We start from the raw sequence: 55,188 nt of genomic DNA, 5'->3' as shown, positions 1-55,188 counted from the left end.
ATTTTCACCTCATTGTAACCAGAGTTTCAGGAGAACCGTACCTTGTTTGATATAACGGGAGTTCACTGTACATGTACATTGTATCCTTATGGCAACTTTTGCATTTTGTTGGTCTCTAAGAGAGCAGAATTTGATGAGACAAGTTATTTAATGAAAAATTATTGTGTTTGCAATGACCGCCAGTTTCTTTCATTTCTGTTACAGACATTTTGTGAACATCTATTTCTTGCCTCCAAGGTGTAGAATCATTTGGTCTTTTCCTCCCGTAGACGTATATTGCAGCCACTGTCCATTTTTATACTGAAATTGCAGTCTGTGGAGATAGGAAATGGTGACGTACGGAGGAGTAGACTCATATTTCATTGTGGTCTCACGATGGAAATTGCAAAGTGTGATGACTTTTATCAAAAGGGTGCAGCATTGTGGCCTCTTCAAAAGAGTGAAATTTGATTTGTGCTCTCGCCTATAAAAGTGAACTGTTCAGTTTCAAACTCGATGATTTGTACATTAATAAAAACGATATCAGACAACATCCTTGTAATTATTTGTCTGCGTTTGTACAATCATGTATATGGAGTACTGTCTGTATGTTGCGTGAATACTCTGAGCAAAGTGCAGTGTGTTTGGGGCAAAGTTCATTATGTTATAAATGTCGGTGAGCATTCTGCACATCAGAATACTGATTGAATTATGCGTTGAGTTTTCTGTGAAATTTCAGGTAGTTGTGAATGTATGTGTGTCTTTTTACGATATTGGAGAGATTTTAGCACACAATGTGAATGTTATATAACCATAGTTACAAATATGGCTGTGGTATTCTTTTCTAAATATCTGTTACTTATGTGGGAGAGATAGTACATAATGTATATACATTGGATCAACACTTCACTGATTTTCTTGGCATTGTAGAGTAAAAATGGCCAATTCTTGGATGCCAAATGTATGGCACACACTTCAGGAATAGAAGAAGAAACCAGTTTGTGCACTTTTTTTTAAATAACAAATCATTTTCAGATTTGATTCCCTGCAAATTTGTGTACCTTTGCAGTGAATCTTTGCAGTGAAAAAAAAAATCCCACTGAAAATGTCTAAGATGGCATCAAAGAGCAAGTTTGCCATTAGGGTAAATGCACATTGCTCTTGGTGTTCAACCTATTTAAAGGACAAGTTCACCTTGATATACATGTGGACTGAGAGAATGCAGCAATATCATCAGAATGTATCAGTGAAAATTTGAGGAAAATCAGACAATCTATTCAAAAGTTATGAATTTTTGAAGTTTCATGCTTATGACATAAACTGGTAGTACCGTAGTCTTCTCATTCAGCAGTGACTGCACAAAACCTTTCAAAATTCATAACTTTTGAACGGATTGTCTGATTTTCCTAAAACTTTCACTGATGTGTTCTACTGATATTCCGGTATTTCCTCAATTAGGAGATGCAACAACAGCAGCAGCAACAACAACAACAACAATACAGGCATCTAATGAGTAAACTTCAAGACAGTCTGATAAAGCATTCATTCATGTGTACACTTTGAGTGGTCAGTACACCACCATTTCTCCTTTCACACACTTTCAAGCAATATCAATTATACGACCTGGGAAATACGAAGAAACGGATCTTTGATTACTTTCAAGTAGAAAACACTTTATTTTCAAGAAATAACTTAATATAACAACAATGCTGACATTAAAAAATGGATGAGCACTGCACTATTAAGAGATACAACAGGTCAGCCTTAATTGTTACACGTTATGCCAGCAATGATGAATAGAACATCTGCCAAGATATCCCAGGATTATGAGTTTTTTTATGTCCGATATAAATTCTGTGTTTAGGTAGAATATGTGTAGAATCCCTAGTCTGATTAAGTCATAAATAAATTTTGTGTCACGGCGCAAGAGTTTCTGCTAATGATACCACATGGCCAGTAGAGGGCGTTACATTTTTCTGCCCAAAGACTTACTAGAGAACATGCCACTATTACCAACAAGTTGCTTTCAGCCTATTTTTTTTTTTTTCAACCCCACTAGTGCAGGTAAAATATCACCACATATTATTGAAATGTATGATTAGCTTTTAATGCTATGCAGAAAGAATGAGGTTGTATATTGATAAGTTTTGTAATTTGAGCTCAAAAGATCAAAGTTAAAAGTTTGGAAGCATGAATACACCACTGAACTCAAACACTACGTGGAAAGGACGTGCCTGCGAGCACACACACAAAAGCCCACAGGCGAAAAATTTTATGTGAAGCAGCGGGATCGTAATGCATTGTGGGATATAGTCACCCAAAAAGCATAAATTCGCTGTGATTGAACGGTACGCCGTGCGATGCATTGTCAGAATTGATGCATTGTCAGAATCTCTATACAGAGATTATTTCATATTTGCACATTCGTTTCAGTTGTTTCACGTTGGTGCAATGATACTAGTGTAGAGCAGAATGCCATCTTGTTGTGCAATTAACTGCACGAATCGAGATGTTCGTAAAAATCGCGAGAAAGGCTTGATATTTCACAGGTAAGGAAACGACAATTTACTTACAGTGTATGTAGTCCCAACTGTAGATATGTGTGTTTGTTGTGTAGAGAAACATAAAACTAAAACAGTAAAACTTACCAAGTAAAAGCATTTTTGTGATTTACAAAATGATATTGATGCCCGTAGATTTCTTTGAGAAAGTAATGAAATTCAAGATTAAACATATCAAGTAAGAATAATAAGAATACACAAGTTTATTTCATTTGAAATGAAAAGCAAAAGGTTACTCTAGCCGGTATTGTCATGTCAATAATAAGTGTTTAAGTCTAACTTTTAGTAGTCTACTACTACTAAGAGCGATCATGGAAAATACAGAATATAGCAGCAGTATGCCAATATTTGTACTTCATCATCCCTGTAAATTTGTAATCTGTTTTAATACTCCTTTTCAGATTTCCACATCGCAACCCAGAGCTGTTAAAGGGAAGGTACAGTGTTGGTGGAGATGAGAAATGGGCTTTTAACTTTTTGCAAGATACCAAGAAAACACTTATGATATAGTACAGAGCATACCATTTTAAGGGGAATTCAAAGTTTATTTGATGAAAATCGGGTTTGGAATGACTGAAACATCCAAAAACAAAGTAAAACAAAGCAATCGTAATAAAGTGTGGGTCCCACACTTTATTAGAATCGCTCTTTGTGGATATCTCAGCCATTTCAAAACCAATTTTTATCAAATAAATGTTAAATTCCTCATAGAATAACATGCTCTTTCATATTTCACAAGAGGTTTCTCATTATTTCACCAAAAAAAATGTTAGAAACCTCAAATTAGGTCTCAACCAAAACTGTACAATCCCTTTAAGACAATGGGTGGTAAATGTGAGGAGGGACAGATGGATGCCGGCAGCCAGGTCTGTGCTTTGTTCAAAGCACTTCACCCCAGAAAGCTTCTACACGTTAGGACTACGTGTAAAGCTGCGTCATTCAGCTGTGCCAACAATATTTGACATCCCAAGTCGCTTACAGAGGGTAAGTTGCACATGTATTTGTTCATCTAATGTACATAATTATGTACAGGTGTGAATGCTCACAGTTCTACAGCAAAGATAACATACACCTTTGAACTTGGAATCATTGATCAGTTCTACAGGGATGAAACAATAAAATTTCAAAATGAATTTGAAGAACACATTCATAGCCTTCTTACCTGTGTAAAATGCACATGACATGCCCAACAAGGCAAAATTTTAGTGACACATGCAAATTATCTGAATTCCGATATGCATCCATGACTTCCTATAAATATATGCATTCTGTGTATATTGCCAGTGACATGTGCAAATATATAACAAGAATATGATAACATGAATACGATCAGATGCATTACGTTCAAAGTAATGTCATTGTTTAATGATTACTTATTTCATGCAAAGAGGCCCCTGTCATTTCATGTTATGGCTGCAAAAATAGTTTTAAAGAATGTACATGTAATTATTGTATATTTACTCTAGGTCTGATGACATGGTTATTGATAAAAGATCACATTTTCAGAATAGTAATGTTGATTGTTTGCTATTGTACACAGGCAAAAATTGAATTATATTATGATATTTTTTTCTGTAGATGTTGGGCGGGGGGGGGGGGGGGGAGGGCATGAATGGGCAATCAATGTAGGAGCAGTAGGACATCACATTTTGTGATTAAAACCTACAATAGTGCACAGTTTATGACATTTGCTAGTTTGGTACAGCAATTTTAATCATTAGCTTGTTTTATTTCAATTATTAGTACATGTACATGTATGTTCACTGTTTGCACAAAATTGACCTTTCAATTTACTGTATTTTCTCTTCCCTCTTTAATGTTTCAGAACGAAACCACCCGGAAATGCCCAGCAGTTCGTGCTTCTACATCACCTTTGAGGGTACCAGAACTTCATTCTTGCCCGCCGTCACAGCAAGTTACATCTGTTGACCCACTGGCTGAGCACAATTATGCTGTAATGGACTCTCCAAGGAAATTGAAGCGCAAGTTAGACGAGTCCATGGAGAGACTGGAAAAATGTCAAAAGAAACTGAAAGTACTGCATCAATGAACACGCCGTCTGAAGCGTAAGGTGGAGACCCTGAAAGGTGTCATCGATGAGCTACGGAATGAGAAGCTAATCTCCACCAATTGTGGAGATTTGCTTGAAGGTACCATTGAGGGCATACCTAAAGAAGTCTAAAGAGGAGAAAGCACCATTGCTGCTTACATGTGATGTCTACAAGCTGCTGCAACAAACCCTCGTCTGCATGAGAGAAAGAAAAATAGTTATGTGGCCATCCGACCAAGAATCATGACAGCAGCAGGAATGCTGTTATACCGGAGAAATGAACAAATGAATTCCCATCAGACTATGACTGCATTGGCCATTTAGAGCATGGAGGTGGTAGCTCAAGAACTACCCAACGACTGCATGCAAGAGGCATGACTACCACTTATTGTATACCCAGTCATTGGGTGTCCGGACAGGTTGGGTATCCGGACACGTACTTAAAGTGCATCTAACAATGGCTGTACACATGTATACAGTGCCTAGACCCTGGGAATGGAATCCTTGCGAGTCATTCTTCCATATGAAGATCCATTGAGGACATTTTCCAACATGGCAAAAAACGAAACTTAGTACGTATGTACGTAAAAATAATATGTACACATACGTACGTAACAATATGTACTTACGTAATAATATTATGAACGTACGTAATAAATAGTACATACGTGATAATACGTACGTACGTAATAAATACTGTAAACGTGGAAATTTTCGCGTTGCTCGCCGATGATAGCGCGAAAATAAAAGTATTTCATTACCAGTATTGCGTCATATTACGTACTGTGTCAGTGTGCGTTGTATGTGCGCGAAATTAAAAACACGCGAAATTTCCCGATGGTCCATCGAGAGCGAAAAATTAATCGCGCGAAAATTTCCACTTTTGCAGTAATACGTACGTACGTATTATTTATTACGTAATAAATAATAGTGTGTACACGCACGTGTATGTGATAATGTGCGTAAGGCCACTACCAATGGCCGCCACGAGGCCCAGGGTGAAGGTGAGTGAAAGGGACGAACTTGTTCGTCTGCATTTTGATTTAGGATTCAGTCAGAAAGAAATTCTTTACTATTTGGTATCAAAGCATTGACTTCTCCAATAAAGTCATAGACATTTGAAATGAATCTTGAAGAGACTGTCCCTCTATGTAAGACAAACATCAGATATTCTAGATGTTGCTATTTTTATATTGGACAAGTTACGGTCATCCTCACAGTTGCACGGTTATCGCTGGATGCACGCACAATGCATTGATAATGGCCTGAAAGTGTCAAGGGACAAAGTCCGACTGTTGCCGCACATTTTGCGTCCCGATGGAGTTAATCAGAGACGTAGATGACGACTGCATCCAAACCAATGAGGAAATACAAGTACCAGCTATCAGGAGTGGCAGTCACCGAAACTGGCGTGTACGTCAAGATCCTCAAGGCCACCAACCAGTTGCAACATCTAGGGACACCATCACACCATGACGACAAAGCAGGCCCTTCAGGCTTCAACATCACAAAGCTGCAAGGAAACTGGATTTCCATCCCCACCCAACCGCAGCAGAGGAGAGTGACTCCGATGAGTCAGAGACAATGTCAGATGACTGCTGCATCTGCAGGTAGAGAGTCCCTCCATCGATCAACAAAAACAGTCTCTACATCGTCTCGTGGGCTCAATTGTGTGAATCCTACAACGATTGGGTTCACCTAAGGTATTGAGTGAAGGTGGAATATGTGGACCCAAATGAACATTTCCTCTGCGTACAGTTTCTCTTTCTCCTCTATTTCTATGAATGTCGATTTCGCTTTGTTATTTTATGCTCTTTGTATATATACAGTCGCCACCGCTTTATCGGGACGGCTCAGGAGTAAGACTTCGGTCCCGATTAAGCGGTGCTCCCGATCAACCCCATAGAGCATCTCTGGGACGAGCTGGAGCGGAGGCGTCCCCCAGAACCACCCAGCAGCAAGCAGAACCTGAAGGACATGCTTCAGCGCACCTGAGAGAGTCTCGACCCAGCGATTTGCAACACCCTGGTTGAGAGCATGCCACGGAGGCTATGTGCAGTGATCGCAGCTAAGGGAGGACCAACCAAATACTGAAAAGGACACGTTGAACCTGCCGAGGAGCCACAAACCACTACATGTCCAAATAATTTTTTGCCGACATACAACTGGAAAAACTCTAAATATTAACCAGCTGGTATGAAACTCCTTTTTTATTATTTCATGTTCCAGCCAGTTAATTAAAGGATATGTTGACTGAATATTTTCTATCCAAGTTTGTTTGATTTTTTCCTGGATGTCCAAATGATTTGGCTACACTGTACATATGCAAGTTCAACTAAAATATGTCCAGAAGTTACCGTTTATATTCTTTGTTTTGGTTTGCTTTGTTGCTGTTGTTTTCGATCACGCATATTTTTGATAATAGGCGTGAGGGTGAAAGACATCTTGACATAACTATGTCAATCATTGGAGAATGCAGTTCCTCTCAAGTTCAATGTCTATAAATAGTGGGAACAGTGCACGTAATATGAGATTTTCACCATGGCAAGTCCAAGAAAAGTGTATATTGTTGGGAAATTCGAAGAGAGGACCAGGCGAGGAAATGACAGCAAATTTGTAGTCAGAACGGTATACATGGTTGGAGGGAACTGAAAGGGTAAAACAGTACCCTGTTACGTCAATAACTCTGGGTTAGATCAGGCCAGGAGTCTCCTGGATACTGAATTCGGACAGAGACTGATCATTACTAATCTCCAAGAGAGTCCAGAAACTATACGAGTGACAGGGAAAAGTAAGGTAAGTTAGCAATTAATGTTTCATGTCAGTATAAGGCCTACTAGTAAGTATATACTGTGCAAGATGCATGATTTAAAGGCATAACATTAAAATGGAGCAATGATTGAAAAAAAAAGTTCCAATTACTGTATTACATGTGATGCATATGTGTGGGTCAGTTGCATTACCAAACATTGATTTTTACTTCTTCATTTTGTAGATCTTCACCAAAGTGAGCGATTTCGACGTTGATAACGAGCTGATAGACCAGTTCAAAAACCCGGAGGTCGTTACCGTGGCTGAGGCCAGAGGAGCTCCGCTCAAAAGGAGATACTTAGTGTGTGTGGGGATATCACGGAAGAGAGTAGTTTTTTTAATACACTATCAAACCATTATTTTGTGCAGTCTTCTACCGGCTAAATATCGTTCAAAAATGGTGCATTTTTTTGCTCTTTCATATTTCATACGAGGTTTCTCTTTATCTCACCTGAAATTGGGTGTCACCCAAAACTATACGATCCCTTTAAAGACAGCCAATCCCTTTTGCATGCAAATTTTTGAAAAATTGGTGAGAACACAGGAATTGAAGAAAACACTATTTGGAAACCTCAGCGCTGTAAATTTTGAACTCAAGAGGGTCTTTATTTGTTTAGTTAAATTGACCATTAAGATTTGAATAATTTTTGCGTACTACGCAAAAATTACAAATCTAAATACTAGTCTAGTTTTACAGACCTGTGTGATGCACTTACAGTTGTACATGTGGTTCATGTAAGTGGTGTGTTGTTATTTGCCATTGATAACAAAGTAAGAGAAGTTAGTGAATTCTTCTTTTCTGACAGCTTTAACATGCATATCTGTTGTTCAGAGTATAAGTATCATATTACAACCACATGAGGATTAATGTATGCAGCTGTGCCTAGTACACAGAATACGTTACTGTGAGCGTTTGGTGCATTATTTGAACTTTAATGGCTAACAACCTTCAAATATCACAGAAATGTTATAGATATACAATAGTCTTGTCATTCTGGTGGAATATATCATGTTCTGTGCTATTTGGGAAGGAATGCAAAAGGGAAGGGCCATCTTTAATATGGGTACAACATTATCGCGTCGAGAAAAAAAAGAGCCGACACTTATACGTAAACATAACTCCAAATTCAGCGCCAAAGGGCTATGTGCTCACGTTACTTTGGACAAGTCACATGTGCGGTATTTAACAATCATTAAAACTCGTCGAGGTAAATTTTCATTTCATGTGAGTTCGTAAACATCCTACAGTGTATCTATTAATATTCAATCATTAAATTTGTACCGTTATCAGTCATCCATTACAATAACACATACATGTCAGGTGTGCATACCTGATGTGGGAAACGAATGCACAGTGCATCTTGCTCAGTGAACGGGAGTTTACGTCCGATTAACGAATTGCAGTCATATTATTTTTCATAAAATGACCCACGATAGTAATTAGAGAAATTTGACAGTTCATAGATAAATTTCTTAATTGTTTGTAGTAACAGTTTTGCTCAGCGTGAAACAACAGTGTTTACTTTTGAGATTGTCAACATGTGGGTTGACTATCTATGAATACATGATGGTTAGATAGTTGTCACCGTCTAGCTAAGAGATTTTTTTTTGTATGTTTCTTGAGACATTTGCTTCATTTTTACATCTGCCAATGAATGAGGATATAATGCTTTACATCCAAATGGCATTAATTTGGTTTTTGTTTTGTATGTTTGTATGAAAAAAAAAACACACCAAAAGTTGTCAATTATTTCCATACAACTTTTGAACTGAGAGTACTTATCGTTTGGTTAGAGTAATGATGTAATAATCCTCGGTTTTGACATTAAGATTTCATTTGCTTTCTTTATAGGCAAGGGACTCTGTACAGAGCGCAAAGCATAAAAGAAAAATCGATGAAAATAGAAAGTGATGGATCCAAATTGGATGTCATACTCTGGGGGGAAGCGACAGTGGCAGGCAAGGACCTTAGCAGTGGCAACAAAGTGACAATAACTGCTGTAATCAAAGAGGACAGACGGCTTTCCACTACCCGTCCAAGCAAGATTGAGGTAAATTTTCATTAAAAAAAAATTGCAATGTTACTTTCTAGAATAGAACAATAGACTATGGGCAGTCAAATGAGAAACCAACCATAAATATGTGGTATATCAGTGAAGTTTCCTTGACAGAATTCCTACCATCATTTGAGGACAATCAGCTGCTGAGGAACGAATGGCCAACATTGATAGGATATAGCAGCATGAAGAACATCCCTTCACTGAGCTGGATGGGGTGTTTTATCCCTGAACACATTCAGTACCAGTATACAGAGAAGACCAAGATGCAGTGTTATGTGGTAAGTCTATTGTATATAGTGAGTCCCAATTAAAAAAGAAACCCAGATTAACTGCAGATTTTCTTGAAACCTAAAGAAATCTAGCATATTATTGATATATATCATTACCAAGTTTGGGGCAGGGTTGGCACAACTTTGAATTCCTATTTGAATAGTATGCTCTTAAAGGGGAAGGCTAGTAACTAATCAGTGGGAATCAGTGGAAATGCTGGGAGATGATTGTTCCAATCCTTATGGGATTCATTCAAGAGTTCATTGTATATCTATTGTTGTGTGAAAATGATTTGCTTCAGAACGGTCTCATATTCAAGTAATGTGCAGATTAATGCTCCGTCACTGACCAGGGACGCTAACCTGGAAGCATTAAACTGCACATTACTTGAATATGAGACCATTCTGAAGCAAATCATTTTCACACAACAATAGATATACAATGAACTCTTGAATGAATCCCATAAGGATTGGAACAATCATCTCCCAGCATTTCCACTGATTCCCACTGATCAGTTACTAGCCTTCCCCCTTCAAACACTTCATAAAGAGGTTAAAAATTGTAAATCAGGCATATTGCTTCATTGCACAGCTTTCTTGTTCTTATGCTTTATATCTAAACATATAACAGACACAGTCTGACAAGGATCAGGAGAAAGAGCTAGAGGTGAAAGCACCATTGCTGCTTACATGTGATGTCTGCAAGCTGCTGTAACAAACCCTCGTCTGCATGAGAGAAAGAAAAAGAGCTATGAAACCATCCAACCAGGAATCATGATGCCAGCAGGAATATGCTGTTATACCTGAGAAATGAATAAATGAATGCCCATCAGACAATGACAGCATTAGCCCTAAAGCAAGGAGGTGGTAGTTCAAGATCTACCCGACGACTCCATGCAAGAGGCATGAGTATCACTTATTGTACTATGTTACTGAAACAGGTGACTTATGGTAAAGAGTTTGATAAGGCTGTCCTGAAGTGAAAAAAAAAATCTGGATCAAGAATTCAACATCGAGCATGAACTTCAAAACAAGAGTGCCAAGAGTCTCGAATCTTCCTCTGCCCCTGAGTTGAACAGCTTACACTATACATAAATGCATATATTCATAACATTACATTATGCACTATGAAAAATCTGATCTAGAAAAATGACTTGCACAATCCCAATACTTCGTTGAGTTAAGTATTAATCTCATTATTCGTAATTTTGCATATATCTTATATTTTCTCAGGTCTTGGAGACAAAAGAGAAGAAGGGACAAGACACGAAGATACTGGGCTGGGAGCCAGAGGGCAAGAAACGTTTCGTTAGAGGTAAACATGCCACACTTGACTTCGATGAGATTGCCGAGGCAATGGCAGCAGTGATCAATGATTCAAACATACCCGTCCTTTCCACTTCATTCTACCAAACTGTTGCCAATAGACTTGGTTGGCCCACTTCTCGTCACTAGAAGTCAGTCACACAACTGAGACGTTATTGGAATGGAAACAGAGAGAATACCAGAGATAAAGTCCAAACCTTCCTGTCACCAACAGGTTTTCGTAGAGTCGCGGGACTGCACAGCAATGAACCCGAAGTCCCTCCTGACAGCCAAACAATTATTCAACACAATCTAGGCTGTTGAGAAAAGAAGCAAAAATGCTTCTCAGAGAATTGGGTTGTAAAGGACAGCAAACCAAAATCACTGATCTGTGTTTGCCAAAAGAAATATGACAAGAAATTGCAGTACATAAGGTGTGATGGTTGCAAGCAGTGGTATTATTATTCTGGTATAAACTTTCCAGAATCAGTCGAAAATGGTCCAGTGGTCACATTCTCCTGTGGAGAAGATTCATGCAATCAAGGGAAATACTCACTTACAGTGAAATCTGTGAATGTAAAGACTGAAGACACAGGGGATGCGGTTAGTACTGTTAGCAGCAGCTGTAGTAAACATGGTTCAGACTTTGACAATGAAAGAAATGATTCACAAGGGACAAGAGAAAAACCAATAAAACAACTGTCGTCCATTACATCTTCTTCAGCTAAAACACAAACAGATGCTGTTATTAATCTAAAAAGGGGGGATGGGGTTGCAGGAAAAGTACACTTGTAGGAAACACAAACGTAAAGTGCACAATTGCCAAGGCCAGACCATGGGGGAGCCCGAAAGACAGGATATTCTCCAAAATATCATGGACAGTTTAAATAACTTAAGTGATGCGATTATATCGTGGGCGCCGGTGCCAAGTCCTTCAGGGCCAAGCGCTGCCGCTGCCTCTGACTTGGGAAGTGGCGCGGCCACGGGGCCCAGTACGGTGGAGCTGAACTTGCTACTACTAGTAGCAGTAGTAGAAGTACTAGTAGTAGTACTACCACTACAGATTTGCGTCGGGAATTCCAATCCCTTTTTGGGATTGGAAGTTGGCGAGGTCGAGGACGAGGAGCTCAAGGCCCATCAACCAGCATGAACAGGGGCAGAGCTAATAGTACTACTGCCATTGGCATCCCGGGTCGAGGACGTGGACGAGGACATAGATCTACACCATCTCGAAGTGGTGGGAGAACATCTGGTAAGTCAGGCCCTTGCCCACTCGCACTTACAATACTGCTTGTTAGGCCTACAACAAGTAGATATTCTATGCGAGGTTAATAGTAAAATAGTAACCTCACACAGCAGACTAATGTTAAAAGTTAGACTATTAAAGTTAGAGTGTAACGTTAGATTTTTCGGAAAGACTTCCATATGTACCCCCACTATTATACACCTACAGTTCCTGTGTTAACATATATTTGTGTGGCACATTGTGTGGTACCAACCAGTACCACACTGGTCCACAGGGAGTACCACATGAGCCTGTAAGTGTAATAGTATACAGTACCACACACTTCCTGTGGTAACTTAAAAAACATTGTGTGGTACTGACAAGTACTACGACAAGGCTTATTTGAAATAGAACAAACGTAAATTACCCATACCGTACGGTATACCCACCTTACACCTTTGAAAATGAGTACTGCGATAAATCGAACACTAACCCTCTATTCAGTCCAAGATGCATCCATTATTCAGGATGTCAGGCGTAATTCTCTATGTAGTGTGCAGAAAACGGCATGTGCATGTGGGTGAGGCTGAGGCGAGGTTGGGGCCGTCGACTGCTAGGTAGCTCGCCTCGCTCGCGCTAATCACGTCAGCGTCGCTGCCAGATGCCGCGCCGGCGTAGCGCGCCAAGTCTAGGTACTGAAGGAACGATTTCTTAGAAGAATACAAGATAAACAGATCACAAGAGAGGTCCACCATAAAACGATTGCAAATGAGAACAAATTGTTCCCAGAGGTAAGGAAGGAAATAATGAACCTGTTTCACGATGATGGTGGTAGTTCAAGATCTACCCGACGACTCCATGCAAGAGGCATGAGTATCACTTCTTGTACTATGTTACGGAAACAGGTGACTTTAATGGTAAAGAGTTTGATAAGACTGTCCTGAAGTGAAAAAAAAAAATCTGGATCAAGAATTCAACATCGAGCATGAACTTCAAAACAAGAGTGCTAAGAGTGACAAGATGGTTGAGAGGGTCAACGACAGTCAAATCAAGGAAGTGGAAAACACAGATTGTGAGCATTGGAGTGGTTTGGTGAGCATCTCTTTCACTGTCTTGGCAAGGCAGAATGGTCTGTTTGTGAGGTGTGTTTAAGTACCAGGGCCTCTACGATTGTGTTTAATTATACGTATTAATAACTATCCGCAATGAACAGACAAGCGCTCACACAGCTTCGTGTCGCAGATTTGAGGGAAAAATGCGAAGAATTGGGTTTGAGTTTATGAAGGGCTGAGTAAAGCTGAATTGATTAACTTGTTAGAAAATGAACAGGATGAAGAGGTGGTTCCCTCTGTAGTAAATGACGAGCAAATAGAATCTAGTAGCGTGAGCCCACTCAAGTACACTGTAGTACGAAATATGAACTGCTTTGATCCAAAGCGAATGGAAACAGACAAGGAGAACTCGGTCGCGAGGTTAAAGAGATTGCTCTCAGCACTTAGTGATGCCAAGAGACTGAAAGATTCTTGTGCTGACATCTTGAGGGAGTACAATAATGCATGTAATGAGGCATCAGCTAGCTCTGAAATGAGGGACCTTAATTCACGTAAACAGAGAGTAGACTCAGATCTGTGCAGATTTCTGGACTCGGATGCCAAGTACCCTTGTTTGTTAAAGCTAGCTAAAATGGTGCTTGTCTTGTCGCATGGACAGGCCTCAATTGAAAAAGGCTTCTCTGTCAACAGTGAGGTTCAGGAAGACAACGTCCAAGGCCACTCCTTGATTGCACTGAGGTCTATCTATGACCATATCAAGTATGTTGGAGGCATACAGAATATCAATATAGACAAGTCCATAGTGTTGGCAGCATCAGCCGGCATTGTCCCTTACAAAGAGCGCATTAATACTTCGGAAAATGATGTCTGATGGGGAGAACCCGAAATGCATGAAACTGGAAGTTACTGCCCCGGCCCTAGAGGTTTGATATCGGAGGTATCGTACGATATCACTTGATATCGCCTATTGTCGATGTCGAGAATTGTACAGCTGTCACTAAAAGCAAATGATTACATGAAATGTGACATGTCCGTATTTGTACAAAAGCTAGACCCTCATCCTCATCTTGAAAAGATCCCTACAGAAAAGAGAGGTTTAATTATACATATTGTATACATAACAAGTGGATGTGACTGTATATTATGTTTTTTCTTTGGATGTGGGAAGAGCAGCTTTTACAATGTCTTATATCAGCATGCCAAATTCATTACCAGTAGTCTTGATGCCATAGGAAGACTTTCCGACTTTGATGAAGAACTGTCAAGATAAGCATTCTTTCGTCTTGTGGGTTGCATATATTTCTCTGCATTAAACCCAATAAAGACACTACTTGAATTGTTCAAGAGTGTACCACATGAAGACAGAGGCAGTGAGCTACTACATCATGAGAAATGGCTCAATACTATCCAGGAAGTGACATGGGCCAGAGAAGTGTCGGAAGAAGGCTTATGCCCTTTTAATGATAACCTCGTGTGCCACTGGCAACGATGCCTTCACGTCTCAAAACTCTGGGCGCAAGCACCTCTGGTTCGAGTAAATCATCCTGCAATGGAGTGGCATGTATGTAATGAGATTGATTGGAGAGTCTCCATCAGCTTGGACTTGGACTGCAATGAGGAAGCAGTTCAGGGGGGTGTTTCATAAAGCTGTTCTTAAAATTACGAACGACTGAAGAACGACTGGTGATCAGTTCCGATATGCGATACTCATCAGAATTTCAATAATTCAGCACAAGAAATGATCACCAGTTGTTCTTATTAAGTCATTCATAATTTTAAGAACAGCTTCATGAAACACCTCCCTGGTCAATTTAGACTGAATGCAGAAAGACTGATAATGCAAATCTAGGTGCTCATCAAAGACGCAAATGTATCACAGGGTGAAAGAGCATGTGGCCCTGGACGCAAGTGCACAAACTGTCTCAATCCATGAAACAAGGGACAAACTAGTGGTGAGGAAGAGGTGGACCAAGTAATGGAGTGTATGAATGAGGTGGAAGTGCTGCAGCGTATGAATGCTGATCAGGCATTTGAAGAAGCGTCTTAGGGGCTTGAAAGTGATGTGATGGTCTGGGAATAGGAGACTCCCATTGAATATAATTATACAAATGATTAAGACTTCATATTTCAATCTATTCAGACCTCAATACTCTTGATAGTTTAGTGGATGAATAATCGAAATAAACTACATTTGTATCTTGGATTGAATGTCTCGCTGTGTGAAATTCAGGTATGTATTTGTGAGTGAACTTTGGAAGGATATGAAGCTGAAAATTTAAGATGAAGTTGCTTCATCCCACATGACATGATATGTTTTATTTCTTTGTCACAAAATGTAGTGCAGATTGCATTCTACATAATTGTTATTATTCTTATTTTTTGTTGTTGTTCTGGTGGGTGTGTGTATTAACATATCAACATTTGGCAGATAATCTTACAGTGTGTAAAATAAGTTTCAAAATTTATAGCTTTTCTTTTTAGCTCAGATTGCATACTAAGTATTCTATAAGTACATGAATTCTATCAGAAGCATTTTAGAAAGAATTTAACAGACTGCAAAAAAGCTGCATCATCACCTCTACTAGATCTCTAAGTTGCAGCAGGATATGATTTCAGAGAAAGTCAGTGTGTGAAATTTGAGAATCTCCAGAAATATCTGTGCAACATTTCATTTCCCAGGAGTATCTTATCATCCAGAACTTGCACTGTGTACGTAACAATTAAATGGAAAAGTGTATATAATGTAAACATTTTAATGTACTGACCTTCAGAAAAAAACAAAAACAAGGGGGGGGGGGGGGGGCTAATTCATTGTTGTTACCATGAGCTGACACAATGTACCAGGTAATGGGGTTGCTCTGCCGTGCCTGAAAGTCCCCATGTGAAATGTCACTCTCCTGTTCATTACATACAACACATCAAACAATCGACAAATTGCCCTTCATCAACTTAACGTAGTAGCCATGCCAAAAATCGTGGACATATACACACAGGTTGCACTTGAACCAACTGTCTCCTGATTACTAGTCAAGCATCATAAATATATATAACATACACACAGATACTGTGTCATATTCGATGTCTCTTAGTTGGAGGTCTGTGGGGCAGCGTTCCCATCCTCTCTCTGTTCCGTGCCTGGAGGATGATGCTGTCCAGGGGTGATGAAGTGGTAGACGAACCAGGCTGGGAAACCTGAGAGATCTGTGGACAGAGAAACCAAGGTTTTGGGAAAGATGATTTACACTTTACACAAAGTGATCCATCATCAAGAAAACATGTGTTATCAAGGGCGTGTTTCACAAATAATCAAATTCAATCTTAAAAGCTAAGGTTGACTTCAAATCATTGTATGCTGTGTGTGTGTCTTCACTGGTATTCTAAATACCTAATGAAAATTAACATTTTAGAAACTTTTTCATGCAGCCATTAATATGCAGAATAAGATAAGTGACAAGACAATTTTGTCTGTAAATAACAAAAACAATTTGAAGTGGATTCTTAAACATCAAATGTGCCTGTTCAGAGAAACCAGCAGCATGCCATAGTTTTAGGCAGATTTTAACGTTTAAAATCAACTTTGATTCTTTGTGAAACAACCCTAACTCTACATACTGAGTTCACTATGCAGATAATGATTGGCTTGGGGGAATTACAGAAAGTTCCATCTTAAGGATTTGTAATGCTGCATTTCAGGGTTTTACGTATATCCTACCTGATATTGCATTGTAAGAAGTAACTTGATATCTCAATTAATAAGCTTAAAGGTCCTGTTTACCTTTGGGTAACTCATATTTTAGAACTATTTGGAAGTGCTAATGCTTGGTTTTTGTTTCATCTGCAAATGGTATATTATGCCTTTAAGGACTATGAATTACAGGCTTACTACATCCGAAAGTGACAATTTTCAATGACTTGAAAAGAACTATATTTTAGTTCTGTATCTTTTTTTTTCAATTTTATATTTTTTATTTTACTATATAGAACTAAAGATTTTACCAGATGCATGGCCATGCATTTGGATTTTACCGGACACATGGCTAGGTGTGGACCAGTAAAAATCAATGCATGATAATTGACCAATCAGACTGCAGAGATTTTAAAGCCCATTTTACAATATCTAATGAAGCTAGTCAAGAAGACAAAACAAAACAAAACAAAAGAAAACAGAAAAAAAACTTGCTAGTAGGGATTTTTATCCTAGACTTTACCCTGTGCATATGCTCTCTGACTGCCATCACTGTCCTATCGTAGGATGCATCGCCAGAGACCGGTATGCTGACCGGAGCATTAGTCTCCATCCCTCCGTCCTCGTCCAGACTGGACGCTGACCGCTTCACTTGTGTGCTGACCACACGTGGTAGAAACTGGTGTGGTCTGCGAAAAAAGGTCATGAAGAAACCAAGTTTGACTATGTTAAGCAATCTTCTACACTTTAATATTAGAGAAGGATACACCATGGATGCAAGTAGTCCAGAATGATATCAAGACACTTATCGTCGCTGGGGTGTCAAGACCTTGTATCTGAAATTTTGGTGAAAACAACTTTTTTGGACTAATGGTCAAATAATGGGTTAAGTGATGTCCTGTCCAAATCCCAACTGTCTTACTCCAAAATGAAGCCACTGAGGCATGTCAAAGGATAGGCTGTCCTATTCACTATTATGCTTTGGCTGCCATGTTTTTTGGCTCTCCTGAACATTCAACACTTTGTAGATACAAGGTCTTGTCGCCCCAGCGACGTTATGTCAATCCATCAATTAAATCTTGTGCAAAGTAAAACTGATCAATATGTCCTCAGGTTGTGAATTCTGCAGGGACCTTAACATGCTTGCACTGACCATGTGACTTCCAGATCATCGAGTAGAAGCTGTCTTTATTTAAATCAGACTCAAAATGACCAAAATATTCTTCCACCAGAGTTTCTTTGAAGGAATCTCTCTTATTTGTCAGGAAATAATGGATGTTATGAAGAGTGCCTGTAACACATCTTGTTAAATATCGTGGTGGAAAGGGGCCTATCAAACAAATGAAATCTAGATATCTCACACACTAGTCAAATGATTTATAATCACATAACACCAACTACTCTTGTGAGGGACCCCTTTGGGTGCAATGCTAGATGTCCTACCACTATTCAAACAGTCATTCCTTCCTAAATATTGCCAACTTACCCTAAACTTTTCAAGGAGTCCTTACTATAGTTTGGTGCATTTATGCAATATATATCACTCCTTCCTAAATCTTGTCAACTTATCCCAAGTTATCCTTGATTTCCTACTATTTTTTGATGCATTCATGCATAATATATAATCCCTTTTTACATATTCTCAACTTCTCCTAAACTTGTACAGGTCTGCCATCTTGCTACTGATCAATGTATTCATGCATCATATATCTCTATTTCAACCGCCACTCACTTAAATGACCTCCCTCAGTCCCCTTGCAGTAATAGCTTCCCATTTCCCAAGAAATCAAGTCAATAGATGCTAAGAGGTATCAAATTTCTACGTGCTTCAGTTTATGAGAAATAGAAGGGATTCCCACTGTAGCATAACATAACTTTTGTATGAGGCGTGTCTTTAGAGGCATACCTTGCTCCAGTGTTCCTCGCGACACGTCCTCCATCTCCTGAGGCTGCTTGTCTCTCTCCACCGCCTGGGTTTGGGCCGAGTCTTCTCCTGGCCACCAGTCTTGGTCGAGAAGGATCAGGTGACTTGAGCTGCTGTCTCTCTTGGCCAACAGCAGTACAAGGGTCGTCACACCCTCTCCTATCCAGCGCACTGTGATCCACAAAATCTTGATTTTGAGCGGGTGTGGAAGCTGGCTCAATACTCAAGCGGGAAGTCCTGCTGGCAAGCTCACGAGTGCTTTGGATGTTGGGATGTTGCTTAGGTCTTGCCCCTAACTGATGATGCCGTATCCTATCACGCTCATCTGATGAGGTTGGGTGGGTGGGTGGGGCAGCAGTGTCCGTATCGGCAATTGGACTCCAACTGGGAGGCAGTTGGGGTCCAATCAATGGTCCATCAGGTAGGGGTGCAGTGTTGGGGGTATTCCCTGATGTGTTATGACTCTGATCTCCCCTGTCTGGAAATGGATTGAACCCAGCTGGAAGAGTTTCATGTGATGTGCGCATCCCAGGGAATTCCGGTCCAGAGGGAATGTTCCACTGCCAGGGAGGTAGGTGACAAGGCGGAGCTGGGAGGGAAGGGAAGGGTCTTGAGGGGCTGCCACCTGGTTGATCTTTGGCACCTGACATGGAAACCTTTCCATCACAATGTCCCTCTTCTGTCCTCGGTGTGGATGTTGATGCTGCTGATGATGTTGAGGCTGCATCCTGACCCCAGGCTGTGACAGGCTCTTGGTGGATAGTAGAAGGGGCTGAGGTAGTCACTGATGTTGCTGAAATTGCCTCAATACCTACAGATGTAATAACAAATCAATGTTGGTTCATTGAATATTAACCTGTTGAGGACGGACTGATTTTGCTATAACACACATTTCCCATAAACACCTGCTCAAGTATTCTCAGGATTCATCTTCAACTGGTTAAACAAACTGCTGGTATTGTAGCCCTAAAAACAAACTTAAAAACAATCAGTGAGATAACTTTGACGAGTCTTACGTGGTCACTGATGTTCCAGAAATTGTCTCATCCCCTCAGATGAAAACGCAAAATCTATGTCTGCTTATGTTGCAAATATCATTAAAAGTTGTCATTGCTATAACTTAAACAACAAACACACACACAATGTGAATACTAGACATGCATTGAGAAATTAGTCGACAAATTTTACCATCAACAACATACCATCATTCTCTTCTTCTAACTCTGCTGCCCTCTCTTGGGCTAACTTCCTCAGTCGTCTGGCTACGGCCATCCGTCGCTCCTGGAGCTTCTGTCGCATGTCCTGAACCGTCTCAAACTCTGGTGCGTAGGTGACATGAAGGAAACCTCCATAGAAGGAGTGATCATCCAGCTTCCGCTTGGCAATTCTATTGTTTGATTTTTTTGTTTTTTGTTTTTAAATATGAGAAAAGAAATAATATACAATAACATGATCAGATGTTAACTTTTCTGGTGATGCTTTCGCAGGGCTATGTTCCTCTCTTGTGGAAGTTTTCTCTATTCAATTTTACCCCCATTAACCCATCATCATGCCACATATAGAAAATGCACATACAAATCATGTCAAAACTGATGCAAGAGTTTTATCGATCTCCAAATTGCACATCTTGAATATAGATAGTTATCATGTGAAAGGACTTTAAGATATGAAGACTTAAGATTTCATAAAACTCTGGCAATTCAAAATGGGGATCCTTGGTTTGGCGTTTGAATGAAGGGGGCTGAAATACATGTACATGTATAATGTAAAAAAAAAAATGATGATCTCAATGTACAATGTACGTCATGATCCTACCTTTTAAACGACATGTACATGGGTAATTCCATGAAGTTGGAGCAGTGTCCATGTACTGTAGCATCGTGATATTTGAAAAATACATTTCAGCATAACTCAATATTAATCATGCTATACATTTATTGTTTGTAGGCTTTACATTTGCATTGAGGCCACACATTTTCCTGGAAATTTTGTGCCATTCAGACTCAATTTTGATGAAGTTATTAAACAATATGTAACGGTGTCCTGTAGCATCGTGACGTGTCCATGTAGCATCGTGAAATTTTAACATTTGGTCCTAAGAGACAAATTATGGCAATTAGCTTGACCAAAATTTGATGCAATATGCATATTTACTAGATTAGTCAGATAGCTAAATATCTCAAATTTCCTGTATACAGTTTTAATTTTAAAAGAAAATTACAAAATGTATCACGATGCTACGCGGTGTCCTTTTTTTTTACATTTGGTGGACACCGTGTAGCATAGTGACACATTGTGTAATTTTCTTGTAAAAGTAAAACTGTGGAAAATAGAGTTAAGATATTTAGCTATCTGACTAATCTAGTAATTATGCATATTATATCAAATTTTGGTCAAGCTAATTGCATTAATTTGTCTTTTAGGACCAGATTTTAACTATCACGATGCTACATGGACATGTCACGATGCTACAGGACACCGTTACATTTTTTAAAAATAACTTCATCAAAATTGAGTCTGAATGGCACAAAATTTCCAGGAAAATGTATGGTCTCAATACAAATGTAAAGCCTATAAAGAATATATGTGTAGCATAATTAGTATTGAGTTATGCTAAAATGTAACACTTTGTGCCCCAACTTCACGGAATTACCCACATGTATTTCTCATAAATTACAGAACTGGACAGAAAAATCCCAAAAATATTTGATCAAAATACATTTTAATACAACGCTGCCCACTGGCACTGATCCCCCAGTCTCTGACCAGTAAAAATTACTGTCAAACCAGTAACTTTGTCAGGAATTTACCAGAAAAAAAAATGGCAAAACTGGGTACCTACTGGTCTGACAGACAGGTCGGACTAGCAGAAGAAATGGGTTAGTGTGCAGACCTGCATACCTCGCAGCCTGGATATCGCCATATTTGATCCAGTAGTTCTTGGTGAATTCTTCCGCTGGTAGATCATCCAGGATTCGATATTCCTCAATGAGACCATAGAGGGAGAAAAGCTTCAAGAGCTCATCGCTGATCTTGATGTCGGGCACTCCTTGCACCAAGAGGTAACGGGACTCTTGGTTGATGGTAAATACCTGAATGCGAATAGTCCAGAAAAGCATGCTTTGAAACTCAAACTGACTAGAGACAACAACACTGATTGCCCAGGACTTGATTTAGTCATCATTGTTTATTATCGAATAGTTTAAAAATTTGTTTGCTTTATTATCATTATCATTGTTTTTTGTTCTCTCTTTTTTTGACTAAATCTGCTGTCACAAACACAGGCATTTTAAAATGTCAGGTGATCACTGCAATGACAGTCCAGATTCAGCCCCATTTAACAGAAATTTCCATCCAGTACATAAAACCCTGTTTTTATCATTCTGTAATGTAAGTAATCTGAATTGTACATGAGTAGATCTATGCGGGTTACATCACAAATTTGGGTAAATTCCAATTGCTAGTCTAGACTACCCGGTAGCTAGGATTGTAAGGATCTAGGACTATTGACGATGTCAGGGCCCATCCCCGAAACCCCCGAGAACAATGTATGAATACCAAACATGAATACCACACAGATCAAAGAAAACACACATAAACAAATATTAAATGGGTTAGTCAAATACCGGTTAGTGATTGGCTAAATACAGTCACGTGATGGAGGAACATTCGTTATGTTCGCCCATGGGCGAACATTTTTGTAATGTTCTCCCATGGGAAAACATTTTCATGTAACAAATGACAGAAGGCCTAGGACCGCGCACGCAGAGTGAATTTGGCTCTGCACGAGCGAGCGATCGAGTGCGTTGTGCTGATGGTCGACGTTGACATATTTGACGTATTTGACTAACCCATATAATATAACAGATGATGACTTTTGTTGTCGGGAACATGTACCAAACGTTCCACCCTCAGGGTTTGAAATGCTATTTTGGGAGGCTATAAGTCCCTCAATAGCATTTCAAACCCTTCGGGTGGAACATTCAATATGTTCCCTCCCCGCCAGTCATCATCTATATATTAATGTAATCGTCGACAGCCGAATCACAGACCATATCACAGACTGACAAAGTAATAGCAAAGTGGATAACTTTACATGGTTGCTACAGTATATTTGGCAAGCATAATTACGCTGTTTTCAGAGTGATAAATCATAAAAATTGACCCCAGCACCGCAGTGCAGTGCGTGTGCATCCATGCACTACCACTAGCAAGCAAGGTTAGGTTAGGTTTAGAGTTAGGTTAGGGTTGTATCTGTGGTTAAATTAGTTGAGGAACATTAAGATTAAGAAGTCTTTCCGAGAATGATAGGGAGAAAGAAACGAAAAAACAAAGGAAAATACGGAAGAATGAAAGGAAGGATGATACTATTGATAGCCTATGCTGTGGAAATCATCCCCACTGCTGTATCAATCGCGAGTAAAGAAAATGCTGCGAGCTGGGGCCGCATTCATGAGCATACCAGGCATAACACTGTGGAAGAAAGCTCCCAACTGCTGCCGTGCTTAGAGGTAAGTTTATCGACGAACAAACGGCACATGGTGGGGCAGAATTCACGGTTATGTATTATAATTGTAGCGTGTCGAAATAGCGTTAAGGCCACCAGTTGTAGTGTTCATAATATATAAATGCTCTCGATCTTGTAACAAAGTGTACTTGTAAAAGGTGTGGGATGAAATGAATGAACACACCTGAATAGAGAAAGAATGAAGGTGACAAAACTGAATCAGAGGAAAGGTACAGGTTTATCTGAAGTGATGGTGATGGAGGTGACACCTGAATATCATTATTACAACTTAATTAATGCCAGACTGCAAGGCAGTGCTGAAAAGCAAACTAATGCAAATTAATACAAGGTCTAGACAGACAACAAAGGGAGAGTAGACAAACCAGAAATACAGCAAAGCAAGCAACGACAAAATAACGGTCCTACATGTACATAAACTTTCTTCTCCGCAAAAATTGTCCTCAATTTTAAAATGAAAATGAACATCATTTTTTGCAAAACTAGAATGATATTTTTTTTTCAATACTTAAAGGCTATGTTCATATTTAAAGTAATCTGAAATGACTGAAATACAAACGACAAACAATTCACTGCAAAATCAACAAAGTTTAACTTTATAACGGACATACATCAAAATTTACCAGGGGTTTCATTTATAACTGAGATTCAATGATTACAATTTTTCTGAAAAAAATCCAAATCTGTTGAATTACAACATTAGAATCATACAATCACATCAAATTTGATGACAAAATGAATAAAATTTGTCTTTTTACAAAACAAATTCATCACTATCACTAATTTTTTTTTCTGTATTCATAAAACCAAACTATCCCTGGATTTTCTTTAAACAAATAAACGAGAATGCACATATGAAAGCATAACAAACTTCTAAACAATATGAATTTAAACACATAAAATAACACATTACTAAATGAAATCCTGCTGATCTGAAATTGTACTTGCAAACTTAGACTAAAATATACCAGACATCAAAATGGTTTCATTAACTGAAATGGTCGATTTTAACTGAGAAGTGACAAATTATAGTCGATTCTGCGATAACACCATCTTGATGAATCAACTGCTTGAAAGTAAAGTTCATTAAACATTATAATTGGCGGTACCGGTAACTGAATTACACATGTAAATACCTGAATCACATCCAAAATTTAATTTTTGCGAATCATTAAAAATATGATTTGAATGAAATCTAAATGATCTCTGCAGTTATAAAGAACAGGTCAATCTGACTTTCAAGAAAGCATAAAGAATATTTCGAAATATCGTTTTGCGCGAATACGATATCAGTTGAATTTATAAATCTCGGTGAAAGCATTCTGCAAATGAAATTTTCTCTTATATCCAACAAAAACAGGTTTAATAGTCTGTCAAATTATTTACAATTTTAAAATAAGAAAATGGGCATACTCTCAGTGGGGATGATGAGGCCATGATGAAGGAGGTCCAACATCAGGGGGCAGGTAAGTATGCCTGGGCGAGAGGAGTAGTCATCTCATCTGCCAGGCAAGTACAAATCATGACAAAGTCCTCTTAATGGTGAGTGGTGGTGTTCCCTTGGAGGCATGCTGTAGAGGCTGCGATGGTTACAAGAGGATGAATCAGAACGGAGGACTGTCGATGGCGAGTAGGGGCGATTGCTGGTCCTAGGCGAGTGGTAAGGACGGTGTCTTTGGGGTGAACTATGCGATGAATCGCTCGGAAAATTGCTACTACGGGACTCGAAGGTGGGGAAATCGGTCGTTTGCTGAAGAGGTGGAGCTAGGCTGTGGCTGCTGCTGGGCAAATGGAGCTGTCTGGTGTCGCTGGACCCTGGAAGGTGAAGTTTGAGGCTGATGATGATGATCAGGAACAGTAGGTTTTGGCTGCGCTGCAGAATGTGGTCTCCTGGTTCTGTATTTGCGAGTCTGTCTGGCTTTTGAGGACGGTTTTTGCTTTGTGATGTTGATCAAATCCTTGGTTAGTTCGGTGTTAGCACAGACTGCTTTCTGGATGGTAACAGAAGGTTGCTGATGTGTGGTTGAGAAATCGCTACAGGCGCTCGTGTTCTGACAGAGACTGCGGTTTTTAGAGAACTTGGTGATGTCACAGTGCATGCAAGGCCAAAACAGCAATTTCGAGGCCGTGTCCCATGTATGGTCAAAGCTCACATGTCTGCATGAAGGGTGAAGTGTCTGAAGAACCTTGGGAATCAGGCAGGCAGGTACTACAAGCTGATAAAGCTCAGTCAGTCACTCGGTCGCTGTCCATCTTTTTGCGATACACAGAACCATCATGTATCACAAATCGTGAGAATTGCCAAAAATAATGTTGTGTCCTTGGCTCAAACATTGGAATTTCATCCGCTTCGGGTGTGATGTTGTGCTGGATGAAATATTTCAGTAGACTGATGTCCTTATCTTTGCTCTGGTTTTTGAAAACTTTGCGTCTCAAAGTGTAGAAGTCCACGGGTGTTCTCAAATTTGAAAGTTCAGTTTGTGTAGACTGATGACAAATGCCATGCGAAGACTTGGCCGAAGTATGTGTGGACAATTCTGCGCACTGCTTTTGGATATTTTGCACTGTTCTTTCAAGCTGGTCCACACGTTGGAAAAGAAGGTCAACACTGCTGTAGAAAGTTGACTCGGGTCCTTCCCAGATGCCAGAATGGATGGAAGTGTCCGGCTTAGAATTTGGGCGTGGCATGGTTGGAGTAAACAGAAACAGGGTAGGGGACTGACGGCGAAGAAAATGAAGTTGGGCGTCTCAATACGGAGGGTCCCACAAATGAGGCAGTATCAGATTATGGTAGAACGAATGTTTCGTTGGTTTCAGTTCAGAAAACTGGGCGTCTATAACAGTTAAACAACTGAAGTGGTGTTCTCAATTTCAGATGAGGCCAGATAAAACTGCATGTAGATAGGTACAATTACACTCAGCATCATTCACTCACCAGAGGAGCAGCAGAAGAGAGGCTGGAATAGCATAACTGTGGCCAACGTAGCAAACTTGGAGCTCAGTGATGAAAATTATCTCCCAAGGTTGAAATTGATTGAGGACAAAAAACTGAAGAAGGATGAAAAGCCAGGCGTGGAAAAGTACGACTACCACTGCCACCAGTTGTAGTGTTCAGAATATATGTGAAATTATGAACAAATGCTCTCGATCTTGTAACAAAATGTACAACTTGTAAAAATTAGGGAGACAAATCAATGTTGAGAACTGAGACGACGAAAATAAAGTGAACCGAACACAATGAAGTCTGGTAATGCTCTGTTTTTATTCCGAGGACAACTTGCCCTCGGTAAAGTTCTTCATGAACATAATTTACATAAACAATATTTACATATATTCAAATTATTTATGGCAACCAATAGAACTAAATGGAACAGAGGACTTCAATAAAATGGAAGAGTCTAATTCAATAAATCAACCAATAGATAAAGAGGAGCATGAGATGATGGAAGCAGGAGGGGGTGATTATGTAAGAATGGGAGCTGTCTGGGCTCAACTCAAGAATCAGGTGTGGGATGAAATGAATGAACACACCTGAATAGAGAAAGAATGAAGGTGACAAGACTGAACAAGAGGAAAGGTATCTGAAGTGATGGTCATGGAGGTGACAACTGAATATCATTAACTTAACTGAATTAATGCCAGACTGCAAGGCAGTGCTGAAAAGCAAACTAATGCAAATTAATACAGTACTAGAAAAGCACTCGGAGAGCGCAGACCTCCGCCAAGCATGCAGCTCATTTCCACCACTGATCTTGTTCTTCTATTATTTCCACCCATACATACTGCATTGTGTGCAGAGTTGCCCGAATCCCAATGTAGAAGCCTTTGTTACGTCATAAACCCTCAGCTGCACAGCGTGCCTCGCCCTAACAGAAACTAGAGCACGCACTTTAGTGCGCGCATGCAAACCTCAAATGCGCGCAGCCTGAACTCGCAAGTTCATTGACCCTACCTGCTAAAATATCAAAAATCCTTCATAAATTCCCAAAAAAATTCTCGGATCACTACCAAAAGTTAATCGTTTGGTACTTGTATCATTCTCAACCTTTACTGCAAGTTTCATCCCAATCCGTCCTACTTTTTGAGTTATTTTGTGCAAGAACGAACGAACAAACAAACAAACCAACAGTAACGAAAACATAACCTCCCCCCTTGGCGGAGGTAACAAGGTCTAGACAGACAACAAAGGGAGAGTAGACAAACCAGAAATACAGCAAAGCAAGCAACGACAAAATAACGGTCCTACATAATTATAAACAGGCACACAAGCCGCAGTAAGTACGGACACGCACGCAGTGGTGGGGCCTAGGCTATTTCACGTGTAAATTTATATCCATGATTGGCTGCCAGTTAACTGTAATTTACCCCTCGACAACTGTCTACAGACCGGTGCCTAATCGCACCGACCCGCACACGCAGGCACCCCTGGTCGGTCGGTGCAGGGTTATTTCTAAGTAGTGCCATGCCAACTAACCACACCAGCGACCCCAACCCGTACTGAGTCCGGGTGGCATGGCAGTCCTATGGCTATCGAAGAACCGCCTGATATGGCTTAGCATTTTGGGTGACCAGAGACCAAAATACAGGGTTTACAGTGGAATTCGTAGCCATACTGTTAGATAAGATATTTACAATCAGAGCCGCGGAAATCGATTTACAATATGATCTGTTTTAAGAGCCCAGTGATAGATTTTATCCGAGGTTTTAGTCCCTCCGCACTTGGTATCGTAGTACAACTTACACAGCGCATGTGCTAACAGCCTTGCTGTCGATTGGGTATGGATAAGAAGTAGCACAAATACAATACACAATGTAGTCTATGCGTGTGGAAAAAAAAAAATCAGGATGGCTAGCTGAGAACTGAATTGAATATTCATTCGCGCATGCGCAGATCATTTCATTTACGTGATATGTTCAAAATGGCGATTCGCATCTCGCAGAGATGGTCTTAAAGATGATGACGATTAAACTTGTTTTCGGAGGTAAATGGTGAGGGATACATAAATTTTAGTTGCCTATAAATGTGATAATAATATTCAACAATATGTGACCTGCGACAACGGATTCAGACAAAAGTTGCAAGAGCAAATTCCCTCCAGTGCGGGGTACAAAGATTTAAACCATCATTTTTGTCGAATTGGGGTTTTTGCAGAAAAAGAATCTATGATATGTTTTCTACATCTACACTAAATTTCAAAGCATTATAAGTTTTTCCTGATGAAAATGGAATTTTAAACACCCCATGTTGGATTGCACTTGTCAGTTTCGATCTTCTTTCAAATGCCGTGCCAACATGCCCAGTGAGTGTTGCTACGGCGCGGCATATCGCATGCGATTGGCTAGTGCGTCGCACACATTTACATAGTTCGGCTTTCGGAGATACAGATAGGTCTCGCAGCGTGTCGGAAATGTTTTGTCAAAGCGTGCATGCTCCATTGTTGTTGCGACAATAGATACCAGTATGCTTGCGGTGTGGTGTATACTCTTCGTTTGGCTTTTTATGCTTTTCTACCGCAATGTTCGACAATGGAAGTGAAACAAAAAGTGAACCACAACACTAGGCAGCACTAACTTCAAACGTGAACACAATTGTGCTGAGTAAATATGACTTTGACAGCAGGTTGACTCAAAAGATAGCAAAAGAGAAGAAAGGAGTGGTCATAAATGACCAATATTTAAATACACTGTAACTAAATACCAAAATTGCACCAAACTAAGTAAACTCATGTTTGTTTGTTCAATACTGCACAATGCAACACATGTACGGCTTGAAAAAAACAAACAAACAGGAAGCGTGACTCTTGCCATCTTTCTGCTTTCGAAAGGGTCTGCAATGATTACATTGTTAAGACAAAATCAACCGCAATGACAATGTGATTTGTAAAGATGTAAATACGAATGTGCCACCCGCTCCCGTGACGTTTACACACACACAGACGTAACGTGGGGATGTTATTGGGTAAAACGTGCACATGCACACGCAGCCAGCAAGCTTACAATTATCGTATCTGCCATCTTGAAAGACATACCGGTAAATAAACCCGAGCAAAACGCATTGTGTATTCGGCTCCATATGCTGAGTTCCGAGGAAGGTGCCCAGGAAATTTGACTCTCTCAGTGAGCCAATCAGAAAGCCGTTGTGGTGTCTAGAGGCGGAGCTTCATCTCGATTGGCACCATGGTACGGATGGGTGATTCTCAGCTCGCATCGCCACTCGGCATTGTCTTTACAGTTTGAGCAAGAGGTGAATCTTCAAAGCCTGTTTTCTTGCAATTTTGTCAGGCTTACAAATCAAAAAGTGCATTATATTCCGCTTTATATGACCACGTACGGTGCGAGAGAATACAAGTGTTTGATATCAATGTAAATTTAAAGCTTAGGAAATGGGCAATGTGATTCAATGAAAAAGATGAATTTGCAAAATTCCCGATTTTTGCCTGAAACCGTTGTCGCCGGTTACCATGGCATTGGTCACATGATATGGTATTAAATTTACAACATGTGACTTTTCGTTGTGAATCCAAGTGTCGTTTAGAACGATGAGTTGTTTACTGAATTGCAAGCATCACAGTGAACTTGATTAATTTACTTCATTAAAATAAATTGCTAACCGCACCAGCGACCCCAACCCGGGCCGTGCCGTATGGCTGTACCGCGGCCGGTTACAGCGCCATGCGCGCGCCGGTGTTACTAAATTGCATGGTCGTCGGGGCACTGTTACTGGTTACAGCGCCCCGCGCCGGGTTTACATGCCAACATCAAAGCGACAATTTAACATCAGCGCACCCCCTGTCCGGTTGGCCCCTAAAGCCATAAGGGGTGCTGGACAGTAAACTTAGACAGTTTACACACGAAGAAGAAGAAGACAACATATTTATCAATGTGTGGGACTTGAGAAATGACAGGTGCTCTTTCGTTATTACAAATTAAATACCGATTTGGCAAAACTTAAAAAACGAAACAAAACGGGAACATGAATTTGACATTCTACATGGAGTTTTCGTAACAAACACTACCTTCACAGCTCTTTCTTTGCGGCCGTCTCGATACAACGGCCGATTGGCACAAATTTGTTTCCGTCTGTGAGAACCACTGGAAGCTGCCATATTCAAAATTAACAGCCTTATGGCGTAGAGGGCAGTAGACTGTTACCAGCAGAGCGGGTTGCGTGTTTTTTTTAGACGGCACAGATTGGGGAAACTAAAAATCTATCGGGGACCCTATCCCTAAACCTAACCCTAATCCTAATCCTAACCCTAACCATCAGACCCCAACCCTAACCATAACCCTAACCATAACCATAACCAAAAACCCTAACCCAACGTTTTTCCCATAGGTTTAACACGCGCCATGCCCCAATCTGTGCCGTCTTAAAAAAAAAACGCGAGCGGGTTGATAGATAGAGTTGCGACACCGGAAGTTCGCGCTGATTGGTCAATCCCTAAAAATAGTTCCCCCTGGTCGTATGATGTCGATAAGACTTTAGAAAACCGCGTACCCTATTATGACGCAACAATGCATTTATCGTTATTTTGCTCCGTGGCTCGCGCAAAGTAGAGTTACGCGCTCCGCGCATGGGTTTTGCGCGAGAGTGCAAAATAGCTTCCCCTTGTCGTCATAACAAAAGTAAAGACCCACAGCCCGGGATTTTGAATTACAACAACAATTGTAAAGGAATGGGACTACATGATATTTCCGTCCTTACACTTTGACGTTCGCCCATCAACATCATCCAGGAGCGTTAAAACAACTCTGAAAATATTTCATCCTTTCCGGTTGTTTGCATCCGTTTCCTTGACTTCGACAGTAAGTACTCCTTTCTCTACTTCATTAAGTTTACATGATTGCCGTAAAAACAGGACATTTTTCTCAACAAGTCACACTCCCGTCGCAAGCAACAATGGTATCTCACACTGCCGCTGGGTCCGGGTACTGCGCGCCTATGTGAAAACCCTGTACAAATAATTCGTCGACATCGACGACCAGGGGGAACTATTTGACGTGACCTTTGTACCCCAGTGTCGCAACTCTATCTATCAACCCGCTCTGGTTACCAGAGCTGCCCTTTTCAATGGAGTGCACAGTGCAATGTGGAGGTCGAAGGGAATGCAAGAGATGCCATTACATGGGGCGTACAGGTTTCCAACGTTTTATGATTATGATTAACAATGAAAATTCTTAGGAAATATGAAAGAGCATATAATTCCAAGAGGAATTCAAAGTTCATTTGATGAAAATTGGTTTTGAAATGGTTGAGATAATTATCAAAAACAAAGCGAAGATGACCAGCTATGATAGGGACCCACCTTTTATTTGATAGGCCTGTGGCTTAGTTTTAGGCCTAAGTTGTTTTTGGATATCTCAGCCATATCAAACCAATTTTCATAAAAAAACCTTATAAATTCTTCTTTTCAGTTGTATACTGCCTATCATTTCATAAAGTAATAAAGTTATTTCTAAGTATCTCTCAAAAAGTTATTAATCCTCCCCCGAACCAAAAACTATAGGGGCCTAACCATGCCTGTATAGATTACGACTAAAGAATATACCCGACCGGTAACCGGTAGGTCCTACAGTTCAATCTGTTGGTGTTGTTTTAGATAAGGCCAATATATTGCCACTCCAGTTATTAAAAAACAAAACAAAACAAAGTCTTTTAATGCTAAAATCAATGGAAAACTCTTACACGGGATTGCAACTCGAGTGTTTACATAATCAGTCACCAAAATCCTCCCGCCCTTAGGCCCTTGAGACGATAAGATAATCTAAAAAAGTAATATCATATTGATCTTTTCATATATCCCACTTAGAATAACGTAAAACGGAGTATCATGCCATCATATTCTGATCTGCTTTGTAATCCCTATATTGATAGGACCTATGTGATTCCGTCTAAACCAATAACACTTCTCATATTTTTTTTAAAGGTATAAATATTCTGTGTGTCGCTCTGCAGCTTCGCGGTTATCAAAGCATTCTGTTCACAGACTGTCGGTGATCTAGTGTATCTGTTATAAAATTAATGTAAAAGTTGTATGATAGTAGATAGACCTATATTTTAAAACTGATCTTACATAAATGTTCAAACATTTGATACCCCGTGCAAGTTCAAAAGGTGTTTCAATAAAAGTTTCAAAGTTCATAATAGCCCCCACTCAGTAACCGACGAGGGTTCTCATTTTGCTCGTTAACTCCCATCAAACATACCCCCGTATCTCACGAATCCCCACTTTGTGAACTTTTCTCAGGCTTTTCTTGCCTTGCGATCCCCCCTCCCACCCCCCCCCCCCCAAAAAAAAACCAAACAAACAAACAACAAAAAACCACCACCACCAACAACAACAACACTAAAGACAGAAAAGAAATCTGCTGGAACACTGCTCAGCAATGCATCCACCGCCCTCAAGCTTACAGTTCAGGCCGGGGTCATTCATAATCATGTTTCTATACATATATATCAATATGAAATAATCTTGAATGAAGAATGAGCTTTTGAAATGAGCAGTAATTTGATCTTGGAAATTGCCAATCTTTGCTCTTATTAGAGCCTATGTTGTCAAACGTATTTGACAAACTTAAAAAAAAAATTGATATCCCTTATCCTTGTTATCCTTTCAAAAGCAATCTCCTGGCAAAAAGTCGAACACTCCCCCTCCCTCCCCCCTCCCCTCCCCTCCCCTCCCCTCCCCCTCCCCCTCCCCCTCCATTTTTGTTTGTTTGTTTGTTTGCTTCCTTGCTTGCTTTTGTCACTTGTTTGATTTTGGAAGGATTCTGGGGCCGGATTTTGTATCCAAAGTGAAAAGTACCCCTCTATACAGGATCGAGAGACAAGGTGAAGTACCGGTACTTAGTATGCGATGCAGACCGGAGTCAGTCAGGGGCTCGGAGCCGGGGGAGGGGTACAGGGAGGCCACCAGCAGGGCCACATCTCTTCCCTCCTCCCTGTTCCCAGCCTGCCATCATTTTGTGGTACACATGCCATTTGCGCGCACGCACAGCCCTGGATGGCTCGTGCATGCTCGGCTCGCTTCCTCCCTCGCCCTGCTACATGACAGCTTCGATCCTGCCTGGTCGTCCCAGGGGTGCAGCGAGCAGGCAGGCGCGCGCAGGCAGCGAGTGCATTGTTTATTGCGTGCCGACAGTACATAACGGTACGGCGACAACCCAAGTCTACGTCTCCGTCTGTTGTGCACGGTGTGACGGTGGCCTTACTACTGACAAACAAACAAAACAAGCTTATCAAGAATACCGGCACTTCAACATCTACTGTTGTTCGACCTGTCCAAGGAAGCTGGTCTTGTTGATGTCTTGCCTCGATATTTGGCTGTTGTCTACAGGTTGACGACTCTGAGTACGTTCATTCACACTGTCCATTGACGATGGCGAGTCGCCGTGTAGCTTTAGTAAGTGACGAGTGTCAAATTACACTTTGCCTTCTCGTAAAATAGGTAATAGGAATCCACTGGCACTGTACTTATACTGCACAGACGTTTTTTTTTTTTTTGTATGACAAACGGTGGATGTCTCGGCAACACATGGGATAGAGTGGGAGTAGATCCTTAGATACTATAATTATAAACCATTCCAGTAGACCCTCTACAAACGTTACTAATACTATACTGAACAGGCAGAGTGACAGGTTTTTACTTAGTAGTAGTAAAACTTTAGGTGTTGTTTTTATATGTTGTATAGACTCTAAACGTAACGTTATTAGTACTAACATACTGGTCAATGTCTTTCAATTTTATTGTGCACCATTCTCGGGGCTGCAAATACATGCCTAACGTTACACATGTAACAGTAAATTTTAAATGCACACAATTCTGCACTGACACCGAGGAATTGACATAAAATGCACCTGACTTGTTGTTGCATAACCCAGAGTCACTTTACAGAGAATAATATTGTATTGTAACGTCAATTAGGGTATGGTCGCCACTGCGGTAAGGTCGCCAGACATTCACATCGCATGTAACGCACGCCGCTATCGGAGATCAGGTTGGGCGACGGATTTTCATCACTCTCAAAATACATTCGTAATTCACCTTTTTCCTCTGTAAAAACACAAATAATTGTAATCAATATATATTTTACCATATGTAACAGGTGATTAAACCATTTTTAATGCGAGGATGTTTTTGATTTAGAATGGATTTCAGGTGGCAGATTAAGGGAGATTTTCAAACGCGGTGACCGACAATGCCTCCTTCATTGAAGCGTATGTATAACACACACGCTAATAATATGAGGCAGGCTATGGGCGGCAAACTAATTCAGTGCCGATATTAGTTCGCCAGCCCGGACGTGCATAAAAATTACACACAAGTGGCGACCATACGGGAATTGACGCTAGGAGAAAGACAGTAAGTAGAGTTAAAGATGAAAAAAAAAATGATTCACAGAATTTTTTTTTTCTTTTGTAATGTTACTTGTCATGACAGGTTACTGGTAGTCAGCAGGGCATTGGCCTGGCCATAGTAAGAGCCCTCTGTAGGCAGCTTGGAGAAAGTGGGACGGTTTATCTGACTGCTCTCGACAGTGGACGCAGGGATGAGGCGGTGGCGTCTCTCAAGGCAGAAGGCCTGAATCCCGTCTCCCGAATGCTGGACGTCACAGACCAGAACAGCATCGATGCGATCCGAGATGACATTGCCAAGCAATATGGGGGACTGGATATTCTCGTCAACAATGCTGCCATCGCATATTTGGTAAGTATCTTGCATAGGCCTACTCTGAGGAACTATTGGGTGAATGCATGAGGGGAAAATAAGGTCGTCATGATCAACCGTATCATCCACTATGTGGTAGATATACCTATGAGCAACTACCTTAATGCCAGTCACCAGAGGCTCATTTGAAGGACACGGACACAAGTGTCATACTCCTTTTGCCCGAATACAGGCTTTCCAGACATACTTTCCTGATTCCATACGACTGTAGAACTCACTACCCAGTTCAACCATTTGCTCCTCTGCAAACCAATTGAAAGAGGAGGTGCAGAAAGTTCAGCTCCTTTCGAAGGATGCATGATGCTTTTACTCGTATGTATTGACCGATTCGGGTTCGTTGAGGGCAGCAGACATTTTACGGCACAGGACGCAGCCATAGTGGGTGTATCAGCCGACCCCCCCTGCTCTCCCCCACCCCAGGCAACATGTTTATCACGCACTTGTAACAAAGGTTCGCGCACTAAGCAAGCATTCGCGCACTCAGTACGAGACGCCCATTGGCTGAAGCAGTTTTCATTCTGCGCGCTAGGGAGAGGGATGGGGAGTGGGGGGGGGGGGTCGGCTGATACACCCACTATGGCTGCGCCCATGCCAAAAATACACATAGCGCGTCACAGAATCGGTCAATAGTTATGGAGCAATTGCACACCACACATCGCACAAAAGTATGACGATACACCTCATTGGTGGACTGTACTGGAAAGGAAAAAGAAGACGAAGAACAAGAAATTTTTTAAGAAGACAATAAAACGCATGAAATGGTAAGATATCCCGTGTGTGGTCAGTCACTGAGAAATTAGAAACAGTCACAGCTAACATAGCAAAGATTCCCACTGCACTCACTTGTGAAGAGTTTGGTGCAAACTTGCTGATTCTTAGCCACCCCACACATACTCTGGAAAACTAGGCAAAAGGATGCTTGCCTCTTATATCATGTGACCAAGGGTGGTATGGTATGTAAACGGAATCAACCAGGCACATGGTGATGATAAAGTATATGAAAGTTTTTGTACTTACACTTTCTATTTGTAACTTGCAACAATAATAAATAAATAAACAGTCATGAGAAGTATGACTGAAAGACATCTAAGCAAAAAATGTATAAAAAGGGCCTATATCTCACTGGAAGAGATGTCACTGTGACTGCTAAGACTTGTGTGACTCAAAAGACAAAAAAGTGGCCTGCGCTCTCACCAAGAAGTCAAGTGCAGGGCAACTTCCGAATGTCTCTAAACAAGGTAACAACTGATTAGCTCGGAAGTCATGCGGGTGTTGCTGCAATGCCTCCGAGAAGTCTTCTTATCAGTGCTAGTCTCCGGGAGATGACACAGAGACTTCACAGAGACGTCTCCACAACCACCAAGACTTGGGTCACCACCAGGTTGTCGCCTGGTCTACTTGCCAAAGAGATACCCACTTTCATGCTTTTCATAGAAACTGTTACTGAGATGCTTTATTGGGGTTTGTTTGCTGTCAAAATGCTTCACTCCTGTGGACATACAGGAAAAACCTAGTGTGCTTTGAATACATCAATATTATTGATCTGATTGTTTTATTTTTATTTTTTGTTTAATTTGTCTTTTCAGGACAATAGCATCCCCATGTCTGTACAGGCTGAGAACACAATGAAGGTGAACTTTTATGGAATAGTGAACATGACTAAGACACTGATGCCGCTAATAAGAGATAGAGGGAGGTAAGTTGTGTCATCCGTTCAAGGAACTTTGCACACACACACAAAAAAAAAACAAGAGCAATTCTTATACAAGCACTACAAGTATATTAAGTTTCTAATAAAAATAGTTTTTGTGTAGAGTTGAGTCTTGCCATGAAAAGTGTTCCTAATGCCAATGGAACAGACACTTTCACACACCAGGGAGATAGTATTGCCTCCTTGCATACATGCAGTCAACTTCACATTTTTAAGTCAACCTTGACTGGACTGAGGAGAGCACATCAACTATGGTGATATTCAACTTCTGTGTGTACAGAGAAATACAATGTAAAAATGACGATCAATGGCAATGAAGTCTCATTATTTTAATTGATTTTAACACTTGCGCTATCAACTTTGTTTCACAAAGTGGACTGTATAAGAAGACATTGTGGCATGGCGTATAATACGAGTATTAATATTCAGATCCTTTATCCTTACCAGTATAAAGTGAAGAACTTCACTTTCAAAATCATGGAATCATGTAAAAATAGCGCTTATCTCATTCTAACCAAATGGATATTTTATACCTTCCATTTCACTCCTTGCAAATTAAATGAAGTTGTAGAAATGCATGGTTTCAAAAAAGCACTCACTAATCTTCTCAAACTGCTGGTCCACCCCTACTTTTGTTGAATTGATAAAATCCTCTTACAAGTGGTAATTTGATGCTATCCATTGCATAAACTTCTGATATGTTTTTGTGCAATCTTATCTAATGCTGAACACCCTATTTATAGGGGTAATCTACTGTAATAGTATGAATTCATTTAGTGCCATTCAACCTTATGTTTTTGTATGTGTTGTGTGTGAATGTAAGTAATATTCAGTTATGTAATACATAGTTATGAAAGAGAGTGACTTGCGAGGCTGTGTCCCATTTCTCTTACGATGCAAGGATAGTCAACGTGTGCAGTCGTGGAGGCGTACAAGCCTTTAACAAGCTCACCCCTGAGCTACAGAAGAGATTCAAAGATGTCGCCACGGAGCAAGGGGTCATCGACCTCATGGAGGAGTTCTTACAGTTAAGTCATTTCTTTTGCTAAAGGATCAAGATATGTCAGGGGGAAGAGATATATCAAATTTGATGCAGCAGATCAGTGTAAATATCTGATATGTGAAGAATACTTGCTAAGCTAGCAATCAGAACTGTCATTTTATTGTACAGCTGTGTTGCTAGTAATAAAATCCTGTTATCAAAGCAATTTGCCAAAACATTAAGATATATTACAGTCAAACCTGTCATGGGGGCCACCTGTCTATGATGGCCACTCTTTTCGTCTATCTCGGGTGGCTGCTATTAACAGGTTTGACTGTATATATTCTTAAAGGTTGTAATTCACTTTTTATTTCTGACAAATGATGCCAAATCTGCTTCTGTGTAATGTTTTGTTAAATCGGGAATTAAAGGTGATTACAGTGAGATCGCTCATAGACAATGATTCAACAATACTGTCTGTATGTGTCATGATGAAGATCCACAGCATTTGTATAGCGCCATACATCTGTAAATATAGAAACGTTCAAAGGTGCAGACCCATCTAAGAGAGTTACCAGTATGTGCAGTAACTTTCATATTTCCTGAGCTATGAATGGGGCAGTAAGTTGGATTGGTTCTATGTTCCATATCCACAGTACATATATGTTCAGTTCAAAGTACAACACAAATTGCACCCCAGCATGCCAGGGTTAGGCTGTTTGTGTCTTGTTTTATGACAGTCGAGTGAACTATTGGACTTGCTTACGTCTTATTCAGGTATGAGTACATTAACTGATTTAGGTCTGAGTCAGCATCTGGTACAGGATTGGTGCAACAGCGTTCAGCATATACCATGCATTTACACTGCATCAAAATTCTGAAAGCTAGTAACCCTACACTAAAGTGTTGGGAAGTACACACTTTTTGTGTATCAATACTCTGGGAATTATTCTCTCTGGAAACACAAAATGACTGAATACATGAAAAAACTAATGTACGGTCTCCTTGTATATCCTGTATAGGTAATTCCCTTTCCTTATAAAATTTCCCATGTAACATGTCAAGCATTAAATCAGGGTCCCATTTCATAAAACTTGTTATCAGTGATAAGTTGTTATAGTTGTTACAAGCTACTGAAATCCTTGCATCTGATTGGCCAAGAGCAAATTTGTCGTAGAAATGTAGCAGTTGTCACTGATAACAAGTTTTATGAAACGGGGGACAGGTTTTTAGTTATATTGTTGGCCAAAGACATAAAAAAAATGAGGAAGGTAACGGGATGTTAAGAACGAGTTCAGTTTTTGTGATATGATAATGTATTAATAGTGATAAGATTGATGATAATAGTGGAAATTGAAAATTTATATTGCAAAGTTTCTATACCTGTGCATAACAATACTTTGGATTTAGGGGGAGAGCAGCTATAGTAATCAGATCTTGAAATACCAAGTTTGCGGTTTACTGTCATGTCTTCCACAGGGCCACAAAGAGAGGTGATCATATGGAAAGGGGCTGGCCAGATTGGGCCTACGGTACCAGCAAGCTGGGTTCCATCACACTGACCAGAGTCCAGGGACAAACCATGGCAGACAGCCAGGCACAAAGGGACATTCTCATCAATTGTGTGAGTAGGATAGGAACTGACCTTCCCTCTCATGAGGACATCAGAGGAAAATAGAAAGCTTTGAAAAATTTGAATAACTATGCAGTACCTGCTGCATGCTATAAGTATTAGAGTCAACACTTGCTGTTGGGCGGAAGCGCTGTGATCTAGTGGAGATGATGCCTGTCCGGGGATCAGGAGGTCGTAGGTTTGATTCCTGCTGGAGTACTGTACACCCATGATTTGTTATCATGGCTACTACTGAAACACTGATCAATTCAGTACTCATTTACATCGATGTAGGGCAATTTGTCAATCAGTTGCAATGGAAAGCTTGTTGTTAAACTAAAATTTGCAAGTAGGGGAAATGGCATTCACAAAATTTATGATTTCTTACATTGACATGGCAGCTGTAGAAAATAATGTGTCATAATGAGGATGCTGCTATTCCTTTGTAATGCGTTATTGATTAAACTGAAGACAGTTGCTGTAGAACTAAAAAAATTTAAAAAAATTTATATCAAAATCAGTTTGTCCTCAACAGGTTAACTTGGCAGAAGTTGAGAGCTCAGGAAAAGATTGGGCTTCAAGGACAGGTACTTCATTTGTTGGTGGATAGACTTTGATCATTTCCATTAGATGAAATCACAGTTTATTACTCTTGTTCTTTGATGATTAAAATTGTTATCATGATTGTTACCATTGATAATACTACCTGTTGCTTTTACTAGTATTTCTACTTGCATGAATGTACTGTGTATTTTCACATTCCAGTGCCATCCAGGGTATGTGGATACTCCAATGACTGCCCACCATTCTGCAGAAAGAGCCAAGAACAGAATAACAGTGGAGGAGGGGGCGGACACGCCCGTATACCTGTCCCTCCTACCACCGGGGACCACCGGTATACAGGGGTGCTTCCTCTCCAGACGAACCATCTACGACTTCTTCAACAATCCGGTTGATCACAGTAAACTATAAGAGAGCTGCGGTTACGATGCTAGGATGATGGAGCCTTTCATTTCATGTAGACACGTTTTACCCAGTACCTCTACACCATTTTCAAGTTGGCTTTGGTAAATGGAGTAAAAAGCAAGCAAAAAGAATGGGAGAAATTTCATCAACATTAGACACGATTATCATGAAAAGTTATTAATCTTTTTAGTAAATTGCGATGTCAGTAGAAAGGGCATTATGTGAAATTATGTGTATCTTCGTGATTATAGGCATTATGCAAATTATATTAGATGCAAATCAGATGATAATGTCTCATTCTCACAAGTCTTCAAAATGACATACTTTAAAATCAACACTGATATCACTTTTCACTAAAAATACCTTATTTTGATGAAATTTCGATTAATTCCATGTCTGCTTTCACTCTCTTCACTAAAGTTCACTGACTATTTGTACGTACTGAGAAAAGTCCTGTCATATTCAAGATCTTGCTGCATTTTGCTGCATAACCAATGACATCACTGAATTAAGCTTTTGATGTAATGCCAAAATTTTGTGTGTTCTCTCAAGGAACGAAAGTGTTGCATTTGTGCAGTTATGGAATTCTAGAACAGACTTTCACTCCTTACGTGATTTGGCTTTGGATAAAACCAGAAAGCAAGAATAAGAGGTGCATGGTAATGTTGTGAAAACATTTCCCATACTGTGTCATACTAATTTTGGCATAGGGAACATATTTTTGTTATGAAATGCCAGAGTTTCCAATTTATAAGAGTCTTTATTTCAAGCTGCAATCTCCTTTTGTCATTGCACTAAAGTTTATTATCAACAAAAGCAGAGGCAGCGACATCGTTTTGTACTGTATAAGCTGTTACTTTCGCATACAGATATTTTTCGCAAATTTTTTCGTGAGGACATTGTAGTGAGATGTTGTTTTCACAAGTTGACACCGAGGGTATCAGAAATGTACTATTGTATTGCCCTAGCGCATGGCAACATTTTTTGTGTATTGTTAAATTCACCATCGTACTGTAATTTGCAAAATTCATGAAAATTAACCCCCCCCCCCCCCCCCCCCCCCCTGTCAGATCTCGCCCACTTATCGCGCGATCACTGCAAAATTTTGCCTGAACATAGAGCCGGATGTCAACTACAAGATTACATGGTCATACAATAGAAAAATGTTGATTTTATACTTTTTAATTAATGAATTATGCAAATTTATGCATGAATCATATTTTCACCCATAACTCCATCAAAAAGAATGAAGGATTGCTAAATTTACGGATATAAACCACAAGAAATGAGAAAATAGAATAGATATAATTTTGTCCCATTCATCACAATCCATCAAAATTTGATGGAGTTGTAGATCTGCTAGCACAATCAGGTATATAGTCCAACAGGAAGGTTTTCGTGACATAGGGATTACTCTAGATGTGAACATTTTCGGGGTGTTAAAATTGTCATGCATTCTGTGCAACCAGAAACTAGCGCTGAAATAAAAGCATGCGAATGTTTTTGTTGCCGTATGTTCCAATAGTGTGTGTCTTGATTCTGTGGAATTAAAAACACGCAAAACTCATCTCACCCAGCCGAGTGCAAAAAAAAGGTTGCGCTGAAATATCCACTTTTACAGTATTCATTGACCATAAGTGTACAGAAGTCTGTGTCAATCAGCGAAGAAAACCCTTATGTGTGCATGTGAGGGACAAACAAGGCACCGTTGAGCGCATAGGGACATATCGTTTGCTGGGGTGAAAAGACCTTGTACAATGTATCTGCAATTTTGGTGAAAATGACTTTTTTGTTTTAATGGTCAGATAATCAGTTAAGTGATGTCCTGTCCAATGTAGATGTCTTACCCCAAAAATGAAGCCACCACGGCATGTCAAAGGAATGTCTATCCCATTGGATACAGTGCTTTGGCTGCCATGTTTTTTTGCTCTCCTGAACATTTGACATTTTGTAGATACGAGGTGTTGTCGCCCAAGCGACGATATGCACTATTTGTTATGTGCTTTATAAGCACTGATAATTATTATTAACAAGTTTGTCCCCTAAATGTTAAGGTAATATAATGCACTAACACCAAGCAGCCACTATTTGATAAGCGTCAAAGTCTTTTAATGCATCTGTTAATTGCTAATTGTACAACTCATTTTTTTTCTTCAATCATGATGTACAATATTGTAATTTTTTGCACTTTGTAAAAATTTAAAGAATTTGATTTCACAAAGGATTATTTTTGATAACTTTATCAATGATGTTAGAAACAATGTACATTGTATTACACCATACAAAGTACACTGTAGTACAATATACATTTGTATGTGTCAAATAAGGCTGCTAAGACATGTATGCATGATTTAAAATACACTAAGTGTATTGTGCTTTTATCATACTCTTTTAATACGATTCTACCATTAGCTAAGTGTGTGAAATATTTTTTGTTAACAGCTCTTAAAATTCCAAAGTTTTGGTGGAAGTAGAATTATACATTTATTTTCAGTATTCTCCATCACCTCAGCAGAGCCGTATTGTACGGAAATTTATGCTGCATTAGACATGAACGTGGAAAGATACAGTGAATTTTCTTTTAATATTTTAGTTGCTTAAAAAGAGGAAAATTTTCCCGTAAGTGTGCCATCGTTAAATAAGTTGATGCCTTTTCTTGGCTTTTGTATCATTGTGAGGATATGTTGCAGGAAGCATTTACTGAAATATTCTACTACATTGTATGAAATATTAAAAGAAGATTTTTGATTACATGCTTTGTGTGCTTGGGTTCTTTTATCTGACGAGTCTAGACAGGCTTTGTAGTGTTACTTCAGTTGCTATAATGTGTTATGTAATATTAGTGTTATTAGTAGTAGCTGTAATGTGCACAATAAAATGTGTAATGTTGACAAGAATGATAACAGTGATGGCAGTGACAATGATAATGATTCAAGTTAATTCAATTCATTTATTTCCATACTTCTCATTTATGGACATTATAACAGAAATCAAACAAGTTCTTTTACCTTGTAAACAATGTGCAGAACACAAACAAACAATATACATGGTGATAACACAGTAATTATATGTAATGATAACTGGTCAAAATCAAAATCGAAATGGGGTTGATCAAAGAGAAGTATGACGGGACCTACATGAAAGCTAGCTTGTTTGGCTGTAGGCCCGAGTAATCAGTGTTTGTGAAAAAGAAACGGAGAATGGATAGAAGATAAGACCAGATGATGAAATGGTGCCAAATAAGAAGAAGAAAAAAAACAACAAAACAAACTAAAATGTGAACCATTACTGTGACCGAGCTATCACTGGTTTCAGGAGTACAACATGATTTGCATAAGTATAAAGCCTACTTTGTACTTTGGTATATACATTGTACACTATAAACAATTGTTGCATTAACACTATCGCCAGGATATGATCAGTAAGACACAAGAGGTAACATGTACTGTAGTGACAGCTATTAAGCCATTTGGTGCCTGCCGTCAAGCTCTGTATAGAAAGTTCGAGAGAGGAAGAGGGAAAGAGGAAGAGAGGGAAACGAAGTAGAATGTGGAATTGCTAATGATGAATTCGGAGAGTCTGATGACAGCAAGACCCAAAATGGAATCTGCAGCGGGTTGACAAAAAATGTTTGATCGGGCAATAACATACCACAATATTACATAAGACATTGCAATTATTCAGTTTCTGCAAGATATGCAATCAATAAAGACTCTTTTAATTGCGTTTAAAGGAATATAAAGACGAGCAGATTGTTATTTCGGGGGAGAGGTCATTCCAGTATCTAGGGCCCGTATACATTATCGTTTTTTTAGCGAAAATTGTTCGAGTACGTGGAAGGTGAAATGCGTCACTTTGGCGGGTAAGATAATTATGAATCAAATAGTTTTTCCTGAACATGCGAGTAAAAACATCCGGTAACTCCTTGGCAGAAAATTTATACAAGTGTACATAAATATGCCGACGTTGTAACTGAATAAATCTGATGTTTTCAGTATCTTATTTTTGAAAAACAAATCATTCGGGTGGGACAAATATCCAACATGGTTGATATTTCTGATGGCGCATTTTTGAATACGGAACAGTATATCAAGATTTCTAGGTGCATTCCCCCAAACAAGAATACCATAATTAAGGTACGAAGTAATCAAAGTAGAATAAAGATGAAGCAGGATTTGACTTGGAATCAGTTTATTCAGAACACCCCTGTTTTTGGAAAGAATATTACTTAAATAACTGACGTGGGATTTCCAAGACAAATCACTGTCAATAAAAAGCCCTAAAAATCTTATGCTACTAACTTGATTTAATTCAGTTTCATTAAACTTAATGGTACAAGGAAGGGTTTTAAGACTGTTGCTAAAAAGCATACAATGAGTTTTATCAATATTAAGTGACAATTTGTTGCCGTATATCCAAGATTGCACAGATTTAAGTTCTTTTTTCATTGTGTTAACAAGAGTATACTGATCTCTGTGTGTAAAAAACAGATTGGAGTCGTCAGCAAAACATATAAAGGAAAGAATTGGCGAGGAACTAGGAAGATCGTTAATGTACAAAATGAACAATAGTGGGCCTAGTAAGGAGCCCTGTGGAACACCACATGAAATTAACTTTAATGAGAATCACGGCCATTTATACTCACAAATTGTTTTCTGTTTGATAAATAATCTCGAAACCAGTCCAAAGCCTTAATCCCACGTATACCATAATGTCGTAGCTTGTAAATCAAAATATCATGGTCAATTGTGTCGAAGGCCTTTGAAAAATCAAAAAAACTCCAATAGTGTGGGAGACATCATCTATAGCATGAGCAACTTTATAGATAAAAGTGAGTAAGGCATGGGTCGTACTGTGGTTTTTCCCAAAACCAAACTGGGAGTTACAAAAAACTTATATATACCCACCTTTCAAGAAGTTTTGAAAATGAAGTTAACAAAGAAATACGGCGATAATTTGTCACCGATTCTTTTTGTCCTTTTTTTGAAAATTGGTACTACCTTAGCTATTTTCATTTTTTGTGGAACTATGCCAGTAGATAACGATAGATTAAAAATGTGTGTTAATGGTGTAACTACTTTGTTAATGATGTTTTTAAGGAGGAAATTGGTGATTCCGTCACATCCACAGCTTTTCTTAATGTTCAAATTTTGCACGAAATCTTTGATTTCTTCTTCAATGACTGGTTCGAAAAAAAGAGACTGCTGATTCTGGTCTTTTAGAAAGTAATAAAAATCAGTGTTTGAGTGTGGAATACTGCTGGTGGTAACTCGTGCGTCATCTGACACACAAGACAGTCGACTTCCTCCGATTGACTCGATCAGTCAGTTGTCGGATCTTTAAATTAAAGATCCGACAACTGACTGATCGAGTCTTCCCACATTGTCATGGCTGCCTTGAAGATCACATTGAATGGTCTGTTACCAGTTTATCTTCTTTTTTTTCCCCTCAGGTTTCAGGTTTATTTAACACTTCCATAAGAAAAAAAAATCAACATATAACAGAAAACATTCAGCATTACAATCAATTAGACTACAAAAAAGCATTATCATTACAATAACATTCATAAGAAGTATAACAAAACAAAATGATTGGATAGTGTTAGGAGACAAGCAGAAAGGCACAGCCTTATATTCAAGCCTGTCTCCAGAAAAATATACACATATATCACAATAAATCATGTCATGGAAATATTTTTGATAAATATAAAACATCTCAATTTCAGCAAGTTGAAACATGGCTGTACACACCTATCAGATACACACACACATACATACGCACACCTACACACAAACGGCCTAACAATCAGAAAATTCAGTGTATTGAATTAGAAGGTATAACCTGTATCTCCTTTGGAATAATCGTAATGATGTGCTGCCTCGAATATCAGGAGGAATTCCGTTCCATATTTTAGGTCCATTGACAAATATCGATTTTTGAGACGGCAAGGTTCTGGCAAAAGGAACACTATATACGTTAACATTTCTGATGTTATATCTACAATTAGTATATAACTTGTGTCTGCCCCTGTGTCTTCTCCATTTAGAGTTCCACCACATCATATCGTGGGATGCACGATTAGATGAGTGGAGCTTTGCAGCTAGCGACCTAACCATTTTAAGGCGCCTCTTGCAGGTTGAATCAGATACTTAAGGGTGGCTTGACTTTTCTCTGACTTCCGTGTTGGTCATGAAGTCATAAAGTGTATGTAGAACTTTTCAGACACGCCTGATATTAAAGACAAGATTGTATTCCTGAGTTGACTTAAGATAATGATTGTTTGTTTGTTTGTTTGTTTTTTATTGTTCCATATTCCACATTTCAACAAATACATAAAACATAAACATCACAATACAAAAGCCTGGATAAATTGTCACGTACAGCTTGTAAGACAATAAAACATGTGAAATATGAGGAATCTACATAGAAGCATTGCTTGTAGGGTGTAGATTCCCAGATGCGGATGTGAGATTATTTCTTACTTGGGTATGTAATTAAAGGAATGACAATTTCTGAATTGGAGAAATAAAACGCCAAAAAGTAAAAAGAAAAAGAGAAAAGAAAACAATGAAAACAATGTCCGCGGCACAGACTTCTTGAGTGTTGCGTGATCACCCGAGCGAGGTACAAGTCAGATGCAGTGTACAATAGCAGAGATACCAAATGTGTACAAAGGAAGTTCAGGAGATAATACAGAAATCACGAGCGAGGCACATGTTACATAATCGATAATGTCAGTAATGTGAAGTATGAACAGAGAATATCGAGGAGGATTGAAGAATAGCTATAGATATGAATTCAGAAAAACTAGTTTCAGTTTATGTTTAAATGAATAAAGAGACTGAGATTGGATTATTTCTCTATCCAACTCATTCCAAAATTTAGGTCCTGTAGTGGTTATTGTTTTTAAAGCAGATACGGTTCGTACAGGAGAAAGATGAAAAGAATCTTTTTGTCTAGTAGGGTAAGAATGAACTTCAGTATTTTTGACAAACATCGAAGAAAACACATCAGGGAGACCACCTGAGTTTAATTGATACATAAATGACCCGATATTAAAATGATATAAATCCTGGATCTTAAGTGATCTACTGGAAAAGAATAAGACATTAGTGTGTTCGAAAAATGTGGCGAAGTTAATTATCCGTATAGCTCTTTTCTGTATCAATAATAAAGAATTAAGTCTAGTTGTACAGCAGTTTCCCCATGCCAGGATTCCATAACCTATATAAGGCAAAAATAGAGTAGAATACAATGAATGCAGAACATGTTTAGGAAAAAACTGTTTTAACTTATACATAACACCTACATTTTTTGATAATAATTTACGCAAAGAATCAACATGAACTTTCCATGTCAACTTACAATCAATATAAAGACCAAGGAATTTTATATATTCCACCTGGTTCAATTCTACGTCGTTTACAACCAACTTACCCGGTAAAATATTGATTATATTGCTAAAAACCATAAATTTTGTCTTGGTCAAATTCAATGACAATTTATTAGCCTGAATCCACTTAGATACTGATTTTAATTCAGTATTTACGGTATTCCGTAAAACATGAGGGTTTCGATTTGAATAAAAAATACTGGTGTCATCGGCAAAAAGTAGAAAATAGAGCAGAGAGGACGAACTGTGAAAGTCATTCATATAAAGAATAAACAATAAAGGACCTAAAAGGGATCCTTGCGGTACCCCACAAGTTATAGGCTGTGAACTGGACACATGGCCATTCAAACTAACAAATTGAGTTCTTCCAGTAAGGTAACTTCCAAACCACTCCAAGGCCCTCCCACGAATCCCATAGTGTTGTAATTTGTATAATAATATTTCATGGTTGATTGTGTCAAAGGCCTTGGAGTAGTCAAGAAAGATACCTACTGTATGACACTTGGCATCGATCGCTTTGATAATTTTCTCTATCATGAGTAAAGTAGCATGAATTGTGGAATGCTTTTTACGAAATCCAAATTGATTTTCATCTATTACATTGCAGTCATTTAAGAATCGGAATACACGTGTGTACACAATCTTTTCAAGTAATTTAGAAAAAGAGGTTAATAACGATATTGGTCGATAATTTCCCAGTTCGTCCTCTCGGCCCTTTTTATATATCGGGATAACTTTAGTGATTTTCATCCTAGTAGGCACTATACCGTTCAGCAATGACAAATTAAATATATGGGCGAGAGGTACAACAATCTCATGTATAACATATTTCAGAAGATAATTAGAAATTCCATCATAACCAGTACTTTTTTTGGCTTTAAGATTATTTACAATGTCAACAATTTCGGATTCTAATACGGGCATAAAAAACAAAGATTGATTATTGCGATGACTTAAATAAGTAGAAAAAGGTATATCCGTTTCCGGAATAACATCAGCTAAATTAGATCCAACCTTCACAAAATATGAATTAAACGCTTCAGAGATTTCATTATCATCTCTTAACTCGATGTCATTTACCCAAATCTTATGGATATCCGATTTATTTCGTTTCTTCTGAAGAACATTATTAATAACTTTCCACGTGGATTTAATGTCCTTCTCATGGAGAAGAAACAGTGACGAAAAATATTTCTTTTTTGCCTCACGCAACACAGAAGTAAGAACATTACGATAACTAGTATATTTGCTTTTTGCAGCATCAGTTTTTTGAGACTTGAATATATAAAAGAGCTTATTTTTCTTATTGATAGACCTCAACAAAGATTTCGATATCCAGGGGGATCGTGGTATCTTTTTATAATTTGATCTAAATTGTGATCTTATCGGAAAATGAAAAGAGAAAAGAGGAGCGATCAGATCAACAAACTTATCACATGCATCATTAGGCTCATTCGCATTGAGAACCACTGACCAATCAATATTTAACAGGCTTTCCTTAAATCTTATAATATTTTGTTCAGACATAACACGAGCTGTAGAATTCATTTCCCAAGTTGCAGGCTTAAAGCGATTTAGTATAAATGGACTGGAAGCAAACACTGGGAAATGATCAGACATATCCGAAACTATTATACCTTGATCAGTTGGATAATGAATATTAGTGAATATATTATCAATAATTGTATACGCTGAATCAAATATTCTGGTAGGTTTAGTTATACACGGCGTAAAAGCATATGAAAACATAGTGTCCACAAAATCCTGGCAACAGGGCTTTTCGTGATACTGCAGTAAATCAAGATTGAAATCCCCCATTAAAAAACAATGTTTATTATGCAAAGACTCAGAATTCAATACGGAATTCAGTACATCAAAAAAAGCAGTATTGTTACAGTTTGGTGGTCTATAAATCTCACCAATCAAAATATTCTTTCCAGCTGGTACGTCGATTTCAATAAATATGCTTTCAAAATCTTCAGTCATATGACATAAATTCTGAATCAAATCAAAATTGAATCCTTTCTGAACATAAAGAGCGACACCCCCTCCATGTTTATTTACTCTATTATTAAACACAAGAGAATATCCATCCAAATGAACTAGGGGAGATGACACGTCAGACAGCCACGTTTCGCACAAACCTATAACAGAAAAATCCACATTGTGTAAATTCAAAAATGTCTTCAGTTGATCAAGTTTCTTATACAAACTTCGTATATTGAAATGAAGAATAGAGAAGTTGTTCTCCATCTTGAAAAAATCACGTGTACATATGTCCTGAGGGGAAATATAGTCGGAACCTCTACCTCGCAGTAATGTATCATTTTCATCATAAGACAAGTCAAATTCTGGAGTTTGTTTGTTTAACCTTTTTATAACATCGGAATCAGAGATCTCATTATCATCACCATAATAATGCATGCCCATACGACTGGTCATTAAGTCACTGCTCTCTCCATTAGTTACCATAATGGAGGAGTAAACCTTCGGATTTGAAAGACATTCATGATAGGTGAATCAGGGAAACAGAGCTGAATAAAGTACCTCGCCAGATGAAAGAAAAACGTGTGTGTGTAATTACATAACAAATGGCGTACATAGAATAACTCGCTCGGGTGACTCACGCATACCGCTAGGGATGATTGACCTTGTATATGCATAGCACTATATGCATTACAAACTGTGTCAAAAGGGTTAATGACATAGCTGAATTCACGGACATGTTTTGACAGGAACTGAAGCATTGATAGGAATGTGAACTTGAACATCGTTTCAAAAACGGCTACGAAACACAACAGTAAGTGCATACATATGTATGCATTGTACATTGAAAAAAAAAATCTATTCCACGACATTACAGAGTGAACCGGAGGTTGCGCATGAACTAACACTGCCACCACCTGTACTTTTGATTTTTGTGTTATCGTAAACAAGCACAATACAAGCAGGCATACCTCTTTAAAAAAATGTCGTCTTGACTAAGCTTGAACCTTAGGGCGTACAGTCAAATTTAGTTCATAGAGAAATGCTATATGAGTAACCTTCGACGAAGAAAAAAAAATGCCGTACGAAATGTAACCATACATACATTAAAAGATAGTATTTGTGATACATATTACAAAGTGTAGAGTACCTGCATCCTTTGTACATCATCATTATTATAACAACTGAACATTATCGGCCTATTTGTACGTCCCTACGGTACAATTAAAAAATCCGGAGTCTACAAACACACGGTTTACATGAATTGTCAGGTTCTGTAAATCTAATGCACATGCATCGTTTACACTCCACATAAACACGTATATAACTTACTCAAAAATGTGCGGTGTGATATTAAAGGTATCAAAATGTGACAGTTTTTATAATCGGTAGTACACAAGCCTAAAATCGCAAAGATCTGCAATTTTCAGACAGTTTCAGGCTACAGATTAATGACAATTTCTGATGAGTTCAGACTTACGCTTTTGAGTAGCTTTGCAAGACATACATAATACCAATTTCGATGGATTAATCTTTGTACAATTCCCACTTCTTTGAACCTTTCTCTTTGAAAAAGAGCACTACTTCCGTACCTGTGACAGATATTTTTGTCGACAGATTCTTCTCCCTCCTCATCTTGTAGGCCACTTTCGCTAGCTGACTGCGCTTGACTTTCAGGGCAGGTGGAAGGTCGGTTCTCACCGTCATCCGAGCCATGTCACTTGTAGTGTTGGCGTTCTGCTTGCGAGGGGTATTGGAGTCGAATGCTGCTAGAATGCGGTTGCGTTCAGCCATGTAGACAAACTTCGCGATAATTGGCGGGGGTCTGTCATCCTCGGCACGCTGTTGTAGGCGATGTACATTGACGAGGCAGACAGCCTTAGCCTCCTCCGTGCTCAGGCCCAGGTATAAGAAGACATCTCTCACCACTTTGTCGACATTCTCGTTGGGCGTAGACTTTACTCCGTAGAAGAGAAGGTTTGATTTGCGTTGGTAGATTTCAGCGGCGACCATTTTGTTTTCTAGCTCCAGAATCTTGCGTCTAAGTCGTTCTTCCACTTCAGGGATGTGCTGCTTTTCAATGTTCAGAACACGATCAGAATTATCCTGAACTGCACTCTCAAGATCTTGAACTTTCTTGTTGAGGACAGTCAAATCAGAGTGCATTTGATCCAACTTTGCACAGACTCTTTTTTCCGAGTCCTGAAGTGACCTCATGATGTCTGCGAGTGTGAACGCATCCTTCTCACTGCTGACTGGCATACACGTATCGGCCGCAGGTTGCGCTGGTGTCTTGGGGCGTTGACTCTGCGTAGCCATTGCTTCTTGAGCTGTAGGTTTTCGCCTCAGATTATACGATTTTTCCATGAGCACATGTCACTAAAAATATGATTCTGGAGTTAGGACATGGACGAGAGCAGTAAGGTGAGGACGGAGCATGAGAAGAAAGTCGAGTATGCTTGCTTGAAAAGCCAGAGAAATGGTGGTGGCGGAGCTCAAGAAATCACACGTCCTCCATGTTCACGGGTGTCATTCCATTTCGATAATTCCATTTTGATTCCATTTTGATAATGATAGAAATAACACTAGAGTTGATGAGAATAATAATGATGATGCACATGATGATAATTATAATGATAATATAATAATATCATAATTCAGATACAATAAAAGAAATACAAAGTATGCACAAAGAAGGTACAGGAGGATCAAAGAAATAGTTATAGGTATGAAATAAATGAAAAGTAGTTGTTTACTGCTTAAATCATTTAGAGATTTAGATTGGCTTTTAATTTCTCTATCCAGGTCATTCCAGAATTTGGGTCCCGTGGTAGTAATGGTTTTCAGAGCAGATACTGTCCATACTGGAGAAAGATAAATCTTTTTGTCTGAAAATTGACTTCAGTAATCTTTAAAAACAGAGAAAACACGGCAGGGAGACAACCTGTATTTAACTGATGCAGAAATGATACAATTTTGAATTAATACAAATCCTGGATCTTGAGTGTTCTAGTGGGAAAAGATAAGGCATTAGTGTGTTCTAGAAATGTTGCGAAGTTAATTATCCGTAATGCTTTTTTCCTGTATTAGTAGTAAACAATTAAGTCTTGTTTTCCAGCAGTTTCCCAATGCCCGGATTCCATAACCTTTTTAAGTCTATACAAAAGTAGAATACAGTGAATGCAGAACATGCTCAGGAAAATACTGCTTTAACTTTTACAAGACATCTACATTTTTTGTCGAGCCCACAGGAGGTGAGGGGAGATTAAGGAATCGCCTGCGACGTCTGTCCGTCCGTCCGTCCGTTGGTCGTCCGTCCATCCGTCGTCTGTCCGTAACACTACAAAAACTTCAATAACCCTTTACTCTGGGCTTCAATTGCAATCAAACTTCGAGGGAAGAGGGGTCATACAAAGTTTCACATTTTACCATATATGAAGGTCACCTCAAGGTCAAAGGTCACAGGCAGAACTTTAGGGCCCAATGTTAAGTTTTTATGGCGCGTTTCTATTATGGGTCATAACTTTTGATCCATAACTATATTTGTGACCAAACTTGGATGGTGTGATGTCCCTTGGGGAGTGGATGGTCTCCACATCGTCAAAGGTCACAAGCAGGGGTCAACAATATACAAATGATGCACAGGATAGAGTGCGTTAGTGGAGATGTAGCGCACTCGAGGGTATTTACAATTGTGAAACATGCACTACATTGTAAATACCTGAGAGTGAGCTGCATCTCCACTAACGCCACGAAATAATCCTGTGCATCATTTGTTTTATAAAATGGGTCGAAAACTACTAGTAACAGCATTTTTCACGTACCTTTGTGGGTTAAGATGTCCGAAGACGTTCGTCCCAAACATTTACGCACGTCGCACTCGGAAATCCCGCACATATAAGTACTGTACGTATAAGAGTATACGTACGCCACACATGTTATGCACAAGAAAGGCCGGCCGGCCGACAGTCCGAACTAGAGTAGACTAGAAGTTGTTTACAGGATTGACAGCGCGTATGCATGCAATTCAAAGGGAGCCGCCGCGCGCACAGACGATCGGCAATAGGATACTAGTAACACGCAGTGCAATGGGACTAAAATAATCAACGCACACGTGACTCATTTCAGCGCTTCCTATTGGCTACATTCTTGAACCCATTTTATAATAACTTTTAGAGCCCAATGTTAAGTTTTTATGGCGCGTTTCTATTATGGGTCATAACTTTTGATCCATAACTCCATTTGTGACCAAACTTGGATGGTAGATGTCCCTTGGAGAGTGGATGGTCACCACAAGGTCAAAGGTCACAAGCAGGGGTCAACAAACTTTTAGAGCCCAATGTTAAGTTTTTATGGCGCGTTTCTATTATGGGTCATAACTTTTGATCATAACTCCATTTGTGACCAAACTTGGATGGTAGATGTCCCTTGGGGAGTGGATGGTCACCACAAGGTCAAAGGTCACAAGCAGGGGTCAACGAACTTTTAGAGCCCAATGTTCAGTTTTTATGGCGCATTTCTATTATGGGTCATAACTTTTGCTTCATATCTCCATTTGTGACTAAACTTGGATGGTAGATGTCCCTTGGGGAGTGGATGGTCACCACAAGGTCAAAGGTCACAAGCAGGGGTCAACAAACTTTTAGAGCACAATGTTAAGTTTTTATGGCGCGTTTCTATTATGGGTCATAACTTTTGATCATAACTCCACTTGTGACCAAACTTGGATGGTAGATGTCCCTTGAGGAGTGGATGGTCACCACAAGGTCAAAAGTTTTTATGGCACGTTTCTTTTTTGCCATAAATTTTTACCCGTTTATATCTCTTTTTATCTCTTATATCTCTTTTTTTAAAATCTGTTATATCCCATTCGCGTACAATTTCTTGTATGCGAATGGGCGAGACACATTATGGCACTTGCCTTGTTTCCTCCACTGTATCTCGAAAGTGGCTCAAGTTATCTTGAAACGTACTACATGTTTATGCATGTTCTGCCTGACAGTGATTATCTTATGAAGTTTTTTAAATATTATTAAAAAAAATATTTTAAACTATTAAAAAAGAATGAACAGTAAAACTACCCTAAAATAGGACTCTATGAGTAAAGCGTGACCTAAAGTTTTAATCAAGACCAAAACCAGCTGCATCTTATCCAAAAATTCGCAAGAATTTCATAATGGTATACATAGATCAAAATGCCTTGTTAATTTTGTGCCATGTCCGTTAAACGCTCGCCAAAAAAAATGCAATTTCTCGACAACCACTTGATAGATTTCCATGAAATTTTCTGTGTATGTCACATATACTTAAATGTGTCTGATAAACATATTAAAATCTTTTGGAGACTGCCAATTTCACTGTGT

The 55,188-nt window shown here is 39.2% G+C and overlaps 3 protein-coding genes across 3 annotated transcripts; 2 read left to right on the top strand and 1 right to left on the bottom strand.

Moving 5' to 3' along the window:
* Positions 1-1,701: 1,701 nt before the first annotated feature.
* LOC139740145 (THAP domain-containing protein 1-like) lies at positions 1,702-4,722 on the top strand. The gene is given in 4 exon segments (XM_071650737.1): positions 1,702-1,736; positions 2,942-2,977; positions 3,359-3,524; positions 4,366-4,722. Coding segments are annotated over 4 exon segments (594 nt in total).
* An 11,659-nt stretch (positions 4,723-16,381) lies between these two features.
* Positions 16,382-30,552, bottom strand: LOC139740140 (uncharacterized). The gene is made up of 6 exons (XM_071650724.1): positions 30,463-30,552; positions 21,823-22,013; positions 20,124-20,308; positions 18,904-19,732; positions 17,532-17,686; positions 16,382-16,515 (listed from the first exon to the last, which is right to left on the bottom strand). The coding sequence occupies exons 1-6, from the start codon at positions 30,550-30,552 to the stop codon at positions 16,382-16,384; spliced, it is 1,584 nt and encodes a 527-aa protein (XP_071506825.1).
* A 3,221-nt stretch (positions 30,553-33,773) lies between these two features.
* LOC139740128 (carbonyl reductase [NADPH] 1-like) lies at positions 33,774-40,452 on the top strand. The gene is made up of 6 exons (XM_071650713.1): positions 33,774-33,849; positions 34,888-35,154; positions 36,762-36,871; positions 37,788-37,913; positions 39,348-39,492; positions 40,246-40,452. The coding sequence occupies exons 1-6, from the start codon at positions 33,826-33,828 to the stop codon at positions 40,450-40,452; spliced, it is 879 nt and encodes a 292-aa protein (XP_071506814.1). The 5' UTR covers positions 33,774-33,825.
* The last annotated feature ends 14,736 nt before the right edge of the window (positions 40,453-55,188 follow it).

The sequence above is a fragment of the Diadema antillarum genome, unplaced genomic scaffold (genome assembly GCF_040938485.1).
Source record: "Diadema antillarum isolate AM-2024a unplaced genomic scaffold, OU_Dant_1.0 scf00000030, whole genome shotgun sequence".
Lineage (NCBI taxonomy): Eukaryota > Metazoa > Echinodermata > Echinoidea > Diadematoida > Diadematidae > Diadema > Diadema antillarum.
The sequence above is the reverse complement of the archived record's forward strand: the minus strand, read 5'-3'. Positions and strand labels throughout refer to the sequence as shown.

Bases quoted from the DNA above. Each gene is read 5' to 3' on its own strand.
- LOC139740128 (XM_071650713.1), top strand. From the start codon at position 33,826: ATGGCGAGTCGCCGTGTAGCTTTA. The intron at 36,872-37,787 runs GTAAGTTGTGTC...TTACGATGCAAG, and splicing joins CTAATAAGAGATAGAGGGAG to GATAGTCAACGTGTGCAGTC. The intron at 39,493-40,245 runs GTGAGTAGGATA...TTCACATTCCAG, and splicing joins GGGACATTCTCATCAATTGT to TGCCATCCAGGGTATGTGGA.
- LOC139740140 (XM_071650724.1), bottom strand. From the start codon at position 30,552: ATGGCAGCTTCCAGTGGTTCTCACAGACGGAAACAAATTTGTGCCAAT. The intron at 20,309-21,822 runs GTATGCAGGTCT...ATCAAACAATAG, and splicing joins GGCGATATCCAGGCTGCGAG to AATTGCCAAGCGGAAGCTGG. The intron at 17,687-18,903 runs GTATGCCTCTAA...CTTTTTTCGCAG, and splicing joins GCGAGGAACACTGGAGCAAG to ACCACACCAGTTTCTACCAC.